At 48.9% G+C, this 54,538-nt stretch overlaps 1 long non-coding RNA gene across 1 annotated transcript; it reads right to left on the reverse strand.

Moving 5' to 3' along the window:
• Nucleotides 1-26,566: 26,566 nt before the first annotated feature.
• On the reverse strand, nucleotides 26,567-43,343 carry LOC132250112 (uncharacterized). Its single transcript, XR_009461671.1, has 3 exons — nucleotides 43,182-43,343; nucleotides 27,998-28,205; nucleotides 26,567-27,100 (listed from the first exon to the last, which is right to left on the reverse strand). It is a non-coding gene; the product is annotated as an uncharacterized LOC132250112 (long non-coding RNA).
• Nucleotides 43,344-54,538: the final 11,195 nt, after the last annotated feature.

Raw genomic sequence — 54,538 nt, forward strand, 5'->3', positions numbered from 1 at the left:
ACTACTCTCTGGGTCCAACTTTGGAGCCAATTTTCCAACCATTGGACTGTGGTGTAGCCAAGGCCACAGTTGGCCAATTTTTCCATGGGGAGGTCAAAGGACACAATTTCAAAGGCTTTTTTTAAAGTCCAGGTATATGACGTCAATCTCTTCTCTCTTTTCCAGGTGATATGTCACCCGGTCATAGAAGGAGATGAGATTGGTCAGGCAAGACCTACCCATGACAAACCCATGCTGGCTATCCCTCAGGATGTTGTCCTCAGCCAGCTTATCTATTAGGGTCTCTTTGATAATTTTCTCGAGAAGCTTACCAGGGATTGAGGTCAAGCTGATTGGCCTGTAATTCCTGGGATCTACTTTCTACCCTTTCTTGAAGATGGGTACAACATTGGCCTTCTTCCAGTTTTCAGGTACTTCACCTGAGCTCCCTGAGTTTTCAAATATTTTTGCCAATGGTTGGGCTATGATACCTGCCATCTCCTTGAGTACTCTATGGTGTAATCTGTCAGGACCAGCTGACTTGAAGGTGTCCAGCCTCTCAAGTGATCCTTTACTAGATCAACACAGATGCTGGGTAAAAATATGCCCTCACCCTGGCCGTCCCACATCTTGCTAGGCAGGGCAGTCTAATTGGACTGATGAAAGTCTGATACAAAGTACACATTAAGTAGATTGGCCTTTTCCTGGGTGTTGGTTATGAGCTGTCCCATTTGGTTCAGCAGGGGTCCAATGTTACCCTTGCTTCCCCTACCTACCCCCACCCCCCAACTCCCTACATATCTGAAAAAAGACTTTTTGTTGTCATTGATATGTGAAGCCAGGTGTGACTCAGTTGCTGCACTGGATTTCCTGATCTGCTCCCTGCAGGTATGGACCAGTGCTGAGTACTCCTCCTTGGTGGTAATTCCAACCTTCCATCCTTTATAAGTCTCTCTTTTGAGGCATAGGAGGTCCTCGAGTTCACTGCTGAGCCAAGGGAATTGCTGTGCCCTTTTGCTATCCCTCCTCTGAGATGGGATGGCCATCCCTTGTGCTGTCAGGATCACTCCCTTGAGGAGCAACCACTCCTCTAGGACTCTTCTTCCTCTTGAGTCATGGTCCTTTAGGGCTTTGACAATGAACCTCCTGAGATTGTCAAAGTCAGCTTTCCTGAAATTGAGGATTTCTGTATTGCTGACTGACTTGCCAGCTTTGCAATGGATAGTAAAGGTGATCAGCTCGTGGTCACTATCACCCAGCTTCCCTCGATTCTTAGGTCGCTGACTAGATCATCCCCTTTGGCTAGTACCGTATTCAGCAACGCTTTACCTTTTGTTGGCCCATAGACTGCTTGAGTCAGGTAGAGCTCATCCCACACATGTAAAGAAGCTTTGCAACTGATCGGATTGGCTGAGTGCTCTTCCCAAGGAGACAGGTGCAGGGGGAGTCTGGGTTCTGGGCCCCTGCACCACTGGCCACAGGCAGGAAAAACTTGTGACACGGGTGGTTGTGGGACTGTGTGTGTGTTCAGGTGCACCCTTCCTGTATCTGGGGCTTCTGCACAACATGGCAGTGTGCCTCCATGAGGTGTCCTCTTCCCCTACAGCCTCAGTCCAATCCACCACTGTATACGATGACAGGTCAAAATAAGTTAGTTGCCTCGACACCAATAGTACCAGCAGCATCAAAGCTACCCAGATGGAACTGTCACAGAGCCTTTCTTGTTATAAAGGATTTGACAGCAAAAAGTAAAGATGTTGTGTTGGATATATGTTATTCGTGGTGTGTGGTGGCTTATCTTGTGTTTTTTATGTTTATACGTTTATTATGAAAAAAAAAAACCGCAAAAGAGTTAGAAAAATATATCTTAGGAAGCTTTTGGGTTGAAAAACCCTTTTTCAGACTGAGAAAGTACCTGCATTTGGTGTTTCTCCTGGTCCTGGGTGGAAGGAATACCAAAGAAGCCAGAGGCTGGCCTGGCATGCAATGCAGGCAAGAAAGCCAGTCAGTGAAAATGGAAAAGGATGCGTCAGGGGGAGAGGGACAGGCTGAGGTTGTGGGGAGCGGGGAAGGGGGATGTAGCAGTGCAAGTAAAAGTGTAGAGGTACCTGGGGAGTCAGATGTCCAGGTTTTGCCTGCCTGTGGCCAGAGGTGCAGGGTCCCAGAGCCCAGACTCCCCCTGCAGTTTTCATCCCCCTGTGCGTTAGCGCTCACACAGTGTCACCCATCCCATGACTTTTGCTTGTTAGCAGTTTGAGGTGTAGTTTCCCAGAATCTCCTGTTCCTATATCTTTGAAACTTGGCAGGCTTTGTGATGTCAGAAAGAGCTACTACCCCTGCAATTTTCACCTTGCTGTGGCTTAACACACACACGTGACATGAGTTTTGCTTTCGGGACTGTGAGGTAGTTTCTCAAAACCCCCTGCAACTACCACCTTGAACACTGTCAGGCTTCATGCCTTCAGAATTGGCTACCATCTCTGCAAGTTTCATCTGAATCAGCCAAAAAACAACAAAGTTATAGATATTTCATTGATTCCCCATTATACCCTATGGCCGGATCTCCAAATCGCTGAATCTTTTCCAAATTTTTAACGAATCAATTCAAGCAAATTAAATGAGAAAAGCAGTTCAGATCTCTGAATCAAATAGGATGAATCTGAATTGGGAGAATCCAAATTTGAGTCGAATAGCTGCCTATTCACACAGGCCTACTGCAGAACCCTTGATAATTGCTGTCTGACAGCATTTTTAACCCTTTGTACACTGTGGTGATGGTGATGTGAACTTATTTGACACAGCATCATGTGGGACAGTGCCAAAACCCTGATGATGTCATGCTATGTCATGACTTCTGCCTTCCTCTTCTCCATGGAACTTGTTCTCTTAAGCAAAAACCAAAATTGATAGACAAAATAATGGTAACTTGTTTAATTAGCTTATTGTCTTGTAGATACTTGTGCAATGATAATGGTTTGGTCTATTAATTCTTCACAGTGGTTGGGGACATGGCTGACTCTTCTTTTCTTGTTTACTTTCTTGTTGCCATTCCTATCTCTGTTCATAGAAATGCTCGAAAAGTGTTTGTTGACATTAAGCTTTCTTGGCTGAGATGGAAACAAAACCCTTCGAAGACTTTGGCCTTTGCTATAACATCTCCTTTGTTTTTACTCCATGTTAACATGTTCCCTTCTTTGTCCTCCTCTTAAGTGCAGCTCTTTAACACAGCATCACCTTTCCTTCACAGTGAACTGAGACCCAAACAATAATTCTCAGGACACCACATTGTGACTTGCATCAATGTCGTGGAGATCAGTTAGACAAGGGACTAAATGATGCACCTATGTTGGTGAGTTCTGGCTAGTGGTTAGTTTAGAGGTCAGGCACAGTGTGAGACAATGGAGATGGGAGTATGGGTGGCACTGGTCAGATAGTTTAAATGAATGCTTTAAAGAGGAGGTGAGAAGGACAGGTGAGGGAGGTGAATGGAGAAGCCAGGAGGTTGCAGTTTGGGATGGATGGATGTGCTTGAAACCTACATATAGAGGTAGGTGCCAGCTGAATTGGAGACTACAAACAGTAGGTTCTGAAAGGGATGGGTCCATCTGGTACATTGAAGGATGATGTTCACTGAGGCCACCAATACTTCTTTGCCCTAATATCTGTAAGGTGAGAGAGACTCACCACCTCCCTCCCATTACAGGCTCTGTATCAGTCCCCTCTTTGCCCGCCCAAAGCAGGAAGCCAGGACCCCTCAGAAGGAACTGCAAGCAACTGCCCTTGTGTAGGACTTCTCATTCTCCAATGTTTGGGCCCCCTTGACAATTATAGAACAGCTCCAGCATGATCCACCTGAGGGTCCAGCCCACCCACACTTGTCACTAGGGGTGTCTGAGTCCCATGGTCACATTGGGTCAGAGCTTTGAACACAAAGCTCACAAAGCTTCCTGGTGGTATTATGACATCAGAGTCCCTTGTAGCCAATCCACTGGCTCTCTCTACAGGACAATTGCCATCTGCTACCTCAGCACAGGTCTCACAAAGGGGAAGGAGAGAAGGAGTCTGAAAGGGAACAGGGGGAAGAGAAGAAGATAAAGGGAGCAATATGGAGTGAAATAAGAAGAATAGAGTCTGGACTGGAAGGATGGATAGGCCAGTGTTGGGAAAAGAAACTAAAGCAGATGGATGTGGCAGATAGAGACAAAGGGCATTTGTACACATGCTTGTGATTTTGGTGCTGTGGTGCATGCATTTGTATAAATAACAATGTGCAAGTCAGCACTGAGAAAATGGTGGTGGTGTGCTAAGACGCATCAAAAGTGTTTTAGTTCACAAGGGCACCACTGCTGTTTTCTGTGTGCTGACGTGCATTTCACTGCTTATACAACTGCATGCCACACAGCACAGTGTGCGTCAGCTCATGTGCAAAGCTGATTTGCTTCATCATGTCTTTCTGACACACCACATCTATGGTACATTGCAGCATAAAAATATATGTGTATAAATGCCCAGAGTCTCATGGTTTGGTGGCTGAAGGTGCTAAGTTGCATGAGACCACAAAAAGCTCATAACACGTGGGGATGTAGAGAAGAGCTCTTCCAAGGGAGTGGTAGGGGGCAAGGAAGAAAGGACACCAAAACTGGAGGAGCCGCCCCATACCAGGACATGCACAGAGAGAAGGTGTGTGTGGGCTGTCACAGCTGCACACTGCACATGCTGAGAGTAGCCTGAGTTGAATATCATGAGATGTAGAATTACCAAAAGGGTAGGTCTGATATTCCTTGTGTTTTGGTGCCTTCAGGGTCAAGATATGCTCACATCTACGCTTCCCAGTGTCACGGTCCATGTTGGTCTGAGGGACAACTGATTCTCTTACCCACTTTAACAGCTCCAGGAGCTGGAGCTTGAAGGGAAAATCCTGTGTGGCTGGACTCTGCAGGTGCCTTCAGAAGTGAGGAATACAGAGCCTGAAAAGAGTGTATTGGAAACCCGGTCACTTGGCAGAGAAAACCTACAGGTTGCCTACCCTTTCTCACTTCTCAGCTCCTCCTGAAAGGACATCTGTGGAGACCTGCTCCGTTTGAAGTCGGAAGGAGTTGTTTGCTTTCCCAAGAGACGTGAAGAGAACGGTACCTTTCAGAGGCTCTAGGAGGATTTGGTTGGGGCAGTGGTTGTTCTGTGCAGAGGCTTAGTGTCTCAGCATCCCTATGCAGGCTTTCCAATGAGCACTTCTGGCCAGAAATGCTTTGACACTACAATGATAAAAGCCCCGCTCTGTAACAGCGTGAGGGAGGGGAGCATTTCAGATGAGCAGAGAGAGCGTTTCCTGTGGCATCACAGAGGGATTCCCATCCAGCCAATCATCTCTGTGCTCTTTCCTCTCACGGGGACTCGTGCACAGGATCAGGGCAGATGCCCCTTCTCGTGTTCCAGCTCAGAGATCACCATCCTTCGCTCCTGAACTGTGCAGAAAAAGCAAAGGTATGGGGCCTGGATTCTTTGAGTGGGAGGACTAGGAGGGGCTGTGAGGTGCTGTTTGTCTCTCCCAGAAGGTGACTGATCCTGTTTCACCTCCTGGTTTAGACTCTGCTGCCCAAGGATGATAACAGGAGGATCTGGAAAAACACAACATGGGAGAGGGAAGAGGGGAGTTCTGGGAGCCAAGGGAAGCTGCTTGTTAATGTGTTTGCAGTGAATATATGGATAGGAATGCCGTGGGGTGTGGAAATGTTTGTCAGACACAGGGAGGAGGAAGCATTGAGCTGGACTGAGCTGGAGGCAGATGTTACCGGGTAGAAGTTAATGGTCATCTCCTTGTGAGGAGGAGACATCACAGACCACAGTATAGGCTTAACCCATAGTACGGTGTGGTGTCTTCTCAAAAAGACAAGACACAACATGGGAGATGGGTGAAGCTTCTGATCTGAAAGTCATTCATGTCCCCAAGACGAGTAACAAGACTCGTGGTTTTTCAACCTCCTTATAGCACAATGGGCCAGACCTCGTGCTGGTTTCAGAGCTCCTTGGGCTCCAGTGGAAGGATGTTGATTGGCAGCAGCAGAGGGTCTGGCCTGGATTTATGAACAAGCCTTGGCCCCGACCAGCCGGAGCGACCTTGGGCAAGTCGTTCTCTCTGTATGCTGCCCCAGTAACTCTGCTCCCTCTCACATTGATACAAGCCAGGCAGAGCTCTAGTGCAGGGAGGTGAATTTCTCTGGCCCTCTATAGTCTCTCTGGTATTTTGCCTGTAGGAAAAGGAGCCATATTTGGCTCTAACCACAAGTGATAACTTCAGCCTTGAAGGCCAATGCAGAACAGCTGAGAAGCTCGCTGATCATTTCAATGGTCCGTATACATTGGATCCAGCCAGTAGCACTGGGTGCATCTCCACATGCACTTTACTGCAGTCAGCTAATTAGCTCCATAATAAAGAGTCACAGTCTACATGTGTGCTGCTATTAGGACACAGGAAATGAATTAACTCTGCTGAAAAACGATTGTAGATGGTGACAAGGACTGGCCTCATAATAAAGCACCTTCATGCCCCAGGCAGTCCCTCCACCGCCCAACACTGCCACCCAGAGCCTAGTGATGACCTTTGCCATCATATCCTTTTCCACCCGGGGGCGCTTCATCCTAGCTCAAAGTGCTGTGGTCCTGAGCACACAAGGAAATGCTGTGTCTGGGAGCAGTTTTCTCTGGCGCAAACAGGATTGGAATTTATCACCGCATTAATTGCATGTGGAGATGCACCCAGTATGTTGTAATGCTTCTTGAAGACAACAAGTAGGCTGTGATAAACAAAATGAGTTGAACTTTGGAAGAGATAGTGTGGCTTTTAAAACAACATTTCAACACGAGAAATGTGCTTTTGGTTCCAAAATTTGATCAGAAATGAGTTATGTCCTCTCCATAGGCCCTCCTCCCCACTGCCCCTTACCCCAAACAGTGCAGTGCCATTTTGTCAAAATTGAGACTAGACAGCCACATTTTCTCACAGCATCTTCTTTTTTTTGATGGGAAAATTGTTGAACAATTGTCACTAATATAGGGAGAGCACGTGATAGACCTGACTGTATCAATAATAGGACCCAGTTTTCAGTTGCTTGTAGCTCTGCTAATGCTTGCGGCAGGGGTTTCCAGCACCAAAAGAACACTCTGGTCTGTGAAGCAGCTGGGTGCTGCCATGGAGAACTGAATTCTGTTCCTTCCTTTGCCACAGAGCTCCTGGGAGATGCTGGTCATATCAAAAACTGGGCCTTTTTTACTAATGAAACTCCCCGTGTGTTCCTCCTCGGAGCGCCTGATGTGAGAGCCTGTGATCTGATCTGCAGAGGTGCTGAGCACTTGGGACTGCCATTGAGAGCAGTGGGAGCCAGCCTTCGAACTGACCAAATACTATAAAGAGGGAAGTGCTCTGCAAAGGTGCACACAAGCCACTTTGGATTGCAGACCTAGGATTACTTCACCATTTCCCTGATTTAGCTTTTATCTCTGTATGACAGTTTCCTATGTAGCAAATGTATGAAATATGCTGAGGGTTGTGAAGATAAGTTCACTAATGTCTGTAAGTGGAAGGGAACAGACCCAGAAAGGGATTTCAGGTGCTTTCCTCTGAAATATCCCAAATAGCACTTTGGACCTGGCCTAGGGCACTACAATCAGAACAGCACAGAACAGAACAGCCCATGGGCAAATAATGAATTCTATACTCAGGACAGGATTTCAGAAGTGTGCAGCAGTTAGGACATGGGGTCACACATGAAATTATGACAATAATGTGTCATATTGACTCTTGCATGTATTCTGCATACTCTCTGAACACATGGTTGCTTCTTGAACAACATCCACACTGTGCACTGAATGATGCCAGAGCCTGAGCTTTGTGGGAGTAAAGTGCCTAATGCTATAATTAACGACTGAATTAGGATGCATTTGTATGGGCGAGCTGAATTAAACTTGTGTAGGCTGCAGTAAGTCTGGGGTCACATAACTACTTGGTGGTTTTGCAACCTTAACATACTCTGAATGTGAAGTTTTTCTCCAATGTAATTACAGAATATAACATGCTCAGCCACTCCTAGGGCTAGGTCAGGGCATCAGGCTGTTTCAGAAACCTATCAGTTCCTCAGTGAGTGCCACCCAGCTGAATCAGCTTTCTCCAACCCCCGCTATTATCTCTCTCTCTCTCCCTAGCACCACCAGGCACAAGCAGTCACAGGATAACATACTCATATCTGGAACTGGATCCATCTAAAAGGCAGAAACACGAAGGCAAAGATATGGCTTATAATCAAATATACCTTCAAAATTATTTGGTAGCATTGACCATCATGAAATAAACCCTGCTTACAAAAAAGGAGAAGCTTGCTGACACATTGTGCCAAGGTCTGACTGCAAGTTGCTTATGATGTTCTGAATGTTTAGCTGTTCAACCTTGGAAGCCCGTACCACCCACCTCTGCTTTCTTCTTCTTACTTGCTCTCATACCTAGAAAGTCCTCTCTTGTGACCCAGCATTCATGTCCTTATAATATGCAAACTCACTCATGTTTTTTTCTCCATTAAATACTACACCCGCTACACCCCTCTCATTAAAATTACTCCCAACAATGATGAATTGGAATGATGGCTCCTTTGGCCTCCAGCAATCGTTCAGAATTCATATTTCCGAGGATTTTAGCTCTGTATCTTTTCTGTGTTTCTTCTATAGACATCTGTGTCTTCCTTTGCAGTAGGTAGCAGGTTTTCACATTAAAGTAGCCCCTCTACAGCTCACTGCTGTCTGCTTCTGGTAAAGTGCTGTGCAGTAATCTGCCCCACCGGTGACCCTGATAGCTCTGTGCGCTTAATGACATACACTTCATTGTGTTCTCTTCAAAGGCTTTGCACCAGTTGTTTCTAAGGGTTTCTAGTTGGCATCTACCTTACTTTGTCTGAAGCTGGTCGAATGCCATCACAGAGTCATTGTGTGGGAAGGAACCACAAGGGATACGTCATCCAACCACGTCCTGTTAATGCACCTGGCATCCTGACAAGCACAGGTGCAGTTGTACTCTTGTCAGGCACCATGCAGGATCCAAGGTGCTGTGTAGCTCATGGTGCCCTCCTCCTCCCTTCAGTCCTGCTCTCACCCGTGGGTGACTGAGAATTAGGCCCTCATCCTTTCCTTTTTCACTGGGCACGTCTACACATGCACGAACTCCATCCCAGATTTATTCTGGTGTACACTATTCTGCAGTAAGGGTTTTTTGTTGTTTTTTTTTTGCAGGCATCTACACAGGCAGGGATTAGGAAGAAGATTTGCGCCTAGTAGATTTGCAGCCCTGTAGTGAGTCCCTGACACTACCAAAGGGAGCTCCAGGTTCCCCTGGGTGCTATCCCAGGGCCTGGAAGGGAGCACTGGGCCATAAGGCAGTTGTCTCCTGGTTCTTGGGGGCTGCCTGCTATTGGTGTAGGGATAATGTCTCCCTCTGAGCCCTGGCTCCTGAATCAGGGGCACAGGCCTTGGAAAGAGCTGCAGGTCCGAGCCCCCTGCACTGATCCACTAGAGGGGCAGCTGGCAGCTAGGAGCTAGCTCAATACCCACTGCCCCACCAGGGGAATGAGACAGGAAGCTGGGACCTATCATACCCCTGCAACTCTTTCCAAACCCTGTGCCTTGATAACCTGATCAGGGCATGGGGCTGGGACCTGCTTCTGTCTGGGACAGTTCCTGGCCAGCCCTGGGTTGCATGGGGAAGTCTGTACGTGCAGCCCAGAACTGGCTGGGGACTGCCCAAAACAGGAAAGTCCCCAGCCACCCCCAGGCAGCACGTGCTTCCCTGAGCAGCCTGGGGCTTGCTACCTGACAGGTTGGTGTTCTTGGGGAACCCTGGCACAGGACACAGCCTGTCTGACTCACAAACGGCTCAGCCCTCCCCACCCCTGGCCCCCGCCCTGAACAAGAACTGATTAGAGGAAGGACTTACAACAGACAATGAAGATGCAGTGGGAGACACACCTAAACCCCTCCAGACAAGGGTGATAGGAGTGAAGCAACTCCCCATGTCTCATCTACATCAGAGATGGAACCGATGACAACTCATTTCCATGGGAGATGGGACAGGAAAACACCTTCATTAGCGTTTCCCACTGGGAACGTGGGGACAGGAGGACCTCTCATCACACCTCCGGTTGGGAACTTCTCCAAAGATGCAGAGACAGCCTCATCTGCCTGCTGGGCACAGAGGTGCTGTGTGGGTAAAGGGGTCTGCGGGGCAGTAACATGAGCTCAGCTGGGATTAGAGCTCATTCTTCCTGATTCCCCTCTGCCATGTCACAGCACGATAGAAACAAGACACCATCGTGCCCTCCCTCAGTGCTGGTCACTCGCTCCCTTGTTTCTAGTGGATGTTCCCAAAGGTGATGGACATGGCAGCAGTAGCTCAGCTCCTCCTCACAGTGCAGCCCTGTAGCCTGGAGGGAGCCCCCCACTGTCACCCACCACAGGATCCTGAATTGTCTTTCCCATAAAGGATGCCTTGGCTCCTTCCCCCTAGTGCAGTTTACACTCATGGGAGATGTATCTGGGGCTTCCCCCTGCAATTTGTTTCCTAAGAGTTTCCATTGCCAGGTGTAGGACCCAGTCCTGCCCATCAGCTGCTAGGAGCAGGACATGGTCGTCTTCCAGCTCTAGTACCTCCCTCACACACATCTGCCCAGATGTTCTCCGGGCTTCCTGGCTTCCTCAGTCTCCATTCCCAGCAGCGTAACTCGGGGTGGGTGTGTGAGGCACCAGCCCTGGGTGCTGACTTAGAGAGGGGACCAGGATGACCCCTCCCTACAGGAGTCCTGGTCATGACAGGGGCAGCCCTGCACCACCCACCTAGAGGAGCTGGGCAGGTAGAGCCCCATGCCAAGCAGTGTGTCTCAGTGGAGGGGGAGGGAGGACCCCTCTGCCTCATCAGAGAGGCTTTGCCATGAGAGGCACAGCCCCACACCTGGGGGATGAGGGAGCACACCAAGGGCATCCCCTGGCAAGGTTATACCTCTGCCAGTCCCCCAGGGCAGCAGCCACAGGCCATTGTTGCTGCAGCAGTAGGCACAGCGGTAGCAGCTACAGGGATAAGAGCCAGGAGGTGAGACGCCGTCCCCCTCCCCTCCCCACTGGGCAGCAAAATTGCCCCCTGACCTGCACCTCTGCCCTGGGTGCTGGCAGAGCCCTTCCCCTCTCTCCTCTCCCTGCACCTGTCTGCTCAGCGGTTTGCTCCTGGGCCGGGGGGGTCCTGCTCTAAGGCTAGAAATGCTCCCATGAACTCCAGACTGACCTGAATTCTTGGGTGAGAAGCGGTTTGTTTTCCTCACCTTCCTGTTCATTTCTCTTCCTTTCTGGATCAGTGTCTCCCAGGGCATCTTCCTCCTGGCTGCCCCTTGCACTTGCACTGGGGGCCCAGATGCTGTGCCTGCTTTTGATGATAGGACTCTGAGTCTACAATGCCATGGGTAAGTGTGAGCAACTACAGCCCTCTGAGCAGGCCTGGCAGCCCATCCTCATGTGTGAGCTTGCACACACAGGATCCCTCATTGTCCCTATCATACTCCCTGTATACCTACCACTATATCAGAGAGAGCTGATTGTTCACCAGTTTACACTGGTGGCAGCTATAGTGCCATAAAATGCCTCCATAAATACTCAGCTAAGACTTTCTCTGTGTCTGTTGTTTCTGCATTGTGGGAAACTGTTAAAGTTATTAGATGCATATCCACCATTTTGGTTATTTTACCTTACTGTTTTGCAGACAGCATATTAAAAAAAAAAAAAAAAGAGAGAGAGATATAAAGGCGTTAGACCCGTTCCATCCTCAGTGATTTCATTTTAGTTATGAGAATGCTGTTTCACAAATATGAATGTTTTGTTCTGCTTTGAAGGATTTCAGGGTTTTAAAGTACTAAAAATAACATTCAAGCCAAATTCAGAATCTTGTAATTTTTCAGTTCAATAATGCCATAATGACACTTTTACGTGTGAATGTGTGTCTGTTTTGGTCCATATACACATTCACATACAACATATATGTGTGCATGCATTTTGCATATGTCACTCACACGTCAATATATCTGTGTGTGTTTGTGCGCATACATGTGCGTGTACTAGTTGTTTTCATTATAGAGAGTTTGACAGAAACTAGATGAATTGTTTATCATGAATTTAGCATCACATTATTTTTATCACTTTCCAGGAACAGTTGTGTTTTTTGTCATATGACTATTTTTCATGCAGCATGGAAGTCATTTGATATTACATCATATAGGCTGTCTCACTGCTTTAATGTATGTATCTGAACGTCTGCAAAGTGTGTGAAGTGCAGTCCTCTAGGGCAAGAGAGGCTTTTGTATCCTGTCCTAACTGGGAGAGCAGGGATTTGGGGGGTTGGTTCCCAGGACTGGAATATGGATATAGATTTCTATAGTTTGGGCAGGAAAAAAGAGTGTAGAAAAAGGGAGAGCACATTACCTTGTATATGGCAGATGCACTAAAGCTTGTTTAATCTGTCATTGCCAATGGAGTGGTAATTACAATTTATTATCCATGAGTACTTACCCGTTTTTCATGAGGTGTTTTTCATGCCATGTGGAGGCACTTTTTGTCATTTGTAATGAAGAAAAAAACTTGGAGTGCACTTTGTGGACCTGGGAAGAGGACTGTCACATGCAAGTCCCAGGAAGTGATTCATTGCCTCCATTCAGCATTTGGGGAGGGCTCATGTGGACCATATTGACCAGTGTCCATATTTCCAGGAAAGGGGGATTAATAGTTGGATAGTGTTGAACAATTAACCAAAGCTAGAGGTTTAGGTAGGCTGACCATATGGAAATCCAAGAAATTAGGGACATCATCCCAGAACCTCACCCCACCTTTCCTGCCATACTCTCACAAGTTGGCAGGGATGGGGATGAACCCAGTGCCCCTGGTGGCTGGGAGAGGGGGCACAGCTGTGCTGGTGATGGCAGGAGAGTGGTAGCAGTGGCGGGAGCACAGCGGAGTGGCAACAGCAGAGTGGCGGTGGCAGGAACCAGGTGGTGGGGAGCACGGAGCTCCTGAGGAGCTCCTGTAAGTATATTTAAGATGTATGTTCATCATTCACAAATATTTGAAGCTGTGAATGCTGAACCCATGAATAGCGAGGGTTTCCTGTATTAGTACAATCAGGTCTTTTGTGTCACCACCATCAGAGAATGTCAGATCTGTGAAACTCTGCTGTAACACTGCTGTGCAGTTCTGAATTTTAGTCACAGAGCTCTGCCCAGAGTCGTGAAGTGTCACCCAGCTGCCAATGTCTTGCCCAAGCCAGATGCCATGACTTCCAGGAACTCCAGAGGAACAGCCTCACAATACAGGTAAATGATGGGACAGCAGGAGGCATATGCTCCGGTAAGACCCAGACCTATCTCGGGGGCTGTCCTTGTACTGCAGTTTTGCCTCCACTCTGAACCATTTTGACCTTGAATAAGGGATAGAACCAGAGAGAAGCAGGGTGGAAAGCAACCTCCTTAGGTCATCTATTCCAATAGCCTGCCTGTGGCTATCCAAACTATCCTATACAAACCCCTGGTCAAAACTAGACATTCAACCATCACACAACCACTAGGCATAAAACCCTAGCTGGCTGCAGATGAAGTAGGAAGAGGCAGCCAACATCTTGCTTCTCTACAGGTTGTTAATACATGCTCAATAGATCCCAAGAAGAGGGCTTTGCCCCCAGCTCCAGAGGAAAGCAACTCCCACTCTCCCACCACAGACCATAACAGTTTTCCTTCCTGACCCTATATATGGTGATTGATCTGACTCTGAGAGGAGGGACAAGATCCTGTATCCAGGAACCTCCAGCTTTAAGTCCCAGGAAGATCCCTGCCACGCTCCAATCAAAATGCTCAGTATGGTTGTAGCCAACAGCCAATGTCACTGAGGAAAGCATAAAAACTCTGACTCATATAGAAAGCAGGGGTGTGGAGCAGTACAAAAATTCCTTCCCAGCCCCATGGGTGGGTGGGTATGGGGTTTGTGTGGGGCTGTAGCTGTGTGTGTGGATGTGTGGATGTGGCATGTCAGGGAGGGTGTGGGGGTATGTTTGGATGTAGGTGGGTCAGTATGGGGGTTTGTGGGGCATGTTTGGGGGGATGTGTGTTTGTCTGTGCATGTGTGTGTGTGTGTGCATGTGTGGGGTTTCTGAGCGGGGTACAGGGGAAGGGTTGTGAGGGGGTGGGGTGGGTGCATGTCGGGTGTGGGGTGCACAGACAGCAATGTGCAGGGCTCCCTCCAGAGGAACATTGATATGTGTATTTGTGGGATGCGGTATGTGTGGGGAGGGGTGTGTGTGGATGGTGATTGTTTGGATTGTGATTGTGTGGGGGGGAGCATGTGGTTGTGGGGTTTGCAGGGGAGGGTTTGTGGGTATGGTGGGGTTAGCATGGGAGCCCCCCCGCGTATGTTCCCCTGAGCTGGTCAGCACCTACCCTTACCTCAAAACAGCCTGGAGCCCACACACCCTGTGACACCTCCCCACCAACACCAACATCACTCATTCCCAGCGCACGGGCTCCCAACAACTGCTACAGGAAGTGGTGGGCAGCAGTGAGAGATAGGGTTCGCTTTTCCCCCTGCACCATGCACACATCTGCCCTGCTTGCACTGGTGTTGCTGCTGCTCTTTAGCATGAACAGGCAAGTCTGCAGAAGGCACAGAGAGTGTTGGGGTGTGCATGGGTCCCCCTTAGGACCAAAGGGCTAGGCCCTGTGGTGGCAGCAGCCAGAAGCAGGTGCCGGTGCCTGGGCTGCCTAGAGAGTCATTGCAGTGAAGAGCTGCCTAGCCCCTCTGTGTGTCTGGGGCAGCAGGATGCATCACGGTGGGATGGTGCCTGTGCCAGGTGGGATTGAGAGACCTGCTGCAGGCTGGACACAAGACTCCCATGGGCTGGATCTGGCCCATGATCTGTATTTTGCCTACCCCTGCTCTAAGGGCTCCACTTGCAGAGAGGAGTGAGGAATGGGGACCCTTTGCTGTCCCTCCTCCCAGTGTGATTCACTCCACTTTCCTGTTGTTCTCAACCTGGGGGAGTCCAGACCTTCATCTGACGATGGATTTCTTCCCACCTGGCCCCAGCCCTGGCCCAGAAGGTGGCAATGCATTCAGTAGGAGAGGGTGGGACTTCCACAGACAGTTCCATAGATAGCTTTTGGCCACAAGTCTTTCCATGTGAGAGGGGCAGGTTTATGTCCACAACTTTCTAATACTCAAAATGTGAAAAAAATGTTGCTACCTTGTTCAAATGAAAGTTTTTTGATATTCCCCCCCCCCCAAAAAAAAAGAAAGGTGTGGGGGGTGATTTGGCCTTCGGTGTGTGATGTTACATTTCAAATTAAGGAGGACTAGGAAAAAGAAAGTTAAAACAGGTAAAAATTCAAACAGAAGACTTTCAAAACGTGGAAATCTTCAAGCGACCCAAACACGGAATAAATTGAGGTTCTGAGTTGATTAAAATGCCCAGGTTTTTGCCATTATACACACTCAGGATTGAAAAATTGTTTAAATACTCACAACCTTTCAGAGGAGGAAAAACCACTTCCCCACCCCACAGCAGTCATTACTGTCTTGAGTGGACTTTGAGGCTGGCTCCTGTCAGTCTGCTCCTCCTGTTCCTGGCTCTTGCCCACCTCGCAGTACTGGGGACAAGACCCTAGCTCCTGTCCCCAGATAGAAGGTGAAGAAACAAGGTGGGCATGAAATCCCTCTGTCTCCAGCACAGGAGTGATGGGGGATAAGGGAAGCTGATTTTCAGTGTGTGTTTGTTCCAGGGAACAAGTGTCCAGTACAGTGGGTTGTGCACAAGGACAGTTCCTATCTCTTTTCTTCTGAAAATGGCATTTGGGTGCAGTGTTATTCCTCCTGCCTTTCATAATCTGCCCAGTTGCTCACCATTGAGGGTCGGGAAGAGCTGGTGAGTGAATGTTTCCTGTAATACTATATTTGTGCAAAATGTCTAGCTGAATAGATCCAGAGGAGCCAGGTCCAGGAGCCTGGCTTCTCTGGCACAGTCTCAATTAGGGATTTCCAACAGAAGGTTCCTGAGGGCTAGTGGGTTGGTAAGTGCAATACACGCTGGAGAGCTCCTCAATCTTGGGATAGGAATTAGAGGACTGTAGACAGCCATTCCCCACAGTACAGGATAAGAAGGGAAGAACATGACACTGTCAGGCAAGCAAACAAGCCTGCAAGCAGAGTGGGCTTCAGCAGCCATGCATTATGTTTCAGAAACCACTGGGCAGAGCTCACCATATGTCTTGCATTGTGTGTAGGGTGCTCAACCCTGCATCATCCCCAGTGAGGGTGAGGGCCAAAACAGCACAAGCATCCAAAAGGTTTACACCCTCAGCCTGATTTCTAAAGTGACTTTAGACTCTGAAAAAAATGTAGAGTCTTTTAAAAAAAAAGGTTCTGCATGGATGGGTTCCCATGTGCAGCATGATTGTGATTTCTTTCACAGGCAAAATTTGTGTTTTTTTTCTTTAGATAGTCAGTGAGCAGAAAATATCCAAAGCCCCATGGCCTGGCATTTTAAGTTTCCTCCGTCTCCTCAGTTGGCCCACCCTCTATGTTAGGAGGTGTGAAGGGGTTTGATTCCGCTGGTAGCTGAACCCACTACTCAAGAGGAAAATGGTGGTTTAAGGAAGATACCCAAGGCCAGCTGTGTAACCTCTGGCAAAACAAAGACTGGTCCCCAGGGCTATTCCGTTTGCAAATTGTGGGATAATATGTTTAACCCAGCTCCTGCCATCACCCTTAACTATCTTCACAGATGCTAATGGAACTGTCCTGACAAACAAAAGTTCCGGGCTGCAACTTTTACTATAGCAGGCCAAATTCACTTGGTTTTGGGAAGTAAACTGTAGGGGAGCAAGCAGGCTGTAACCCTGGAAGTGAGAACCCAACATTACATACAAGGGTGAGCCCTGCACCGAGGCCTGCAGGAGTAGTGTGTGTGGGGAACTGGCAGGACCCAGCTAGCGCGCTCTCCAGGCATTCTCACTCTTCGACAGCTGAAAGAATTCATTTTGTCTCTGTCTTAAGATTTCATAAAAAAAAGAATCATTTCACTATTTTGAAGACTGCATTGGTGTTTCCCATTACTACACATTCTACATTTGACTGTTGTATGATCCTGGATCCAGGAAGTGGGTTTGGGCAGACAACACAGGTCTGTCTTCTGGCTTGTAAGTCTGTGTCACTAGGATGTCCTCACCTCTGCATCAACGTGCATCATTCACACCACTGTGCAATTCACCATGGAGCTGAGGGCTAAAGACTGCACCAGACAAATGGGGACTTGAACTTTGCTAGAGACTCACCTGGCAATAGACTCACCCACTAGTGCAGGTCCCAAACAACCCCACCCTTTCATAAACTCCTGTTTCCCAATGCTCCTCCAGAGCTGTGGTCTGATCACATCTAACTCTTTACATGTGGGAGGGGCATTTCACCCTCACCCACCACATGCAGACCTACAGTTTGAAAGTCTAAGAGAAACTGGTGCGGGAGGCCTGGGGAAGTCTGTGAGTGCAACAGAAGAGGGTAGAAACAGGGCCATGACACCTCTGCAATTTGCTAACATCTCTCTCCATAACAAATGTCACCAAGGTTCATCATCACTTTGGAAAGGGCAGCTAGTTGGGCAACTCAAGGGTTCATAACACTTGTTCATTACAAGGGAGCATGAGTTGTTGGGAAAGGGGAGGTGGTATACTGAAGAGCCACTTGATACTTGAGTTTATAATGGATGCTGTGTGCACTCAGGTGATCTGTGGTTGCATATGGAAGTATGGAGAATTTTCTCTCTCTCATCATGGGAATGGAGATCTTTCAAGAGAAATACAATCAGCTATAGGAGGCGGACAAATTAGAGCATGCACCATGTTTCATTCCAGAAGCAATTTCTGGCAAGGGGACAAATAGGTGAAGAAAGGGTGGGGATGGTCAGAACGTGATTTTTAGTGCATCCTGTTTCGTACAATGTACCATGTGCATGAAGGGATCCTGTGCTTAGATAGTCTAGTCTCACCCAACCACTTCTAGCCTTGAGCAAGAAATCATCTCTGATCCTGCTTCTGTTAGGTCACTGTTCAGCATAGTCCATTGTAGGTACAACCAACTCCGAGATCCCCCCAGCCCTGTGTCGTGGTGTGGTGAGTTCAGGTAGGTGGACATGAACTGTAAACTATGGACTTGCATTCCAGGTTTGATATCCACGACCTCAGTCTGAAGAAGGATCAGGACAGAATTTGTGTCTATATCCACGGTGGAAGAGCTAAGGTTTGAGTCTGTGGAAAAACTCACTTCTGCATTTGTGAAAAGAGGAGTAAGGAATGGGTAGGGACATATTAACAGGAAAATCCCACTAGTTGTGTTGCCCACAAGGGACTGATCAAGGACGTAACTGCAGCAGAGAAAGGAGTGTGGTGGTGTGGAAGTGCAGCCTTCATCCAAGAACCTGGAATCCTCTGCTGTTGTGTTCAGGGAGAACAACAAAACCCTAAACCGCATCATGAGGCAGTGGGGCTGCTAGCTCAGGGTAGGGTGGGATGCTACATAGACACAGGGCAACATCATTTATTTCTGCCTCCTTGGGAATGTCTTGTGTGTGTCTGTTTCTTGGATCATGTCCTCAGGAACACAGCTGCATGTGTTGGAGTGATTTGGGGCCCTCCTGCTTAAATCCCTACATCTCACTTTCCTTATCTTCTATTTTAAGTATCCGTTGACAACCATTTGGGCAAAGAGAAAAACCCAGGAGGCAAGGTTGTGTTTGGCCATAGAGGCACAGCAGACCTCTGCAAATGAGAGATGGAAAATGCCTGCATCCTGCAGTGACTGCCCCTTCTCAGAAGCAGATGCCCCCTGCTCTCTGAAGCACAGAGCCTGGAATTGCCCGACTAACAAAGTCCCATGGTTTGGGTTTCCTACATTTGCCTATGGAGATGCCATGTCCTCTATATGTTATGGGATTTGTCCTTTGCTTATGAAATAAACCCTTGTCCATTATGCCTTTGTCTCTTTATATGAATAATGGGGGTGGATAGGTCAGAAACAGCGGCACACCCGTGGGAACTCTGCGAGGGCCAGTGACATACCAGGATATGAGTGGCTGGGTCTGGAGATCACCTCAGGGTCAGGAGAAGCTGAGAAGTCAGAAGCCAGGAGATCTGTTTGGAGGACCAGGTGGAGGATCCAGAGGGTCAGGCAGAGAGTGATGTCAGACCTGCCAGCTCAGTTACCTAAGTAATCTGTTCACCAGTAGCAGCATGCACCAGGGATGTAGCAGTCTTTGTACAGGGTTGAGTGTTGTTACCTGGACACTTCCCTATCCAAGACAGGGCTTTATTTGGGAAGGGGTAAAAGGAGGTTAGTTGACTGGGGTCTGGACTTGCAGTCCCGGGGGCCCAAGACAGCCATCCCCCAGAAAGTTTGTTCTGCTGATGAGTGACACATGTTGTAATGACGCCTGTTCTACTGGTGACCTGTCATGTTGGGAGGTAATGAGCTGTGAATGTAAAGCTCAAATGAACATCCTGTATAAAGGCATCTGGAATATGGACTATATTCTTTCATAGAAAAGCCATGTTCACAGGGGAGCACCCATGTCTCTCATGCTCGTGTGCAGCCACTTCTCTGTTTCTGACCACTCCTCCTAGTCTGTACAGCCATCTCTGCACAGCAGCACTGAACTGGAGGAGACTCCCTGTTGTGACAGCTGAAATTATGTCTGTGTGATACAGGTGCTTGCTGAAGGCCCTATGAAGATTAGACCAAGTGTTTTTCTATATTTGTTTAGATATTAAGCTGTATGTTGTTGCTAAGAGGCTAATTAAAGTTTAAGATGTAGTGAGGTCTTGCATAAAGTAAGGCCTAGTAAATTTAGCAAGGCCTTGAAGTAGTAAGGCCCTGTGGCATAGTTAAAATTACCTTATCAAAGGAATGCAAGGCTTCTACTGCTAATTGGTCAGTCTAAGGACAGTTGAAGTAAAAGGAATCTAAGTGGTAGTACGTTATCAAAACTATTCAAAAGCTTTAAAGTGGCTGAAATATCTAGAAACCATTCAGAAGGAAGATACAGCTCTGTGAAAAGGATTAGTTAGCTACTGCCTGGATCAGAGGGTTTGTGGACCTCGAGAAGCCCAAGGACTGCATTCCAGGGTCCTTCCTGGTACCCCTTTGGACAGTGTTGTTCGGGGACACCTGACTTCACTGAACTTTGTGGAAAGAGAAGCTTGCTTTGTATCAGGCATCAGAGGGAACTGCTGATAAGTTGCCTATGTGAATTGCTTTTGTCTGTCATTGTTTGTCTTGTTACTACGCATAGTTGTGTTTTTGCTAAGTCAATAAATCTTTCTTACCTTTCTACCCCTGACTGTACTCTCAATCCTGAACCCTCTGCAGGCGGCTGGGACACCTGTGACCACTGAATCAAAATCTGGGGCCAAAAGGCTCAAACCTGAGTGTTCAGCCCCCAAAGAGATATTCAGACCCCTCCATCACAACAGCCCTTCACAGGCACCGAGTAGGGAATGTCCCATGGATCTTGTCTTCCTACCCAGGCTTTTCCCCAGTGCATCAAGGCCTGGGTTCTCAGAGGTCCCAAGACAAATACTCTCCCAAAATCCACCGATTCTTTCTCAGCTGTAGCCCACGCAGCTGCAATCTGTGTCTGAGTCACTCTTGGTCCTACCAGTGCCTCCTCCCATCCTAACCCTGAATCCATTTCTGTCATGTCTAAATCATCTCTGCTGGAACCCACTGGGAATGCAAGAGCAGGAGGACACTTTGCCAGACCTCCACATGGGAACTCCTCCAGAGCACCAGAGACAGACCCCTTCACATGCAAGTGCAGAGGTACGGTGTGAAACAGAGAGGCGCTATGGGACAGTAATGTGCATTTAGCTTTGATTTAAGTTGGGACTTTCTGATTCCCCTCTGCTACCTCAGAGCCCAAGAGAAACAAACAAGGAACCCTAGCGCTCTTCCTCAATGTTGTTTGCTTGCTCCTTTTGGCCTCCGAGAAGGCTCCTGTAGGGGATGGATGTGGCTGCACCAGCTCATCCCCAAGCCCTGCTGTGAAGAATAATACTGGTGTCTATCACACTTTATAGTCTTTATCACACTTGTACGCTCTTGAATCCACACACGCCTCATAATAAGCAGATTGTTTGCATCCAGAACGCTTCACACTTACGGACGTTTTATCCCTGAATTTTTTTCTCCCATGCTTAGCCTGTGTTATGTGTCAAACCCAAGTATGAAGCCTGCCTGTGGATACTTGGAAAAAAGGCAGCACATCTACTAGCTCTCCTGGCCTTGTGTGCACCCTGCTGCCTTTAACCTTCTTTTAGGCCTTGTGGTACAGTGTCTAGCCACTTTTTGGCAATTTGCTCCTCTGCTGTGTGGAGGGTGCTGGCTCTTCTAGTCTAGAAATGCTCCAGCACTCCAGTTGAACCTCTCTTCTCAGGTAGGAACTCTTCCCTTCTCATCTTTTTTCAATTACTTTTTCTCCCTTTGTGTACTAGAGCCCACCCAGCCATCTCTCCTCTGGTCACCAATCCCCCTGGTGCTTGGGATCATGACACTGTGCCTGCTTTTCCTGATAACTGCCAGGCTCTACAGTGCCCAAGGTCAGTGTGCAATGAGATCCCAGCTGCCCTTGTTGGCACTGGATTTGGACCCAGCCAATATACCATTTTTTCCAGGAGAGTACAACCCTCATACTGACCACAACACCTGCCAGTTGATTAAAGGCAAGTGTATTGATACAGAGTGATAACAAAACAGCAACAATAAAGTCACACAATTCTACATCTACCAATCCTAGGGGGCTGCCACCAGAGTCAAAGTACATCTGGTCAGGATGCAGGCTCCATTATGAATCTCTTTCTCTTAGGTGGCAGCAGTCTGGAGGTGAGATGCAAAGGCCCACAGTCCCCCTGCAGTGAGGCATATGAGATGGGCTGCTGGTATGTGCCCTCTGTCCATGGCAACCTCAGGGTCCCTTCCCAGGGGATGGGGATGGGGACGGTGATGGGACCCCTCTCAGAGAGGAGGAGGAGGAGGAACCCAGGTGGGATGAGAAGGAACAGGGAGGGATGGGACAAAGGGAGGGATCCTTTGTCAATCTCAAGTCTCTGCTTTTGTATTCACCTACACCATTGATGACTCCTGATGACTCCTCATCCGTGGCTATCTTTGGTTGGTTGTCTCTCTGTGGTCACACATCCACATAGCCTTCCTTGCTTTATCTTAATTTGGTGTATTCCACTAAAACCAGGACTCAGCCCCCCCACCCGCTGCTCTGGTGCCTTGTAGTTGGTGAAACTTATCTTGTGTTATGGGACAGTATGGTATATGCTTCCTCAGTTCCCAGGCTCTGTGTCCTTGTTGGATTAGACAACCTGTCTTCCTTGAAGGCTGTAATCTTGTGTTATGGCATGTCCCCATCAATTCTCAGGCTGTGTCCATCTGTTGGCCTTGTTGTGCTAGACACCCCGTCTGTTTGCAGGGCCAGGAGAAGCTGTGTGTGTGTCCCCCAAGCTCTTTAGAAATCCAGTTAACCCCTGCTGCCCATCTTGAACCCTTATAATACATATATCTATTAGGCCTGTGTGAGCTGGCAGTGACCCCATCCAGCTCTGAAAAGTAGTTTGTACATTCAAACAAGCACCTAACCTCATCACCAGAACTGAAGTAATCTTCCTACAGCTCAAAAACAAAACCTGCCAACTATCTCCAGTACCCCACAAACTGCACACCGGAATCTATCAAAGACAACAAAACCCAACTACCTAGGGGGCACATTTCTCACCCAAAAAACATTCTGCCTCCAGTCTCTCAGGCCTGATCCTGTGGCTGGAGTAGCCTTTGATCTTGCATCTGAGTTACTGTAAGCTATATATCTAGTTGGGTCTTAGGTAGCTTACTCACAAATATCATACAGAGGCTGTTGGAGATTCCCTCTGGAGGCAGGCAGTTCCTTGATCATGAGTTTCGAAAGATAGAGCAAGTTTCAGATGGTCCAGCTCTTCTTTGTTCCTGAGAAACCCTCATGGCTGCTGATCCCGCTCCCAGGCAGTCCTTAACTTATATAGCCCTTGTGACCGCATTTACCTGGTCCAATGGAGGCCAGCACCTGTTGGCTGTCAGCCAACCAATTTGAAATACATCACTAGTTGCCGAACAGACTGTAGCCCACCAGGAAGGAAGCCCCTCACCCAGGTATATGATGCCAGTCACGTAGGCAGAGGGAGTAGGTTTTCCCCCTCCCTCAGGAATGTATCCAGCTCAGGTTACCTAAAGAGATAGGGTAAGGATGTGTCTCTCGGCTGGGTCCATCCTAATTAAAATTGTCACAGAGCTGAGTTTTTGGGAGGGAAACAAAGGTGCGTTTCTGCCACAGGGTCGACTACCCATAGGACTATTAGGCCCGTTTTTCCCTGAGGACACAGGACCCAGACAGTCCCTTCTTGGTGTAGTGGCAGCACATGTTACCCCCGGACTCTGTGGTGGGGCTTGAAAGGGGTCTGCCAGGGCTTAAGCGGCCCTGGAGAGACACATGGAATCCAGAAGGTAGACGGGCATGGTGAGGTGGGAGGTTCAATGCAGGAGCTTCCCCTACTGGCCCACCACACGGTGGAGCTTGGGGAACCCCAGCAGTGGGAGGTTTATCTTTAGGAACACCAGCTGCTCCACCAACGTAGGATCCAAGCAGATGCAGTGGGGTGTCACTACATCCCCAGCAATGCTGAACACCCTGTCGCTTGGAGCACTGGTCGGTGGACAGGACAGGTGTTGTTGGACAACCGTGGCCAGATCCTGCCACATCTGGCTGCTCCTTGCCCAGTAGGCCAAGGGGTCGAAGTCCAGTGGCTCCACATCCTCAGTGAGATAGGTAGCCACTGAAGCCTCAGCATTACCTGCCCGAGGCTGGGGACTGGTGAGTTTGGACCCCGGCATTGAAGCCATGCCCATGGCCCACAGTGGCAGTGGCTGGCCTGAAGGAGACTGGCTGGTGCTTGCTCTGGTGCTGGTGCTGACATGAGTGTTGGTGCTGGGAGTGTTGGCACGGGAAAGTGGATGTCCTTCTTGCACATCTCCCCTCCTCTGCACTTTGGCCTCCCTGACTTTGATCTCCAGAACCTGTGTCCAGTGATCAAGGGTTTTGGGGCTGCCAGTGCACATGCTCCCCTTCATGCTCAGGTCGCACATGCCCACCATCATGTGGACTGTATTGGACCACAAGGGATCCAGCCATCTCCTGATGCCCTCTGTCAGCCGCCTCACCAGTGCCTGTATGTCTGGTGACAGCGGCCTCCCCGGGCCAGGAACATTGATCCCCTGGAACTTCTCCATTTGATTCTCCAGTTCCCTCGCTAGGGGGATCACCTGGCTAAGGAGGGCATCACCAGCACTAAAGGTGTCAGTGGCCTCGAGGAAGGGCTTGAGGACCACCAAGATCTGGGAGATGGGACCCTACTCAGCTCTGTTCAAGGGGGTGCTGACCCCAATCTCCCCAAGCAAGGCCATCTCATGGATGGCCTTCTGTTGCTCCACCAGACTTTTGAGCATCAGGTATGTGGAGTTCCACCAAGTCTCTACATCTTTTATGCTTCTGTGTTGCAGGATGCTCGGCTCTGCCTGTTTCTCCCACAGCATCTTGCCTGCCTTGATGCTGAGGTGGAATTAGCCCACCACCTTCCTGCATTTTGAAATCAGCTGGCTTGTAGCATTAATGGTGGTGCTGCTGTCACCTGCAGCCCTGTCCCCCTCCAAGGCATCCCTCACTATTAGGTGCAGCCTGTGTCCCACACAGTGGATGCCAATAAAGTTGGCATCATGGACAAGCTTCGCCATATTGCTCCGTTGTCGGTGATCATGAACCCACAAGTGAGCTTGGCCTGCCCAATGAGCCACCCCTGTACCATGTGGTTCATGGCCCTCATGATCTCCCTTGCTGTGTGGGACTCATCCAGCACCTTGGCTTGGAGTAGAGCCCACTGACAGCCTGACTGATCACACCAGTGCCCTGTGAGGGAGAGGTAGGTGTCAACACCAGCCTGGCACGCTCAGCATCCCTGGTTCCAGCTCCAGCTCCTCCTCTGGCAGTGAGAGGCTCACGCTGAGACTGAAATTGGGGTGGAGAAGACAGGTGCCTACTTCCACTGGTGCCTACTTCTGCACTGAGCGGAGGTGGTACAGGTGCAGGGACATCAGGTGCAGACACTGCTCCCACCGCCTGGCTTCCACTGGCAGCACTGATGTCATGGCTGCTCGGGAATAGAATGCATCTGTGTTTTGGGCCGGGGGGACTTGCAGCGCTAGCTCTTCCCTTACCCCCTCTCTCTCCCTGCCAGAAGACCCGGCACCTGCCTTTTCAGCACGCTTCATATTGATCTTTCCTGTGCTGCAAATAGGTCTCTGTGTGTGGGTGAATCCTTTTGTATTGTGTGTTTCATTCCCTCTGTTGCATGCGTGCATTGGCCTCTTCTTTGAATGCTTGCTTCGTGTTAAGGGGTATGTAAAAATTGTGTGCTGTCTATCTGTCTGTCTTCTTCTGGTAAGAATATCTGATTTTTCTCTATATTGTCTGTATATCTGTGTGTGTATGTGTGCGCGCGCACACATGCAAGCAATCTGTGCCTACCTGCACAGTGATAGATCACACTGGCAGGGAAAACACATCTTTCTTTTTTCAAAGTTTCCAAAAAAAAAGATCAAATATAAATTCAAAGAAATAAATTGAATAGTAATAGTAATAATAAGTTCATAGAATAGCTACGCTAAGCTAAGGTAAGCTAAATGCTACCCAGTCCTTTGTAGCAAGGAAAAGGAGTAGGCAAGTTCAACTAGTACTGAGCTAGCAAGCCACAATGCATCAGTCTGAGCGTTCCTCTGTCACACAGTTGCTCACAGGGAACAAGCTGTGAAAAGACACAGCACGCCTCCAAATAGAAGTTTTTATGCTGTTTCTTGTCCCACCCCACAGACACTGCCATTGGAAAGGTAGGCAGGGAGAAATCTTTCTCACTGGCTACCTACAGATGTCAGTCTCCCACCCCCACTCACCCTTTCCCCCACTATTCCTCTTCCCCCGTGCCTCCTCCCTTTTCTAACTGTAAATCTAGGCATCCGAAGTGTCTGAAGCATCTGAAGCATATCCGAAGCATTTCAGATGCTCCAACCCAATTTGGATAATTTTCCTGAGCCCATGCTTTTATCTGGAAATGCTGCTTCGGACACCGAAGCATCTGAAGTGGCACCGGATCTGAAGACTCACACAGCCCTAATATCTATACCTATCAGTGAATTCTCCCAAAACACATGCCTTTAACTACTGTTTCTAAGCCAACAGCCCTGTGCTGTTCCATAATTGTGTACAGGTCAGTAAGGGTTAAACATGTGTCAGTTGATAGCAAATGAAATACTGATGACACAAAATGGCTCCACAAATGGGAAGAAGATATTTTCTCTCTGCCATGGTGCTTTCACAGCTGTGTTTTAGATAACTCTCACCTGAGAGGGCCAGTTCTCCAAGGGGGGTATCTATTTTCTTTCATAACTCCCATGGTAACGCATAACAGAAATGAGATGCAGGTGAAAGGTTTCAGGTAGGCAATGCAGAAGTTCCTAGGTGGGGAGTGAACTGTATAAGCAAAGGGAGACTTGTAGAAAATGCCACTTAAATTTGCTGAGGCAGAAGAAAGGGAGAGAGTAGCAGAAGTATAGGTTGAAGTACTTGGGCAAATATTTCAAGTGAAAAGGGATTCCAAATGTAGACAATGTTACTAAGGACTCTGATAGCTCCTGGATCCCAGAGGAGCAGAGAGAACAGAAACTTTTTGCCAGTGTTCCAAGTTTCTCTAACTCTGTTGAGGTGTTTATTTCCCTCTGGCTAATGTGTGAAATTAGGCTACTTGTACTGAGGGTTTCATGTTCGGTCCTGTGTTGAAACTTTTCATCTGTCCAGCGACTCAATTTCTCTGTCTCAGGAGTGGATGGAGGGAGTCATTTTGGAGAAAGACTGGGAGCATTTGATCTTCAGGGAAATCTGAAAAGTCAAGAATATACATTTGGTAGTTTGAATGCCTTACTGTAATTCTTGGAGAATCCAAAGTAGAATACATTTTACTTTGGAGGAAACAAGATATTTAAAGAACACACAATTTTTTTACTCTAAAATTAAGCCTTTTCTATGGTGTTTGGTATAGCTCTTGTGAATAACATTTTTAAGCAAGAAAAAATATAAATTCGGAAAAAAAAAACTTTTAATTTCAAGAAACCCACAGTGCAGGAGTGTGGTGGTATAAAACCATATCCATCATCCAAGACCCTAGAATCTTGATCTGTCATGTTCAGGGAGAACAAAAAATTCCTGAACTGCATCATGAGACAGTGGGACTTCTAGCCTGGGGCAAATTGGGATGACACAGGGACAGGCAAACATCATTTCTTTCTATCTCCTCAGAAATTTCATGTGTGTACCTGTTCCCTGGCTCCCTTTCCCCAGCAACACAGCTGCCTTTCCTGGAGCCAACAGACATGGAAGGGGCCTTTCTTCTTACATCCCCAGATTACACAGTCTTGGCCATGTATTGGGTCTGAGCAGCTGTTGACAACCACTTGGGCAAAGATGAAGTCCCAGGGGTCTTTATGGCCATACCTGCATCACATACCCCTGGAAATAAGAGATGGAAAAGCACCTGCCATCCTTCATTGACTACCCTGGCCCAAATACAGATACCCCCTGTTCTCTTCAAGGCAGATTCTGGCCTGCCCAACTACGAAAGCCCAAGGGCTGGGGATTCCTTCATTCTAATGGGAGACCCCACATCCTCTATATGTTCCAGGAACTTTCCCTTGGTTCTGAAATAAATCATTGTCCATTACCCTTGTCTTTCTCTGCATGAATAATGGGGGTGAGGAACTCAGGGACAGGTGTACACACCTTGGAAAATCTGTTAGGATCAGTGTTATGTCAGGCCATGTACAGTAAGGTCTGGGCATCACCTCAGGGTCAGGAGAGACCAGGAATTCAGAAGCCAGAAGATCTCTCCAGAGAGCCAAGTGGAGGATTCAGTAGCTCAGGAAGAGCACGAAATCAGGAAGTATCTGGTCAGGTATCTGGGAGGATGGTTCAGAGCCAGATCAGGTATCTAGAAAGTCAAGAAGAGAACAAGTTGTGGAGTCTAGCTAGGTCAGGTATCCAAGGAATCCATCAGTCAGTAGCAGCAGAAGGGTGTTCACCAAGTTGAGAAATGCATGGAGTTGTTAAAGGCAAACCCCAGCAGCAGAAGAGCCCAGTTGCTTTGCTGCAAATTGGGGTAATACTGGAGGTAATGTTGTAGAACTTGGTTTGTTCTCTCTGCTTGACCATTTCTTTGTGGGTGGGCACGGACTCCTAGGAAACCCAGGACCTCAGACCAAAAATGGGAAATAAACTAGGGGCCAGAATCAGAGGTTATGTGGTCCAAGAGACCATGACGGTGAACCACATAGTCTAACAATAGTCAGGTAGTATTTTTAGTTGAGGGCAAACCTACACATAAGTCGAATAATGGGCACATTTTAATTAACTGGTCGGTCACCATCAGAATTGTAGAAGATCCATTGGATTCGGGCATTTAGATAATAAAGTTGATGCAAATGGTGAACCAGTATGGGGGGGGGGGGGGTTGGGAAGAGGTCTTGGCTCTGTCCTTTGAGTTGTACTTCCACTTGCCAGTACCCACTGGCCAAATCAAGGATGGAGAACCATTGGGCTTTGGCCAGAGGGTTTAGTGTGTCATGAATACAAGGTAAGGGATAGGCATCCATGATGGTGACATTATTCAGTCTGTGATAATCTGCATAGACTCTTAGTCCTGCCTGATTCTTCTGCACTAGTACCACAAGGGTGGCTTATGGCCTGATGATGGCCTGATGATGACTCTCTCATCTCCTGAAACCACATTTACCCAAAGTTTGCTGGCAGGGCAGACACCCTGGTTTCAAATGTCCTAATTATGGTGCCTTGCTATGCGACTGGAGGTTCTGTCAATGTGTTGAAAACACACACTGGATTTACCCCAGTGGATGTTACCCAAGGCAGTTCCCACTAGGAATCCCAATCCCTGAGCTTGGGTTGAAATAAGCCCTCATCTTCTTCACAATACCAACTCTTCAGTTTGGGTCATCATCTCACTTCAAGAAGCTATTATTAGATTTTTCTCTACTATCACCTGACATACACCCACTAGGCCACCTATGGTATACAGATTCATAGATGTTAGGGTCGGAAGGGACCTCAATAGATCATCGAGTCCAGCCCCCTGCATAGGCAGGAAAGAGTGCTGAGTCTATATGACCCCAGCTAGGTGGTTATCTAACCTCCTCTTGAAGACCCCCAGGGTAGGGGAGAGCACCACCTCCCTTGGGAGCCCGTTCCAGACCTTGGCCACTCTAAATGTGAAGAAGTTCTTCCTAATCTCCAGTCTAAATCTGCTCTCTGCTAGCTTGTGGCCATTATTTCTTGTAACCCCCAGTGGTGCCTTGGTGAATAAAACCTCACCCATTCCCTTCTGTGCCCCCGTGATGAACTTATAGGCAGCCACAAGGTCGCCTCTCAACCTTCTCTTGCGGAGGCTGAAAAGGTCCAGTTTCTCTAGTCTCTCCTCATAGGGCTTGGTCTGCAAAGCCCTTAACCATGTGAGTGGCCCTTCTCTGGACCCTCTCCAGGTTATCCGCATCCCTCTTGAAGTGCAGCGCCCAGAATTGCACGCATTACTCCAACTGCAGTCTGAGCAGCGCCCGATAGAGGGGAAGTATCACCTCCTTGGATCTATTCGTCATGCATCTGCTGATGCACGATAAAGTGCCATTGGCTTTTTTGATGGCTTCGTCACACTGCCGACTCATGTTCATCTTGGAGTCCACTAGGACTCCAAGATCCCTTTCCACTTCCATGCCACCCAGCAGGTCATTCCCTAGGCTGTAGGTGTGCTGGACATTTTTCCTCCCTAAGTGCAGCACTTTACATTTCTCCTTGTTGAACTGCATCCTGTTGTTTTCTGCCCACTTGTCCAACCTGTCCAGGTCTGCTTGCAGCTGTTCCCTGCCCTCCGGCGTGTCCACTTCTCCCCATAGCTTTGTGTCATCTGCAAACTTGGACAGAGTACATTTCACTCCCTCGTCCAAGTCGCTGATGAAGACATTAAAAAGTATCGGTCCAAGGACCGAGCCCTGCGGGACCCCACTGCCCACACCCTTCCAGGTCGAAACCAACCCATCCACCACGACTCTCTGGGTGCAACCCTCTAGCCAGTTCACCACCCACCGGACTGTGTAGTCATCCAAGTCACAGCCTCTTAACTTGTTCACCAGTATGGGGTGGGATACCATATCGAACGCCTTCCTGAAGTCTAAGTATACGACATCCACCCCTCCTCCTGTGTCCAGATCATCAAGTCTAACCCCCTGCCCTGGGCAGGAAAAAGCGCTTGGGTCAGATGACCCCAGCTAACTGCTTGTCCAGTAGCCTCTTGAAGACCCCCAAGGTAGGGGAGAGCACTACCTCCCTTTGGAAGCCCATTCCTGACTTTGGCAAACCTTATGGTAAGAAAGTTTTTTCTGATGTCCAAATCTGCTCTCTATCAATTTGTGGCCATTGTTCCTAGCTACTCCAGGGGGTGCCCATGTAAATAAAGCATCTCCTATTCTCTGCTGCCCTCCCCTGATGAATTTATAGGCAGCCACAAGATCACCTCTCAACCTTCTCTTGCGAAGGCCAAAGAGATCTAGGTTCCTCAGTCTCTCCTCATAGGGCCTTGCCTGGAGGCCTCTGACCATAGGAATGGCCTCCTCTGAATCGTCTCAAGATTCTCCGCATCCCTCTTGAAGTGCAGCACCCGAAACTGGATGCAGTACTCCAACTCTGGCCTGACCAGTGCCACATAGAATAGAAGCATCACCTCCCTGGATGAGTTCGTCATGCATCTGCTGGTGATGATAAAGTGTGGTTAGCCTTGTTGATCACTCCATCACATTGATGACTCATGTTCATCTTCGAGTCAACTATGACTCCAAGATCCATTTCTGCTGCTCTGCTGCTGAAAAGGTCATTCCCCAGCCTGTGTGTTGATGGTTCTTTTTGCAGGACTTTGCACTTGTCTTTGTTGACCTGCATCCTATTTCGATCTGCCCAATTTTCCAACCTGTCCAGATCCACCTGGATCCATTCCCTAGCCTCTGGTGTGTTAACTTTGCCCCATATTTAGTATCATCTGTGAACTTGGACAGCGTGCTCCCCACACCCTTAGCCAAGTCACTGATGAAGACATTGAATAGCACTGGTCCAAGGACCGAGCCTTGTGGGACTCCACTGTCCACATCTTTCCATTTTGATATCAAAACATCCACCACCACTGTCTGGGTGTGACCCCTAAGCCAATTTGCCACCCATCTGACTGTGTAATCATCTACACTGCAGCCTGTCAGTTTATTTACAAGAAAAGAAGGTGATACCATATCAAAGGCCTTCTTAAAGTCTAGGTATATGGCATCTACCTTGACTCTTGTGTGTAAGCATTTTGTGACCCGGTTATAAAAAGAAACAGGGGGAAATATCTCCCCATAAAAGAGCAAGAGCAGTTTACAAAGTTTATAGTCACCTGGAATGTCTTTACAAAGTTGGTGCCTGTCAAAGCATCTTGCTTTGCATCCTTTGCTTCGAGGAATGCAAGTGGCAGCTGCAAGCCTAGGAAGTCAATAGCCGTACTCCACTCTCCCAGAATTGGGAGTGCTTTCCCACTGGCCACTTTAACCACAAGTCCACAGGGTTGAAAGTTTCTTTCTGTCTCTTGCTCCTATATCCAGGTTTAGTTTAAAACCTGATTGAGCAGGTCAGCCAGTCTGACTGAGAAGAGACTTCTCGCCAGTGGAGTGAGGTGGGGGCTGTTTCTCCCCAGCAGACCACTGCCTTTCTCACCAAAGAGCGGACTGTGGTTGTGGAATGCAAAGCCTTCACGATGACACTGGTGCCACAATCAACCGAACACTTCTAGGCTACAGCTTCCATCCACTGGCAGCTCTTCCCCAGCTCTTCACTGCCTGCTCTTCACTTCATCCCTCAACACATCTGATGCATGCAGGGCATGCTGCTCCTTTTATTCCCTCCAGGAAGTCTGCCCCCCCCAAATGTGACGGACCTGTAAGCGCAGGCTTCAATCAGGTCTGAGGACTCCTTGCCCTCCCTACCAGCTCTGCCTGGTTCAAGCAGGGGTGGGGCAAGCCCCTTCCCAGCTGTTACCTGATTGGTGAAAACATTCCACCAATCATCTGTGTTCTTCTCTGAGCCCTGTGTGCTAGCAGGGATTGGTATGCCCACCGTACTTGTTTGTCTTCCTAAATCCTACTGTTTTACGTGTTGTGTCCTTTCCTTCACAGTGAACTGAGACCCAAAGGCTAATTCTTGGGAGAGCACATTGTGACTTCCAGTCTAGGCATCAATGCCCCCAGAATAGATCAGTTAGACAAGAGATTAAATAATGGACAGACAGTGGTGAGCTGTGGCTACAGTTATGTATCAGGTAGTGTGAAACACTGGAGATGGGAGGATAGGTGCCACTGCCCAGATAGTTTAGATAAACACTTTAAAGAGATAGCAAGATGGGCAGATAAGAGAGATGAATGGAGAAGCTGGTGGGTTGAAGTTTGGGATAGATGGATGTGGGTGCAACCTATATATAGATGTAGGTGTTTCAATGTTTCGTTCATAGGCTATAATCTGGAATCACAAAAATAACTATAACTTTGTCATTTCTTGCCTGATTCAGATGAAAACTGCAGGGAATGTAGCCCTTCTGGATGGCAAGAAGCTTTTCAAGTTTCAATGTGATATGTGCAGGGTTTTTTTGTGAAACTGTATCTCAAAGTGTTCAGAGCAAAACTAATATCACTTGTCAGCAGCAGCAGCCTGCTGTCATCCCACACGCATCCCATCTGGGGCCCTGCGCTGCCTGGGAGGAGTCTAGCACAGCCGTGCAGTCCTCTCAGGCTGCAGGGCATAGGCCCCTGGATCTGCACACAGGATGAGAGCAGGCTGCTGCTGCTGGCTGTGGCTAGCTCCAGCACTGGGTTGTTCCTGGTACTTGGCGCAGGCTGCACCAGGCAGATTCTGGTGTTGGCACTGCCCCAGCCAGCAGCAGCATCGTCTTGTCAGCTACATGCTCTGCAGCCAGTGTGTGGAGCTTCAAAAAAAGCAAACAAACTCTGCGCTCACTGTGGGAAAACACCCCCACACCGCAGGGGGCAGTAGGGACTGCCCCCCCATCTGGCACCCATGCAGCTACTGCCCCATGGCACAGGTACAGCACAGTTTGGCAGGGTACCGCATGCTGTCTGGCAGCTGGGGTGGCTCCACTTCTCAGGCGCAGTTTCCTATTCAATGCCCCAGCTTTCTGATCATTTCCCCATCTCTTTCCAGGGGCTGCAGCGCCCAGATCTATGTGCCCGGTTTCAGCAGGCTGCTGCTGTCAGCTGGGGAAATAGCCCAGAGCCACCGCCATCTCCTGCTGGCAGCAGCAGCCTGCTGTCATTCCACATCATCCAGAGGCCTACAACCCCCAGGAAGAGCTGGGGGAAAGATTGGGGAGCTGGGGAAATGTTCAGGGACCTGAACATTCCCCCAACCCCTGGCTCAATTCCCCAGCTGCCAGCTCAATTCCCCAGCCCCAAGTTCAATTCCTCAGCTCTCTGATCATCCCCCCAGCTCTTTCCAGGGTTCGTGGGGCCCCAGATCTTCACACTGAGTTTCTGCAGGCTGCCGCTGCAGGCTGGGCACATGTGTCAACCCACCACAAGAAAGAGATGACATTTGATATGTCTCAAGTGTTGATGGTGGTACAACTATGAGGGACCTGGGAGATTGATCAGTGGGAAAAGGGAATTGTAGTGAACTGCAGGTGTAGGATACACTGGAGAGTCATGTGATACAGAAATCTATCTCATGAATAGTGTCTGCACTTGTGCAGTCTGTGTATTATACATGGGACCGTGGGGACTGGAGACACCTCTGGGTACAGTATTTGGTTGTAGGAAAGGGAAGAGAAAACCTCCATTCTACAGGTTTGATTCCTGGAGGAATTTCTGGAGATTCAATTTTTTTCTGAAGAGATGATTAGCCTGTACACAAGGTTCATGGATTCATACATTCATAGATGTTTGGGTTGAAAGGGACCTTAGCAGATCATTGAATCTGACCTGCTGCCCTGAGCAGGAAAGAGCTCTGGGGTCAGACAACCCCAGCCAGGTACATGTCTAGCCTCCTTTTAAAGACCTCCAAAGTAGGGGAGAACACCACCTCCCTTGGAAGCCCATTCCAGATTTTGGCAACCCTTACAGTAAAGAAGTTATTTCTGATGTCTAACCTAAATCTGCTGTCAGTTTGTGGCCATTGTTCCTAGTTACTCCAAGGGATGCCCTGGTGAACAGAGTATCTCCAATTCCTTGCTGTCCCCTGCTGATGAATTTGTAGGAGGCCACAAGATCACCTCTCAGCCTTCTCTTGGGGAGGCTGAAGGGATCCACGGTCCTCAATCGCTCCTCATAGGGTTTTGCCTGCAGCCCCCTAACTATACGAGTGGCCCTATTCTGAACCCTCTTGAGGTTGTCCACATCCCTCTTGAAGTGTGGAACTGAAAACTGGATGAAGAACTCCAACTGCAGCCTGGCCAATGCCACATAAAGGGGAAGTGCCACCTCCTTGGACCTGTTTGTCATGAACCTGCTAATACATGATAAAGTGTGGTTACCTTTACTGCTCATTTCATCACATTGATAACTCATGTTCATCTTTAAGTGAACAGTAACTCCAAGATCCCTTTCTGCTGCTGTGCAGGTTGACCATACCCTGCTTTGTACTATGTGCTATGGCTGTGCGTGCAGGGGTCCTGTGCTGGGAGACTCTCCTCCAAGACATCTATCCTTGAGCATCTCTGTCCCTCCTTCTGTTAGGCTGTGGCCTCAGTGTCCCCCACTTCCAATACACCCAAGGAAGAGACCTCCCAGCCATGTGTCCTGGTGAACTGAGCTCAGGTGGAGGGATGTACACTGGAAATGCTATGATTTTGTATTCCAGGATTTAGCTCTGAGGCATGCAAATTTGAACACCACCACTTGTGCATTTCTCCAAGGCAGGGCAGCTAGCATAGTCAAGTGTGAACAAACTCAATTCTATATTTTTGAAAAGATGAAGGATCCAGCAGGTGAAAATGTAATGGATTGACCCAGCAGAGAGATGGTGCACTGGAGACTGATGGGGGAGATGGCTGCAGAAGTCAGGAAGGTGTGCAGAAATGAAAAGGATCCACCAGCAAAGAGCCTGGATTCTCCTGATGCTATTTGAAAGGATAAGAGAAGAGACTATATCACATCCTCTAGCTGTGGGACCTATGAACTGCAGGAGCCCTGAGGCTTTTTAAAGCTCCCCTGGGGAGACCCCATATATTCTACTTTCTACAGAAATGCAGACTTCATTCTGAAAATAAACCATTTCCCACCACCTGTTTGTCCCTGTGCATGAGTAATGGCGGTAAGGTGGTCAGGAATGGATGTGCACAACTTGCTGGGTCTGATGAAAAAAAAAAAGACATGGTCCATGTGTAACCTGGGTACACCCAAGGGTGTGCCTTATTCTCAATTGAAAGGGATGGATAGGCAGGAAGCAGTGCTGTGAAAGGGATGCCAGAATTTTGAGTGGATCCCTCTTTTCTTTATAGAGTTAGCCCAAGCCCAAAACTCTTAACTATATACAACTTATTGAGTTATAATATACATAAGCGTAAAACTACACAGTGAACATTAACCAATAAGCAAGGTCAAACCCTAAATAATGCTATTTACAACACCACAATACAACATTTCAATTGAAAAATATAAGGTGCAAACATGAACAATCTTAAGAACATCTATTACTTAATATAGTCCCTGACCCATGGCAAGAGATAGTCCTCCTTCCAATAGGGTCCCATGGGGTGCGTGTCCAGGAAGCACCAGGTGCCCCTCCCATTAGGGCCTTGACTGGGGGGGAGAGGCTGCTTACCCAGCCTCTTCTCTGGGTTTGGCCTACTCAAATGTCTTTCCCCTGTGGGACCCAAGGGCCCAATGACGCTCCTTCAGGCTGTGGTGGTCAGGGTGCAGCTCGATGGGGTTTCCTCTGCTGGAGTGCCTCCCCAGGCAAATCCTGTGCTGCTGGGATGCTCTCCACCCTGTGCCCTGCTCTGGGCAGCAAGGGCTCAGCTCCTCTCAGCTGCTGCACCACTGCTGCTGGCTCCTGGGCCTCACACTGCAGCACTACCATTTTGTTGTCCCCTGGCTTCGGCACTGAGGGCTCTCTTAGCATAGGCCAGGCCCTTCAGGCTCTGGCTTACCATCCTCATGCTGGTAGTATAACCCAAGAAGCCTCTGCTGCTTCTTGGATCCCAAGGCTTGGGAACGTGCACCACCCTGAGCATTGTGGGACCTCGCCACTAGCTGGGAGATGGGGCTTGAGCCGTCTTACTGCAGCCCCAAGGCCCTTGCCCTGTGCGCTTCCCCACACACCGTGAGGCCCACTGGCCCTGCCAGGGTTGCAGCCTCAAGCCACTGCTTGAGGCTCCCAAAGCCTGGGCTCCATGAACTGAACCACGCACCATGATGGGCCTGAGCAGTCTCGCACTGCTCCCAAGGCTGCTCCTCCAGTGGTGGCTTCAGGAGCCTTGGGCCTATTGCCCACTGGGGGAGAGATCCCCAGCTTTTGTTGGCTCCACTCTTCTTGAGTCCCTCACAGGCATCTGCCCAGTGTGCTGAGCATGCTTGGCTTTTATTTACACCGGAGGCCGCACCCCTGATGTCTGCCAGATCTGCAAAGTGCAGTCTTCAGTCAGGCTCAGGGCCTCCTCGCATCCCACCCACTCTGTGTAGGGGTGGGGCAAGCCCCTCCCAGCTGTTACCTGATTGGTGGAAATGTTTCACCAATCCGAAGTGTCCTTCTCCAAGCCCAGCTTGCAAGGCAAAAGCAGTGAGCCGGCCACATATGCTGCAAAGTGACCCATGGGATATCCCTGGTCAGGAGTGCCATTGAAAGGGGAAGAGGGACTTGTTGTCTGCAATGGCCTCTACCCTGTGCTGTCCTGGTCTCCCCATTGGGCCTGAGGAAATGCATGTTACTGAGAAAACAGCAGTGACCATCTCCTTGGCAGGGGGCACCTCTCATCCCATACACTTCACAGCAGCTCATTGGGACATAAGGAGTTCCTCCTGGACCCCTGCATTGAGAGGGGCTCTATTCCCAGTCAGACATTATCCATCCCTTCATGTCCAAATGAGAGCTCAGTACCTAGATCACTGCTGGTCCCAGTGCTAGTGATGTGCTGACCTGGGGAAAAGACCCTGAACAAGTCAAAGGCCTGGACCCAGGGTCATGAATGATTATGATTACATTTAGGCCTCCAGCCATTAATTTGGGCCTGTCAAACCCTAAGGGGAGAGAACCAGTGTGTTCTATGGATCCTACCTGGCAGTGTAGGAGTCTGAGTCCTTACATTGATTTCATAGATTTCATAGACATTAGGGCTGGAAGGGACCTTGGAAGATCATCGAGTCCAGCTCCCTGCCCCAAGGGCAGGAAGTCAGCTGGGGTCACAGGCTCCCAGCAACATATACACCAAGTTGCCTCTTTAAGGAGTCCAGAGTAGGTGCTTGCACTACGTCTGGAGGCAGTCTGTTTCAGGCCTTGGGGACTCAGACAGTAAATAAGTTCTTCCTTATGTCTAGCCTGAAACAGTCTTGGAGAATTTTATGACCATTAGACCTTGTCATCCCATGGGGCGCTCTGGTGAACAGCTGTTCCCCCAGATCCTGATTTAAGGTTCACTCATCATTTTCTTTTCTGTAGACCACACCATGTGGATTCAGATCATGGACTCACAGATGTCACTATAACATTCCATAAAAGAGCCTGCCAAAGTGGTCTGACATGCTTGTCTGATTATTTCACATGTGCAGGTCCCTTCTGTATGCATGCTGTGTGCTGGATCAGTACATCTTAGTGCAGCAGCCAGGGCTTCCTGATGTAAGCGGAGCATGGGGCTCAGGGGGTCAGTCTGAGAGGGTCGTGTTTGGTAGGGAATTCAATGGAGTGGAAGCCAAGATCAAAACCAAGTGTCATTTCTGTTCCTGGATAGCAGGCCAATGGTCAAGATGAGTTAAGATCAAGGTAAGCAGTTCATCCAGGTTCAACATCCAAGAAAGAACAGGAGCTACTGAGAACAGGAGCAAGCAAGAAGAGGTAGGAGGGTCCGCACCCAAGGTTCAGAGCACGGAGACAGTTTTAGGAGATCCAAGTAGGCCGGGGTCCAACAAGGTGGTCTGTTGCCCAGGCAGCTGTCTGATGGGTGAGGGGGTGTGAGAAAACTGGATAAGGCACACCCAGATCTGTGCTGGGTCCCATTGGCAGGGGGCAGCAATGTCCCAGACACCAATGTCTCTTCTTTCAGGGTAGAGAGGGTGTAACTGAGAGATGCCTTAGTTAAGGGCCCTAGGAAGGGCTGAAAACACACAGACCAGGGCCCTGAGAAAAACCCTAGTGAATGTAGAAAATTATCCAGGAGGGACTATGTGCCTAGGAGTGCCACTACCTGAGCAGGAAGAAGACCATGAGTGCACCTTCAGCTTGCTTAGGGTTGAGAGAGACCCTGGGTATTTTTATTTCAGTGGGTTTAGGAGGCAAAACACCTGGGCTGCTTCAGGTGGGGTGTCAAGCAGGTATTATCTAATGTGGGACCAAATCTGAGAATTTGTGGAGATCTCTGACCAGCTTTAGATCAGTTAAACGCTGAACTGACCATACCCATATGTACCAACAGCCTCTAAATGGCAATAGTCTGTTGCTGCCATCAAGACAACCCAGAAGAGATGGAAAAAAAAAAACCCAAGCCATGCTACTGAGCAGGTTTTAACATTTAAGTAAGGCTTGTGCTGAAATGAGAAGCTAGGTTAGAGATTCAGGAAAGACAGAGGAAATAGGACCTATGTTAGTGGTGTAGTCAGGTATGTCATAGAAGGGATGAAAAGCTGAAAGTGTTCACATAACTGCAGACAGGGAGAAGCTGAAATAGACAGGTGGATAAGAGATCAGGAAGAATGAAAAGAGGTGGTTAGGTGGGTGGATGGATGAAAATATAGTCAGTGTAATGGGACCCAGCCCCATCAGTGCAGGATGAGCCATCTCCAGCCCGGGACAGCATCCTCTCTCTCTCTCCAAGACAGATGCAGTCATGCTATGGCCACACAGTTCAGCTGGAAGCCTGTGTGCTGGTGGCAGCTGCAACAGACAGCCACAACTGGATGAATGCCCCCAGCTCTGGGCAGTTCAATGTCCTACTGTCTGAACAGGGTGGAAGTACCTTCCCCATAAGTGGAGGGAGATAAGAGGAAGCAGGAGGGATGCACAAGGCTGATGGGTGAGAAGCAGGCAGGCTTTCCCTCACCAGCAGGAACCTGCAGCCAGCCGACACCCTGACCTGGACACTGGGGGAAGCACCAGACCAACCATGTGGGGACCATAAGCAACAAGAACAGATAAGTGCATACATTTTCATTGACCTTTATTACTGACTTGAGTTTAATAGTTGTGGACTCTGGGCAGGGAGCCCAGGGCCTAGAGGGAAAGCCTGTAGCTCAGGGGTGTGATTCAGGATGGCTCCCCAGGGAGCCTAGGGTCTGGACTGGTGGGTCCTTGGCCAACCATCTTCAGCTAGAGTAAAAGGGTCAGGGGGGAAGATGGCACAGCCAACGTAACATACCCAGGAAGGCTTCCCTGTGAGTGCAGCTATCTCAGTGGTTCACAAAAGTGCCATGACATGGATTTTAATTGAGGGTGCTGCTGCTCAGGGGTGGCTAGAGTTGGGTCTTGGCTGCAGCCATGGAGCAGGTGTTGTAGCTCCTGGTGCGGCAGCAGATGGCAGTGGCCGAACAGACCAAACAACATGGCTGGCCTAGTGCAGCTGCAGGTACAGGCCACCAAGCAACTGAGGGAGGTCATGGAGGAGAGTAGAGGCCATGTTGCAGGCCTGGGAATGGAGTACAAGCAGCTCAGCAGCCAGTCTGGGACCCTCAGGAATGCCCTGGATGACCCAGGATGATAATACAGAGATTTTCTCAGAGGCCTTAGAGCGAATGGTTGTGCAGCTGAAGCAAGCTATTCTCCACCAGCTTCACGTAGCTGAGGAGCTTCATTGCCAAAGACTTATCTACAAGTAAACCTAGATATTGTGGAGTCCCCAGTGGTTAGTTCATTTGCTCCAGGATGAGCCATGATGGTGGTTGCTCTCTCAAGACAGAAATTCAGGGGAAGTGATGGTGATCGTAGTTTTGGAGTAGTTTGGTTGGGACTTGAAAGGGGATGTCAAGTCATGGGTACAGTGGCACCAGCTCAGGTCAGTACAGAAGGGCCTAAAGTTCGCAGAGGATTTCTTGGTGGCTGGGCGTGACCTCACCACAAAACGAGGGGCAATGAACCTGCGGTCTGAAAAAACAAGAATTCCTCCTCCCCAGGGCAAGGCAGTGCTGCTGCTACCCCAGACTATTGTGGGCCATCCCTGCTTCCAGTGTGGGCTGTCTAGGCACTATGCCCATAATTGTTCCCAAAGAGAAACTTGGAGAACTTTGGAGACCATTTGGGGATAATATCCTGCCCATGGATGAGAGCCCACCCCTGTAGAAGAAATGGAGTGTGGATTTGGTGATAGGCCATGCCCAGGGAAGACGTGGCGCTCAATAGAAGGCTTCCAGATAAGAGTTGAGACCTGGCTTGAAGGATAGTGGGGCACTGCCTTAATAGAAACTGGCTCCACGTGGACAGTAGTATGAAAGATTTGGTGCAGAAAGCAGATTCCATGGTCGCAGACCAGCCTCTGATGGTCTACCTTATGGCACCAGACTTAGGAAAGGGCCCGGGTACAGCTAATGGTTGAAAGGCATGACCACAAAGTACTAGCATGCCTAACTGCACACTTAGCTCACCCAGTGTTGTTAGGCTGGGTTTGGCCCTGCCTGTGGGAATTGCTGAGCATGCTTGTTCAGCAAAAGATCCCCCAACATAAGCCTGAGGCAAAGGGTCTCTTCGGTGAATCCCAGCTAAGCACAAGTTTTGGAAGACCGGCCTGAATGGGGGAGGACAACATGGACTGGCATCAGGAGCTGGAGACAAGACAGTTCACAGTGGAGCGGCCGTGGGAAGATGGATTCAGGCTGGTGTATGAAGAAGGCATGTTAAGAATCCAGCAGCTTTGAACAACCATCTAACACCCCAAATGGACAGGCTGGTTCATCAACTCAACAGGACACTCAATAAAAGTCGCTGGGCAAGGCATATGCAGGTGAGATAAGCTATTGGGACCACTAAAGTTCGCGTACCGAGAAGCCCCCCATTTTGTCACCAGGTTTTCACCATTTGACCTATTGTATGGCCATCACCCACAAGAAATTCTGGATTTGCTCAAGGAAGGTTGGGAACAACAGGAAGGGTTGGCATGAAGCACAGTAGTGCATGTGCTAGAGAGGCTAGAGACTGCAAGAGCATTGGCATGGGAGAAATAACAAATGGCCCAAGGTAAGCAAGCAGCCAGATACAAGCAATGGACATGCAAAAGAAAGTTCAATGAGGCAAATCTTTGAAACGTTTTGAGTTTCGAAGCTCAAGCTGGGCTTGCCTGCAGGAAAACACAAATTAAGTAAAGAAAGGAAGGGGGAAGAGAGGGGAAGCGGGGGGAAGGAGTGCTCTCATTATTACTGACTGTGTAGCTGGCCAGTGACTGTCATCCTTCCCTGAGGTGCCTTCCAATCCCAGGGCTCTGGGGCAGGCAAAGAAATACTGCAGAAAAGCAGCATTGTTTGAACAGCCCTGCTTTCTGCCTTGGGGCCAGTTAGTGAGTTTTCTTGTTAGCAGCTAGAGGTGCAGGACCCCAGAACCCCCCTGCACCTATCTCCTTGACAGCTGGCAGGCTTTGTGGCTGCAGCAGGGCCTAGCAGCCAGGCCTGCAGTAGTTCCCTCACCACCCTCTCAGTGCTCGAAGACAAACACAGTTGCACAACCACCCATGACACAAGTTTTGCATGTCAGCAGCTGGGGGTGCAGGGCCCAGAACCCAGACTCCCTCTGCACTTATCTCCTTGACAGCTGGCAGGTTTCATGGCCTCAGCAGGGGCAAGCATGACTGCAGTTTTGACCCCACTGTGACTTAACACATACACGTGACATGAGTTTTTGCCTTTCAAGACTATGAGATGCAGTTTCCCCTAAACAAAATGCTGTTCTATTGGAACGTCAAAATGCAAATTGAAACAGAACGGTGCTGTTTCGCACAGCCCTAATAGCAAGCCTCAGCTCGCGGTATGCCCCCAGTTGCTGGTGGCTGGAAGCCTGGCTGCCCAGAAAAGGTTGAAGGGTGTTGTACCCCCGCATGCATGGGAAGCTAAAAGCATCCAGGAATGGCTGCACGGGACTGCAGGTGAGGATCAGGCAGACAGGCTTCCCCTCACCTAGGAGGAGCCTGCAGCCAGCTCATGCCCAGACTTGGGCTGCTGGGGTGGGGGCGCTGGACCTACCATGTGGGGAGCAGATGGTGGGGACATAAGCAAGAAGGACAGATAAGTGCAACCTTTTCCATTTACCTATACTGTTGATTTGGGTTAACAGTTGTGGACTATGGGCAGGAAGCCCAGGGCCTGCAGGGAAAGCCTTTAGTTTCAAGGGTGCACCTCAGGCCAGTTTACCAGGGAAGTCAGGGTCTGGATTGGGGGCTTGTTACCAACCCTCTTCAGCTACAGCAAAAGGGCTCAGGTGGGAGAGTGGTCTTCCTGATCCAACATGCCCAGCAACGCCCCTCCAGGACCGCAACTATCTCATCAGTTTACAGGCAGTATGGCCTGACACACAGTGCCTGAGAAGTGCCTACCTCTAATTTATGAAAGATCAATGGAAATTAATTTCAATCTGTGACATGGTCTTCCCCACCAATCACTTATAGTAAGTTGATAGGCCATTGAGGCAGGCTCTTCACCTCCCCCTACTGCCCCTCCACTCCCCTCCAGTCCAGGCCCAACCTGGAACTTACCTCCTTGTCCATAAAAAGCAGCCGGTGAGGCCACCTCTGGAGAAGCTCCAGCTCCCTCCCTTCCACCTGCTCTTTGGCATCCTCCTGCCTGACACCAGGCTCAGGTGGAGGGTGAACCACATGTCATAAGGTCCCAAGCAGAGCAGTAGTGTTTGGTGGCCGGGTTCCCTGGTAACTGTTCTGGGGCTTTGTGACTCAGCAGCCCAGGTCAACTGACACCTGTGCAAGGCCACTGTGACATCAGAGCCCTCGACAGCAAATCACGGGGACACTTACCTGTAGACCCTGCGAGGCATATTAAGCTACTAGGTGTAAAGAAAGGGGGTGACAGGTTCTTAGGAAGGGGCAAGGGGTGAGGTTTTTAGAGCAGGGTGCTCCCTTCTCCTCCTGACAGAGAAGGCAGCTGTGTCTTAAGGAATATAGGACACTTTCCCTGCCCTACAAATTAGAAAAGTCCTGAATCCTTGCTACTCTCAGATGACTCCAGGCCCTACAGCTCCCTTCCCCATGGTCCTCTATGGGTCCTGTGTAATGCACAGATGAGCAATGCATGAGTCAGGCCGGGAATTGTGGCTCTTGGGCAGACTCTGCTCTAAGAGATCGAACAGATTCAAACATCCAAGCAACAGAAACAGCTGGTGGGAAACATGGAGCCAGTCTTGGAAAGAGGTGCCAGGCTGTGTCCAGCTGCAGACATTGCTGAGGAGAGAATGAGCATTTCTGGAAGAAAAGGGAAGTGCAGGGACACTGGGCAGAGTGACAAGGAGTAGAAGAGCTTGGAAAGCAAAGACACCAGAGAGTGAAAAACTCAGGAGAGAAACCATAAGCAAACTGTTAGGACTTGCAAGAGGCAGGAAATACACAGGGTGTGGAGCCATGCACAGACACAATCCCTGTCCAGCCTTGGAAAACAGTCCTAGCTGCAGGAGGGAGAGCCTTTTTGCTGCAGCAGTTTGCAGCCAGCAGCAGCAGAAGCCAGAGAGCACCCTGCAATGATGCTGACACTGTGTAGCAGGGGGACAGCCCAGACAGGAAGGGAGAAGGCCACATAGGGGCTGTGTCTGGAAAAGCTGAAGCACAGAACTGCGCTCCTGCCCTAGAGACCCAGGGAGCGCTTGTGACTGATATGCAGGAGGCTGGTGCTTATGGGGATGCTCTGTCTGACAGTATTATAGAAAACCTGGAGGAGAAACTCGACTACTGAGAGGGAAGCCCAGCACTTCTGATAGTTTCTGGTGGGGAACTCACCTCTATAAAAGGGTGATGTTATCCTGAAGGGGCAAGTCCAAGAGAAACTGGAACTGAGGAGCCTTGTTACAGTCCCTGCAAATGAAGTGCAACATTGGGTTTCAGAGCAGACAGAGCCCTGGGTTTGATGCAGGAGGTCCCCATGGTAAATGAATGCACAGACATAAGCAGAGAAGCTCTAGAGCCAAAGTCTTATGAAGGGCAGAGGTAAAGTGTGTAGTGGGGTTCTCCAGGGCTCATTCCTTGGGCCCGCAGTGTTCAACATCTTCATCACCAACTTGGACAAGGGGCTGAAAAGCGCCTTGTTTAAATTTGCGGATTACACTAAGAAGTGGGTAGAAATGGGCACACTAGAAGGAAGGGACAGGCCACAACTAGATCAGAACAAGTTACAGGGGTGGGCGGATAAAAATAGGATTGGTTTCAATACTGATAAGTGCAGGGTAATGCACCTAGGGAGAAAGAACCAGCAGCATACCTACAGGCTGGGGAGCAACCTTCTTGTCAGTGCAGAGTCAGAAAAGGATCTTGGAGTCACTATTGATTCCAAGATGAACATGGGCCGTCAATGTGAGGACGTGGTCCGTAAGGCTAACCGCACATTGTCATGCATCCACAGATGCATCATGAGCAGGTCCAAGGAAGTGATCCTCTCCCTCTATGTGGCACTGGTCAGGCCGCAGTTGGAGTACTGCATCCAGTTCTGGGCACCGCACTTCAGGAGGGATGTGGCCAGCATTGAGAGGGTCCAGAGGAGGGCCACTTGCATGATCAGGGGGCAGCAGGGCAAGCCCTACTAGGAGAGGCTACGGGACCTGAACCTGTGCAGCCTCCACAAGAGAAGGCTGAGAGGGGATCTGGTGGCCTTTTATACCAAGGGGGACCAGCAGGGAATGGGAGAGATGCTCTTCCCCTGAGCACTACCAGGAGCAACTAGGAATAACGGCCATAAGTTGACTGAAAGTAGATTCAGGTTAGACATCAGGAGGCACTACTTCACAGTCAGGGCAGCTAGAATCTGGAACCAAATTCCAAGGGAAGTGGTGCTCGCTCCTACCCTGGGGGTCTTCAAAAGGAAGCTAGATAGATACCAGCTGGGATCATCTGAACCCAGCATTCTTTCCTGCCATGGCAGGGGGTAAGACTTGATGATCACCTTGGGTCCCTTCTGACCCTACCAACTATGAAACTATTAAAGTGGAAAGGATATGAAATCGTAAAGTGAGAGCTGAAATGCCTAGGAATTTATGGTAACACTGGGCATTATTCTGAGAATGAAGAACATAAACATGAAAAGACTAGGTGAGCCCGCTGAATGGGGCACTTGCTCGTCACAGTAGGATGCAGGGTGAATCCCCAGCTGACATCTCGATCAAAATTAAGTAATGTGCTATAAAAGTCAGAAACCTTCTCCTCTGCATATTCAAAGGCAAGGGTTTATTTAGGGAAGTGGAGGGTCAGACCTGACCACACCAGAGGGCAGCTGTTGGATGAGACCATGTGCTGAGAGGCTGTTTTGATTTGCTGAAGGCCCCAGGTTCTTCAAAGGCACAGCCTGCCTGGAAGTTGTGGCCACTGTACTCAGAGGTTGCTAAGAGTGAGGGCCACCATGTCTGACTTGTCCACCCCTGTGAGCGATGCCTGAGAGCAATGGTAGCAAAGGAGCACGAGTTATCTTAAATTATACAGAGACTGTGAGTGTGGGTGGGCTGCGTACTTATGTACAGGGGACTCAACACTGTCAGTGCCAGTCCTGGCCTGGGAGATGATGCCAGTGCTCTGGTCATCTACCAGAGGCTCACGTCTCTGCTTTATTTTGCCTATTGGCTCCTTTAGGCTGACAGGCTTTCTTCCTTCCTGAGCCCAGCTACCCAGTTGTCCAAGGTCCACTGACATTTCCAAACTCCAGGCCTCATGTTCCTGGGCAAACCACCCTTGAATCCTTCAAGACCTGGAAAGCCTCATGTGTAGGGCACCCTCACACACCCACCTGCAAAGCAAAATAGGGACTGTGAGTGAAGGCCTTTACTTGTAGGTCTCTCCTCTCTGCTGGAGGAAGCTGCTTTTACATATGATGATTTTAGCTTCTGGTGACCAGACCAGCCTTATTGTAGAGCACCCTAAGTCCTTATCAAACTCACTTGGTATACAAGGGACAGCAGTACCATATCTTCTCTTTCCTCCTGGTCCTGGCTCCTGTTGCCTTTAGACATCAAAAGGTCTTCAAAGAGCTTGCAGTCTTTTCTGGAGTTGGCCTCCACTTTGTCCAGCTGCACCACATCCCTGAACAGCTCGCCTTCCTCCTTACCTCTGTGAACCAGACCATTCACTTCAAAGATGCCCCAGTTCACATCCAGCCTGGCCTGCTGACTGAAGAGGCAGGATCCATCACAGAGCCACAGGTGTTCAAGGTCCCTGGACTCCAAATCCATAATACAGATGTGAACAACTTCCTCCGCCACTCTGCAGACACAGCAGGGAGAGCTCCAATCAATGTTCAGGTGACAGGAGATGCAATCAGGGACACCATTCCTGTCATGAACACCTGCCAGGACATCAGCAGCGATCAGGGAGCAGATGTGGAGTCTGGGTTTGGGATGTCAGAGGAGGTGAGTCTGGAGATGAGGGACAGGCAGAGGCATGAGAGGTGGGACTGGAAATGTCTGAAGAAAATGGGTGAGCACAACGGTTTATGGTGGCCAAACAAGGGGTGGATGAGGACCAAGGTTGTAGAATCAAGCATTTGGAAAAGGGGATGGAGGGACAGATAGGTGGCTGTGTTAAAAGCTGGAAGAGCAGACATGCCTCCCTTGTGTGATGACTGCAGAGTGAAAGAATGGGCAAGCTGTTTTCTAGAGAACACGAGATAGATCACCAGTCACTCCTGGCACCAGCTGCCCTTCTCCCCATCTGGTGAGACTGACTCCTGCCCTCCCTTGCTGCCCCCAGCCCAGACTGGCATTCACTACCTCTTCTGCGGCAAGTCCCCCTGTGGGATCTCCATCAGCCACAAGTTTCCATGAGATATCTCATTGTCTCCCACTCTGCAGCCCCTGTTGCTCCCAGAGCAGCTCTCATGGGACCAGTCTTTGGGTGGAGGATGACAGACTGGCAGTTGGGGGCATCATTTGTCCCTGGTTACCCAGTGCCAGGTCATCCCTGCACATGATGATGTCAGAGATGCCCTGGCTAAGCCTCCACCTCCCCTATGGGTATTTTGCATTTTGATACATCATTGCCTGAGGTGCATCAGTGGGTAAACACCCACTAAGGGCAAAGGCAGAAACATGGCTCAACGGTGTTGAACACCCACCGCCTGATAGGACCCAGCATCGGAGACTGAAACACAAGCATGACAATCTGGCTGCAATGATGCAGCCTGATCTCTCATGTCATTCTCCATGCAAATTGCCGTAGGGAGAGTGACTACACCTCTTTCTCTGATCTCCGGGCGCTTCTTCCTTATTTTTCCAAAGAATAAGGTCAGGTCTTAAAGTAAAGTGCCTCTTGCACCCACCCTTGGGCTGGCATCTTGTCATCTTGTTCACCTTCAAGGAGCAGCTGCAGCATGATCCAGCTTTGGACAAAGCGCCTCTCCAGGCCACTTGTGGCTCATGTGCCAGAGATGGGCCACCCCTGCAGTACAAGATGATTTGGTGAAGCAGGAAGTGGATCTGGATGAATGTCTGAGTTGTCTCTTCTGGCCTGTGAGCCCATGTCACCAGAATGTTTTCAGCTCTTACCCAAAGCATAGCATTAACCCTAGTGTGTGATTCACTGTGGGCCTACAACGGTGCCGGTTAATGGCATTTGTAAAGGTTATCAAACACCCAGGAAACGACAGAAAGAGATAGGCTTGGAGCCAGCCAGGGCCTGCAGCTTTCTGTACTTCCTGTTTCTCCAAGACATCTGCATTTGGATGAACTATTTCCCTACATCTGTGTCCTTCTATGTAGACACACCACAACTTGCCCTGCAGCTTTTAAGCCCACTGGACTCAAGAATTGGGCTGCTGGGGAGGATGCTTCACTGAGAAGCCCAGGAGCTGCTGCGACAAAGAAAGACATTGTCAGTCTCCCCTCTTGTAGCAACTGTATCCAGACACACTAGTATAATGTTGGCTGGGGAATGCCTACTGATAAGTGACATCTTCCTAAGCATCTGAGGGATGTCCAATTTATAGGTCTGGATGTGAATACTGAGGCCAGCTTTAGGCCTTAGCATGTGCAGATTCATCATGTGTAAGCAAACTTTTCATTTGGTAAGAGCAGAGCTACAGAGCATAGCGTTTCACTTGTTAAAAGCATAGAGTAAGCCATTTGTTGCAAAAGTATTTAGGTCAACTAATTCAAATATTGTAAAAATCACTAACAAAAAAATTATCACAAGATTTTGATACTTAAGGAAGTTGTGCCAACCCCTGTCTGGAACAGCAGACATAGTAGTCCAAATATGGCACCCAGACATGGAACTATTAAGTCAAAAAATTGAGAAAAGATAATGTCAACAGTTTTGCAGACCCGCCTTTTGCATTTACAGAGTTTCCCTTAAAAGGTAAAAAACAAACAAACAAAAAAAACCCCAACCCCCCCAAAAAAACACGAAAAACATAACAAAACAAAAACACTTAGAGACAAAATTAAGCAATCAAGAGGTATTTTACAAATTAACAAGGAACTACATTATAAAAGCCATGTGCCATACTGGGATCTGCTGACTGTCATGGTCCAGAGGTCACCTACACCTTTCCTTCTCTGGTACTGCAATGACACTTTCCATTCTTATTTAGTATATTTGTGTACTCATACTACCTTGATTGACTGCTGCCTTGCTCTTGGGCTTGTTTGTTTTTTTTTCCCAGAAGAAAGAGATTTCCATGGCTGATAGGACAGGTGTGCCTTAGACTTTACTCTTGGAAACTCAACATTGATTGAAAATATAAAGGCCGTGTGTTAATAGTGGGTTCAGAGTTTTCCTCAATGACACTGAGCTCAGTTCAGTCAAGGATCCCAGCCTCCCACCAAGAACTCCCACAGGCTGTGCATGTGAGTGTTACTGCAAGCGTGTGAGCATTGTAAGACATCCTCAAAAATGTATCTGGGCTCATTACTGTAGCTCTTCACTTGTAAAGCCTGGTGACAGCCCATGGGTTAACATTGAAGTTCAACAAATGAAACAGAATCATACAATTTCTTCTGTGTGCAAGCATAACTTTTTGTTGCCTAAAACAATCAGTTTTAAATTAATAGAATGATAGAAACAGAAAATTAGGGTTGGAAGGGACCTCAGGAGGTCATCTAGTCCACCCCTCTGCTCAAAGCAGGGTCTCCCCAACTAGAACATCCCAGCCAAAGCTTTGTCTAGCTGGGTCTTAAAAACCTCCAAGGATGGAGCTTCCACCACCTCTCTGGGTAAACTGTTCCAGTGTTTTACTACTCTTCTCATGAGAAAATTCTTCCTAATATCTGACTTAAACTTCTCTTGCTGCAACTTGAGACCATTGCTCCTTGTTCTGTCATCTGCCACCACTGAGAGCAGGCAAGCTCCATCCTCTTTTGGACCCTGCTACAGGTAGTTGAAAGCTGCTATTAACTCCCCTCTCAGTCTCCTCCTCTCTAGACTAAATAAGCCCTGTTACGTCAGTTGTTCCTCATAATGTCATGTCCCCTAGCAATCTTACCATTTTTGTTCCCCTCTGCGGGACAATCTCCAATTTGTCCACATCCTTCTATAGTGGGGGCCCAAAACTGAAAACAGTACTCCAAATGTGACCTCACCAGTGCTGAATAGAAGGAAATAATCACTTCCCTTAGCCAGCTGGCAACACTCTTACTTATGTAGCCTTCTTGGCAACAAGGATACACTTTTGGCTCATATTCAGCTTATTGTCCACTGAATCCACCAGGTACGCTTCTGCAGGGCTGCTGCCCAGCCAGTCAGCCCCAAGCCTGTCCTGGTGCATGGGGTTCATCCATCCTAAGTGCAAGACTTAGCACTTGTCCTTGTTCAACTACATGAGACCTCTTTTGGCCCAATCTTTTAAATTGACTTCGCCACTCTCAATCCTAGCCCTACCCATCAGTGTATCTACTACTCCTCCAACCTTGGTGTCATCTGCAGACTTGCTGAGGGTGCACTCTAAGCCATCTTCCAGGTCATTGATTGATTAAGACATTGAACAAAAGCAGCCCCAGGACCGACCCCGGGGGCACTCTACTTGATAATGGCTGTGAAGTACACATCAAGCCATTGCTTACTAACCTCGGAGTCTGTTGCTCCAGGCAGTTTTCTATCCACCTTACAGACCATTCATTCAGCCCTTACTTCATTAGCTTGCCTGGGAACCTGTTGTGGGAGACTGGATCAAAACCCTTGCTAAGGTATAACACATCCACTAGCCTCCCCTCATCCACAGAGTCAGTCATCTCATCATAGAAGGCAATTAGGTTGGCCAGGCATGTTGGCCATTGGTAAATCCATGCTGATTGTTCCTAATCACTCTTTTCTTCTCCAAGTGCTTAGAAATGGATTCCTTGAGGATCTGCTCTATGATTTTTCCAAGGACTGAAATATGGCTGACTGGTCTGTAGTTCCCTGGATCCTCCTTTTTCCCTTCCTTAAATATGGGCACTACATTTACCATTCTCCAATCATTGGGGACCTCTCCTGATCACCGTGAGCTTTCAAAGATGATGACCAATGGCTCTGCAATCACATCATCCAACTCCCTTAGCACCCTTGGGTACATCCCGTTCATCCCCATGGACTTGTATATGTCCAGCTTTTCTAAATAGTGCCTAACCTGTTCTTTTGCCACTTTTGGGTGCTCACCTCATCCCCAAAGATTCCCAAGGCTATCCTGAGTTTGGTTTCTGCCTTGGCTTTTCTGGTCTGCTCTCTACAGCTGCAGGCTAGTGCTGTGTAGTCCTCCTTGGCAATGATTCCCATTTTCCATCTACTGTAGGCTTCTCTTTTTAGTTTCAAGAGTTCCAAAAGTTCCCTATTTAGCCAAGGGGGTACCCCAGCCCACTGACTGCACTTCCTGTGGGACAGAATGGTCTTTCTTGTGCTTCAATGATTACATTCTTAAGGAACAACCATTCCCCTGGACTCCCCTTTCTAAGGGGTGATGGTCTCCTTGTGCCTGGCTGACCAGTCTGCTGAGTTTGTGAAAGTCAGCCAGCCCAAAGTTGAAGATACTGAGAGACTTGTGCACCCTGCAATGGACAGAGAAGGTGATCAGATCATGTTTGCTGTCACCCAGCTCCCCCTTCAGATCACTCACCAGATCATCCCCTTTGGCCAGAACCAGATCCAGCAGTGCCTTAACCCTAATCGGTCTGTAGATCTCTTGTGTTAGAAAGAGCTCATCAATGCAAGTAAGGAAGCTATACAACCAGTCAGATTTGGCCATGTGCTCTTCCCACAAGATGTCAGGGAGGTTGAAGTCCCCCATGACAACCATATATCAGGAGCATGCAGCCTCAGCCAGTTCCTTCCTGAATTCATGATCCAGCTCTTCCTCTTGGTTGGGAGGTCTATAATATACTCCTACAATTGTATCCCCTTCCTCACGCTCTCCCTGTATTTTAATCCAGAGGGTCTCAAGATGCCCTCCTTGGTTGCTAAACTCAGTTTGAAGGGAAGTGTACTGCTCCTTCATGTAGACAGCTACATCCCCACCCCTCTTCCCAACACAGATTCTCCTATACAAGGTATAGACTTCTATACCTATGAACCAGTCATAGGTGGAGTCCCACCAGGTCTCCATTATCCCTCTGAAATCATAATCTTTGTTGCTCAGGAGAAGGGCCAGTTCCTCCTGCTTATTTCCCAAACTCCTGGCATTTGTGAGGCTACCATGGAAAGCTCTGTGTTTTCTTGTGTGTTGGGGCATGATCTTTGCTTGGGCTGTTGTCAGAGCAGGTCCCCTTGGGCCTAACCTGTTAATACTGTGGTTGACATGACCTGGGCTAGAACTGTTAATTGACCACTCATTCCGCAGTGATCCTAATTTAAAGCCCTGTCACCTTGGTCAGCCATTCTGGCCAAGAAGAGCTTCTTCCCTTTCAGTAACAGGAGAGACCTAAACAACATCAAGGAGCATGGGGCATTTTGTTGCTGCCACCCTGGGTCAGCTGGGAAGCCACATAGACACAGACACGACTTAATTCTTTCTTTGCCTATGATTTAATGCATGTTCTGGTTGACAGCACTCTCTCCCCTTTCCACAGCCCAGCTGCACCTCGTGGTGCCAGCAGTAATGGGATTCTCTGCCCTCATTGCATCCCCAGACATCCTTTTCCTGGTCCTGCGAAGGTTTTCATTCTATTTTGGCAAACACAAGGGCCAACAGAAAGTCCTGAGACCTTATGGTGTGTACAGCCACAGGGAGTGTCACAAGCTCACACAAAATATGAGAAGAAGAAGCACACTCAACCCCTGGTGACTGCCCAAGCACAGGTGACACTGTCACATACAATGGCAGGAGCCTAGGCGCTGGGTTTTCCATTGTTCTCCTGGGGAGACTCCATGTCCTCCAGTTGCTACAGGAATCTCACCTTGTCTCTGAAAATAAACCATCTCCCATCAGTGCAGTATCACCCAGCCACATGAGTAATGGGGGTGAAGGGATTGGGAACTGTAGGGGTGTCATAACAGGTCTGACCAGCCCATGGGGAGGTCCATACCCTGAAGGGACCCCTGGGGAGTCCCCAGCTTGGGAGTGTCAGAGAAAGAGGGTTGGGGGACTAAGTTTCAGTATCCTCCTGCAGATGCCAAAAATGGTTCCTGGTCTGTGTCATCTTGGTCTGTAAATCAAGGACTGGGAAAATACCTGTTTTTGAGCAAACAGCAGTGACCAGGTCTCCTGGAGTAGGGGCACGTCCAGTCTCTTGTGCTGTGCAGCAGCTGAGTGAGGCAGAGAGAGATCCTGCTCAACCCTGGACATGCGGTACAGAAGGGAGAGTCACTGTCTGAATCGGAGTTGGGGGAAGAGTTAGATCACAATCAGACTGAGCATGTCTGAGCAGTTACCATGGTTATTACAAAAGTCACTAGTAGGCTGATCTGGTGTTGAAGAGCACAAAAGCCCCCTTATAACTCAGGTGGAGCCTGTCCCAGCACTCCTGATGTCTTGTTAAATCCAAAGCCCAATAGCTCCATGGGATCTGCTTGATGCAAGTGTATAAGTTCCATGACCATTGCAGCCTGTGCTGGGTCATGCTCAGTGGTACCTGTGACACTCTGCTCTAAAAACACTGAGGTCACAACTGCATTATGTTTCTCACTCCTGGTTGCTTCAGCCCCTTTACCCTTTAGCAGTCTATATGCAATGTGTGTCAATTCTTGCACACTCTGAAGTTAGTGAGAATGGGGTTAGCTTCGGTGAGCACTCTGCAGCTAGATTCACTGACACCATCAGATAATTGGCCAGCAGTCATGAAGACTGTGTTTAACTGGATGCGCCCCTCTTTAACTGGGTGCTCCCCAACATCATACTCGGATTATGTTGAGTAGTTACTAAGCCACCTGGGGGGGTCTCCTCTCCCTCTGTGGTCTGCCTGAGCATTCAGGGGCAGGAGCGCCCACTGTCTTTAGTGGGTTGTGGGCACTTTCAGTTATGCCCAGGTCTAACCTTTCCCTTTGTACCCACTCCTCTTCCCTCTCATCATTCCCCTCAGGCCACTGGTCCCACCCAACAGTCCCTGATCTAGAAGCACGCTCTGCCAGCACACTATTGGGTGTGATTGGGGCTGTCTCCATGGTGGTTTGATTAGGAGGCCCCTGATAGTGTCTTGGTTGCAGGCATTTTGGTTGTTGATGAAATGTCATTCCTTGCTCCCTTGTAGGGTCGGGATCTCTGTTCCATGTGCACATATAAGGTTATATCCAATTATAGAGCACTACCAACATTTGCCCACTGGTCCTGCTCACCAGCTCATATAGCACCTCCGACAATTTCTTGGCGACTGTACAGGGGCCATTCAACTTCTCACAGAGCTTCCAGCACCGACCCCACCTCCGTGTCTGGTTCTGTACCCACACCAGCTCCCATGGCTCATAGACCTGGCCAGTCACCCTGAGGTCATAGTGCTCTTTTTGCCTTT

This window comes from Alligator mississippiensis, chromosome 1 (assembly GCF_030867095.1).
Source record: "Alligator mississippiensis isolate rAllMis1 chromosome 1, rAllMis1, whole genome shotgun sequence".
NCBI lineage: Eukaryota > Metazoa > Chordata > Crocodylia > Alligatoridae > Alligator > Alligator mississippiensis.